This window comes from Phyllobates terribilis, unplaced genomic scaffold, assembly GCF_046119375.1.
Source record: "Phyllobates terribilis strain yellow unplaced genomic scaffold, ASM4611937v1 Scaffold_2__4_contigs__length_985480577, whole genome shotgun sequence".
Lineage (NCBI taxonomy): Eukaryota > Metazoa > Chordata > Amphibia > Anura > Dendrobatidae > Phyllobates > Phyllobates terribilis.
The window spans coordinates 489,438,082-489,510,170 of NW_027362762.1; the positions used below are offsets into that span (position 1 = coordinate 489,438,082).

General features: G+C 43.1%; 1 protein-coding gene across 2 annotated transcripts; it reads right to left on the minus strand.

The window, feature by feature from the left end:
* Positions 1-18,083: 18,083 nt before the first annotated feature.
* MTF1 (metal regulatory transcription factor 1) lies at positions 18,084-59,705 on the minus strand. 2 transcript variants are annotated; one of them, XM_073665875.1, is made up of 10 exons: positions 58,682-59,705; positions 49,691-49,929; positions 48,383-48,514; positions 47,072-47,145; positions 46,845-46,972; positions 46,453-46,530; positions 43,727-43,829; positions 39,864-40,405; positions 36,763-36,823; positions 18,084-18,849 (listed from the first exon to the last, which is right to left on the minus strand). In XM_073665875.1, the coding sequence occupies exons 1-10, from the start codon at positions 59,096-59,098 to the stop codon at positions 18,467-18,469; spliced, it is 2,157 nt and encodes a 718-aa protein (XP_073521976.1). In that variant the 5' UTR covers positions 59,099-59,705; the 3' UTR covers positions 18,084-18,466. The 2 variants fall into 2 exon arrangements, with proteins under 2 accessions (XP_073521976.1, XP_073521975.1); XM_073665874.1 differs by having other exon boundaries at positions 36,763-36,826.
* Positions 59,706-72,089: the final 12,384 nt, after the last annotated feature.

Consider the following 72,089-nt stretch of genomic DNA (forward strand, 5'->3'; position numbering starts at 1 on the left):
CACAAAATATTCGGGGTGGGGACTTGAGCATGTCACTCCAGCATCCGCGATACCCGGTGCATACCCGAGTACCCAATGCAAACTCAAGTAGCGAGCACTTGCGCTCAACACTAATGATAAGATATTCGATATGACAACCTAAGGTTATCATATTCTGTGTCATACCTCTAGGTTCAAAATTCTCACTATACCCCTTGATAAAATCCTTGAGGGATGTAGTTTCCAAAATGGGGTCACTTGTGGGGGGTTTCCACGGTTTAGGCACATCAAGGGCTCTCCAAATGCGACATGGCGTCCACTAATTAGGCCAGCAAATTTTACATTCAAAAATTCAAATGGCGATCCATCCCTTCCGAGCCCTGCCATGCGCCCAAACAGTGATTTTTCCCCATATATGGGGTATCAGCGTACTCAGGATAAATTCTTGCAGTCCATTTTCTCCTCTTACCCTTGTGAAAATAAAAAATTTGAGGCTAAAAGATCATTTTTGTGGAAAAAGTTTGATTTTTTATTTTCACGGTGCTACATTATAAACTTCTGTGAAGCACCTGGGGTTCAAGGTGCTCACCACACATCTAGATAAGTTCCTTGAGGGGTCTAGTTTCCAAAATGGTGTCACTTGTGGGGGGTTTCCACTGTTTAGACACATCAGGGGCTCTCCAAACGCGACATGGCGTCCACGCTAGATTCAAGCCAATTTTGAGTTCAAAAAGTCAAATGGTCCTCCTTCCCTTCTGAGTCCTGCCGTGCGCCCAAACAGTGGTTTTCTCCCACATATGGGGTATTGGAGCACTCAGAAGAAATTGCACAACAAATTTTGTGGTCCTCTGGTTAGCCTTACGAAAATAAAAAAATTGGGGTCTGAAATAAAATTTGTGTGAAAAAAGTTAAATGTTCATTTTTTCCTTCCACGTTGCTTCAGTTCCTGTGACGCACGAGAAGGGTTAATAAACTTCTTGAATGTGGTTGTGAGCACCTTGAGGGGTGCAGTTTTTAGAATGGTGTCACTTTTGGGTATTTTCTGTCATAAAGGCCCCTCAAAGTCACTTCAAATGTGATGTGGTCCCTAAAAAAATGGTTTTGTAAATTTTCTTTGGAAAAATGAGAAATCGCTGATCAATTTTTAACCTTTATAACTTCCTAACAAAAAAAAATTTTGTTGGAAAAATTATGCTGATGTAAAGTGGACATGTGGGAAATGTTATTTATTAACTATTTTGTGTGCCTTATCGCTCTGATTTAAGGGCATAAAAATTCAAAGTTTGAAAATTGCAAAATTTTCGCCAAATTTCTGTTTTTTTCACAAATAAATGTAAGTCATATTGAATAAATTTTACCACTATCATGAAGTACAATATGTCATGAAAAAACAATCTCAGAATCAGTGGGATCCGTTGAAGCGTTCCAGAGTATTTACCTCATAAAGTGACACCGGTCAGAATTGTAAAATTTGGCATGATCATTAAAGAAGTTGTTCAGTATTTATATTAACCCCCCCCCCAATGTATCCCCCCAGAGCCCCTAAGGATTTTTGTAAATACCTAACATTGCTGTTTCTGCCTGTGAGCGGCGTTATCCTCGGCCGCTCACAGGCATCCCGTGACCCTGCGCTGACGTCACGACAGACATACAACCTAAACTTGGAATAAATCCAAATACCACTTGCAAATATTTATAATAACATTCTTTATTGAAATATTTTTTAAAAATTCATTTTACAAAACCACAAGTAATTAAAAAAATTCAAGAGGAAAGGATGAGTCAAAATAATGATAATGTTGGCGCGTATGGACCAGGATACATCGCCAATGTTGAGGTCTCATACATATGGATTAGTAGTCATAGGAGGGTTTGTTTTTTTCCAAAAATAAGGCCCACCTCTCCACCCAATAAGAGACATAGGGTGTAAGTATACAAAAAAAGGCCATTAATAGGGCTCAGCTGGATATAAACCTTACTGTTGGATATACCAATATAACTTCTAAAATGAGTCTATGCAAAAGAGTTATGAGCTAATGCCCTCCCAAATAGGAGCACCGGATTAAGATATCGAACTTACCCATCAGGGATGTAAGAATGCCCGGGCCCGCACCACAAGTAACGCCCCGACGCGCGTTTCGCACACTCTGCTTTCTCAAGGGGAGTGTGTAGTGAAAACAGTCATGCCTCACCGCATTTATACGTATCCCCATCCAATATCCGCCAATTAGTGCACTGCTTGTCCGTGCGGTCATAGTGTCTCCGGAAGCACGAGATCCGGCTCTCCTTTCAGGCATGCATCCGGGGAAATCCCCATCTGACGTCATAGGTGCATGCCGGAAATGACGGAGGCCTTTGCCCGTCCATGGATAGACTGTTTCAGCGTGCATGCGCCTTCCGGCGCCATTTTACCGGAGTCTCGTCTCATCATAAATTCCGCTGTGAACCTAGGCCACTTGCACAAACACAGACAGAAGGCACTCCAGCAGGCATCCACCCCAAAAAACACCGCCACAAAGTCAATCCACACAGCACCCACATACAAAAGGAGGTAAGGGCCATTCATTCTGTTGATGAAAGCCCACAATGGGCATACCGCAGAGGAAATAACCCATACGGTGCCCCTCAGCACCGGCCATAATACCATCCGAGAGTATTACATAAAAATGAAGAAAATTGAAAAAAAAAGGGAGAAAGAAAAGGAAAAATAGACCTGTTTTACAATTAAGTATGTAAGCACACATATGCACATTTGCCACAAAAACATTTAAAAAATAGCACATAAAGGAAGAACATGCCTAATGGACGTACTGAGTGCGAATCAAATGATTCACTAAGTAGTACCCAAGAGAGCATGTATATGACCAAATGTATACAGATAACAGTCTAGAACAGTGCACATCAAGACATATATTGAAGAGTGTACCACATATATTTTATACAGAAGAATCTTTTCCAAGTCAAGGAGTGTCCATGATTATAGAGGCAATATTTCCATTCTTTTTACAGAATGAAGGGATGACTGCACACCGGAAGGCCACAGCGAGCACACCGAAAGACGGGATGCACATCTCCAATGAGCCGGTGGACCCAGGTCCCAACGAGGTGACGGGGAAGCAAAAGAATATTCTTACTAGGGTGTAGAGGCAAAATGAAAAGAAGAATTAAAACCACACAAATTATAAAATCAGGGTTAAAAAAGTAGAGATCACAAGAAGAGTGAGAAACTAAGTTTCTCATTCAATCCGATTGGTGACATGGTTCCCAAATTGACAATCCATTTAAGCTCAAGTTGAGCCAGAGCTTTCTGTCAATCCCTCTTATTTTAAAGCCACGGAGATCAGAGTCGTGGAAGAGTTTAAAGTGCTTGGGGATAGTTTTCAGAGACACCAAATCCTCCACCTCCTTTGCCGCAATAATGTCCCTAGCATGCTCTCGGGTTCGAATACGTAGCTCCCTAGATGTAAGCCCAACGTAGATTTTATCACATGGACAAACCCCGTAGTACACTGCATAGGATGTACTACAGGATATGTAGCTGGTGACTGCGAAGGTCCGAGTCCCATTTGCTGAAGTGAAAGAGTTAGCTCTAATGATGTTACCTTTTGTGCAAGCAAGGCAGTCACCGCAGGGAAAGCATCCCCAGCTCTGTTTGTTATTCCCAAAATAGTTTTTCGATTTAGCCACATAGTGGCTCTTTACAAGATGGTCACGGAGGTTTTTACTGCGTCTTGCGGTCATGAGTGGGACTTCCGGGATCTACTTTCTAAGGACTGGATCAGTAAGCAGGCCAATGCCTATTAAGAATATTTCTCATTGAGTCCCACTCACAGTTAAATGTGGAAATGAATCTCACCTTTGGGTTATTTGTTGGTTTCTTTTTTACATTGGTGAGTAGCTTCTCCCACGGCGCTGCCCTTGCTCTGCTGAATCCCGTTTTTATCATTCTAAGACTATAGCCTCTATCCAAAAAACAATCCCGTAAATCACGAGCCTGCTGTTCAAAAGTTGTTATTGTAGAGCAAGTTCTCTTAGCTCTCAAAAATTGACCAATAGGGATGGCTCTAATGGTCGAGGGTAAATGAGCAGATGAAGCATGTAGCTCAGAATTTACAGATGTGAATATCAGTCTGGATCAGGCCCATATGGTCAACTGACATAGTAATGTCCAAGAAATCAATCTCCTTTTTACTATATTTGTGTGTGAGTTTGATATTATATTCATTCATATTTAAATCGTACCACTATCATGAAGTACAATATGTCATGAGTAAACAATCTCAGAATCAGGCGGATCCGTTGAAGCGTTCCAGAGTAAGTACCTCATAAAGTGACAGTGGTCAGATTTGTAAATTGGGTATGACGCGGGGGAAGGTAACCCCGCCCACAGCCTGGCATCCACCATGGAACACAGAAGACATGTCTGTCGTGATGTCAGCACGGGGGACACATGATGCCTGTGAGCAGCCAGTGATAGCGCCGCTCACAGGCAGTATCTGCAGCGTAAGGGAATTACAAAAATCCTTAGGGGCCCCGGGGGGATACATTGGGGGGGTAATATAAAGTACTGGACAATCCCTTTAAGGAGATAATTGGCTCCATCACTAAGGGGTTGTTTTCACACAATTTTGGAAAGGTGCCAACAATTTTGTCCAGCCCATTTTGGGGGTTTTGTGTGAAATTATCTTCCCAATATACACGTCTCTTTGGCTCTGCTGAATAGGCATCTTCATTCTATGGCTTGAGGGAGATAAGTGGAGAATAGTGAGGAGCGAGCATGCTCGCTATTGCTCGGTGCTCGCCCGAGCATCTCACTGCTCGATATGCTCAGCGCTCGCCGAGTATTTCCGGGGTTGCTCGGCGGGAGCTTGGGTCCCCTCCCTGCATTTTTGGCGCTCTTTAGAGAGCCAATGAACATGCAGGGATTGTCTGCCACACACTGTAATGCCGTAGCCATGTCGGTTGTGGGCATTACAGTGATTGGCTGGCCGCACAGCGTCATCAGGTCTATATTAGACCTGGCGCCGCCATGCTCGTCACAGTCACTCTGGAATCAGATAGTGTAGGGAGAGGTGCTGCTGAGCTAGGGACAGATTTGCTTGTTTCTAGTTAGTGTAGATGTACCAAACTATATTAGAGACACATATCCATCTCAACAAACAGTCCATCTGCATAGATATCAGGCAGGCAGGGTGTATAGGTAGGCAGTGTATATAGCAGACTGCATTGCATATAGCACAAGAGGCTCCATTCTAGTTTTGTCTGCTGCTGCTCTTAGATATTTCTAGAAATAGGCCCAGGTCTCAGGGGCCAGGAATATTTTTTTTTGGATCTTAATCCTCATTATTTGCTTAAAAAGCAATCCAGAGAACACCGTTGTTCTGCGCCATTTGCTTGTTGGCACTGCAGAATACAGCAGGGCCTTTCCATATTACAGGGCTAAAAATCCAGCTATGTAAAACTGTGGTTTGTCCGTCACATGGATCACATATAATAGTACTGAAAATACTGCCATTTCTGGTATCAATTAAAAATTTGTTTCAGTGTGTCAGTGAAGCAATTAACACCAGTTTGCTGTTCAAAATAGTTACCTATAGACCAGGTATTTAAAACTGTGTTTTCTCTGTCACATGGATCACATATACGTTTTCAGAAAATAATGCCATTTCTGGCTTCCATTAAATTTTTTTTTCAGTGTGTCAGCAAAGTTTTTGACACCTGTTTTCTGTTCAAAATAGTTACCTACAAGCCAGGTATTTAAAACTGTGGTTTCTCCTTCACATGGATTACATATAACTTCGCTCCAAATTCAGCCATTTATAGTGAGCGTGGAAGATATTGTCCTCCATTTAAAATGGACAGCACGTGGCAAGGGACGGGGAACTGGACGTGATGGTGATGGTGCTTGCAGAAATTGTGCCACAACAAACACCCACATCTTCTCGCCCGACCTTCCTGTCCCAATTCCGAGGGGACTGCAGCACACCACTATTGAACCCAGAGCAGTGTCAAAAGGTTGTTGGTTGGATGGCGGATAATGCTTCCAGTCACTTTGCCACCACCACCCTGTCTTCCACACGGTCAAGTCTCAGTAACAATGAGTCTGGACTGCATATTCCTCACCCTGATTCTCCTTCCTCCCACCATGCTGAGTGCCCGGAGACAACTGATCCTACACTTGGACACTCCGAAGAGCTGTTCACTTTTCCATTTATAGATTCGGGCCTCTCGCCCGGTCCACTTGAAGCGGGGCAAGAGGAGATCGCATGTAGCAATGCCCAAATATTTGAGCAGCCACGGTCACACGAAGGCGACGGTGGGAAAGTGTCACAAGAGGTGGACGATGATAAGACACAATTGCCAGGAAGTCAGGAGGAGGACCAGGGTGCGGAAAAGGAAGACAAGGTGGTGGATGATATAGTAAATAACCCAACCTGGCAGGAGAACATGCAGAGCGAGGACAGCAGCACACAGGGGGAGAGAGGCAGAGCACCCCAACAGGCAGGAAGAAGCAGTGTGGTGGTCGCAGACAGAAAGCAGGCAACCGTTCCCCGTAACACCAACACGAAGGAAGTTGCCAGTACAACTGTTAGGTCTTCCCGAGTCTGGTTGTTTTTTAAAGACTCTGCTGATAACCCCAAAAATCCATTTGCACCACCTGCCAGGCCAGCATCAGCAGGGTTGGCAAAACTAGCAGCCTGACCACCTTCAGCATGATCAGGCACATGGCAGTAAAGCACCCGACTTTGTGCGCCGAACCCCAGGGTCCAGGAACAGTGTCTGCGGGTGGCACCACTGCTTCTTCCGCTGTTGTGCATGCAAGCCAATCCCCTGTCCACGGTGCATGCGAAGATGCCTCCTGTCCTGCACCTGTCATTGCACACTCTCAAGTAGCAGCATCAGGAAGCATGTCCTTGTCCCAGCACAGTGTTCAGTTGTCCATACCCCAGTCCTTGGAACGCAAGCGCAAATACGCAGTCAATGCCCCACAGGCCACACTACAAAATTCCCATATTTAACGACTACTTGTGCTCGAAATGTTGCCTTTTAAGCTCGTGGAGACGGAAGCATTCCGCCACCTGATGGCGGCGGCCAGTCCCTCGGTACTCGGTTCCCAGTCCCACTATTTCTCCCGGTGTGCCGCCTCCGCATTACACAAGCACATGTCCCAAAACATTAGCCGTGCCCTCAACAATGCAGTTACCGGGAAAGTCCACCTAACCACAGACACGTGGACAAGTGAATGTGGGCAGGGACGGTACATCTCGCTGATGGCACACTGGGTTAACATAATGGAAGCCGGGACCCAGTCAAACCTTGGGACGGAACACGTCCTCCCGACGCCAAGGATTCCGAGCCCTAGGTCAATCAGGGTTGCCCCCACAGTCTACTGCTCCTGCACCCCAGCCTTCTCCTCCTCTTCAGCCTCCATCTCCGAAATGACCACATCAGTCACAAGCTGGAAGCACTGCAGCACTGCTTCGGCCAAGCAGCAACAGGCTACGCTGAACCTAATATGCTTAGGCGACAAACCGCACAATGCTGAAGAGTTGTGGACAGCTCTGAAAGAGCAGGCTGATCTGTGGCTCACACCGCTGAACCTACAGCCAGGCATGGTCGTGTGTGACATTGGCCGGAACCTGGTGGCGGCTCTGAGGCGAGCTCACATACATACCATGCCTGGCCCATGTGCTTAACCTCGTGGTTCAGTGGTTTCTCAAATCCTACCTGGAGCTGCCAGATCTGCTTGTTAAAGTACGCCGCCTGTGTGCCCATTTTAGAAAGTCACCTACAGCTTCTGCTGCCCTTGTTGTGTTTCAGCAGCGTTTGCAGCTTCCGGCTCACAGACTGGTGTGTGATGTCCCCACGCGTTGGAACTCTACACTGCAGATGTTGGGAAGGATTTGTGAGCATAAGAGGGCAGTTGTTGAGTACCAGCATCAACAAGGCCGTCGGTATTCAGTTCAGACTCCACACATAAGACCTCTGGAGTGGACATGGATGTCAGACATTTGTACCATCCTCCAAAACTTTGAGGACTCCACCAAGATGGTGAGCGGTGATGACGCCATACTTAGCATCACCATCCCGCTTGTCTGTCTTTTGAAATGCTCTCTGCTAACAATCAAAGAGGATGCATTGCAGGCGGAGCACGATGAGATGGAGCAAGGAACCATACAGGGTGATTACACACAGCCCAGTCTCATATCATCCCAACATGGATTGGGTGTCATTGAGGAAGAGGAGGAGGAAGAACAGGAGCTAGTTTCATGCGCTATAGACGGTACTACCTGCACCTGTCATACCGTCTGTTCAGCGTGGATGGCCAGAGGACAGAGAGGAGGAGAGCATGGTCAGTCGTCCTCTTGGTGAGGACACGGAAGTCTTGCCTGTTAGCAGTCTGGCATGCATTGCTGAGTTTATGTTATGCTGCTTTTCCCATGACCCTCGCGTTCTCAAAATTTTGGGTGACAGTTATTACTGGTTGGTGACACTTCTAGACCCACGCTACAAGGAGAGCTTTCTATCTCTTATTCCTGAGGCGGACAGGTCTACAAAAATGGGGCAGTACCAGTAGGCCCTTGTTGCAGAACTATTAAAAAAAATTCCCAACTGGCGGCAAATGTCACAGTTCATTGGACAACCAAGGAGTACAGGCGAGAGAGACACAACTTCAATCCAGCAGAGGCAGGGGAACACTGTCAAAGTTCTGGGGGAATTTTCTCAGCCCCTCCCATCGCAAAGACCCTGAGGCGCGGGGTACTCTCACAAGGAGTGCAGAGTTTGGGAAGATGCTGAGGGGGTTCCTTGCCGACCATACCAACGTCCTCCGTGATTCCTCTGTGCCTTATAATTATTGGGTATCCAAGCTGGATACGTGGAATGAACTGTCTCTCTACGCCTGCCCTGCCGCCAGCGTTTTATCAGAGCGGGTTTTTAGTGCCGCTGGTGGAATTATAACTGATAAGCGCATCCGCCTGTCAACTGAAAATGCTGACAGGTTGACTCTTATAAAAATGAACAAGGGCTGGATTGGGCCAGACTTCTCAACACCACCGAAAGATAGCAGCGTAACATAAACTCAAATCCAGTGTCTTTTTTTGGGAGGTGTATTCCCATGCACCTCTTCACACCCACACATGGGTATACGCTTCCTGATTTCGGCTATTTGCTCTTGTCCTCCTCCTCATCCTCCACCAACATATCACAAGGGTGACCGTGGTCCGTGATGCAACACCCACATAATTTTTTTAAAGGGTGTTTATGATGTCCGTAAAATTTTTTTTTTTATACAGTATGTTCATGTATACTCCCCAGGGGTAAATGTTTGTCAGCCCATACACTTAGTGCATAGGCATTGCAAGTATAGGAGACCAGCTATTTTCTAATGGGAACATTTTTTTATGAGGCCCTCCTCCACGTCTCTTCCAAGGGGCATTGGAGTGCTTCCCAATTTTTGGCAACCCTTGCATTCACTGCATAGGCAAACACAATGGGAGACCTACTTCCTATGGGAACATTGTTTTCAGGAGGCCCTCCTCTAAGTCTCTTCAAAGGGGTATTGGGGTGCGTTCAAATTTTCAAAGTGGTATTGGGGTGCGTCCAAATTTTGTGCAGCCCTGCCACTCACTGCATATGCAATAACATTATAGGAGACCCACTCTTTAGTAATGGTAACAGTAATAGTGAGGGTTGACTGCTGGCCCTTTAAGAATAGTAAAGGCCGCCTGATGGCCCTATAAAAATAGGCTTTGTGACTTTCAGAGTCCCTCCTTCATAAATGAAGCACCACATGGCCAGATAAGGTTGTAAAATGTTAAAATTACATTTCCTGGTGAATGCATTTGTCACAGTTGAAAGCAATGCTAAAGATCAAAAACGCTAAGTGTGAACATAGCCCAAGGTGTGGAGGAGTATTTTTGTTTTTGGTTATTTATTTTGCTTTATATACAAGTCATTACCCTAGGGAAAGGATGTTCCTTAACATATTTCCCATGAAAATCCATTTTGGATTCATTTTTGTATGTTTTATTGTGAGTCTGTAAAAGTGGTGTAATACTCTGACCACATTGTTGACAGCAGTGACCTGGGAGTCAGAGATGCTTCCAGGGGTCTTCCCCATGCTGTTCCCATGTCATTTGAGCACTGTTCCCATCGATTTTGGCAATATTTATGCCCTCTGCAGACCGCCGTGGGGAGCAGCCTGAAAAATGCTCGAGTTTCCCATAGACTTACATTGGGCTCGTTGCTCGGGTCGAGCACCCTAGTATTCCAATGTGCTCGACCCGAGCAACGCGCACCCGAGCATTTTAGTGTTCACCCATCACTAGTGGAGAACAATCTCATCTGCTGCCACTTATGTCAGTAAAAAAGAAAAAAAAAAACAAACAAGCTGAAAGCAATTTGGTCACAGAAAGGGAAACATAGCTGATGGATATAAAGTACAGTAAATCCACAATCCCGAATCTAGAGCAGAGTTTATGACAGACTTTTAAATTAATTATAATTGACCCTCTTTGAGAAGACCATTTTTATGGCAATTGGCCATCCTTTTAACCCCCTTCACCACCTTGGGATTTTCCATTTTTTCATTTTTGTTTTTTGCTCCCCTTCTTCCCAGAGCCATAACTTTTTTATTTCTCCGTCAATATGGCCATGTGAGGGCTTTTTTATGCAGGACGAGTTGTACTTTTGAACAACATCATTGGTTTTACCATATCTTGTACTGGAAAACGGAAAGAAAATCCACGTGCGGCGAAATTGCAAAAAAAAAAAAAAGTACAATTCCACAATTGTGCTAAATGCTAAAACTGACCTGCCATTATGCTTATTTATTTCTAAAGCGCCATTGATTCCATGGTTCTGTACATTAGATATGATTCTCCACGTCATTACGGGTTCATCAGTACCAAACATGTATAGGTTCTTTTTTACTGAAGTGGTAGAAAATAAATCCAAATATTTGCCAAAAAAAAAAAAAAGGCGCCATTTTCTGACACCGTAGAGTTTCTATTTTTTTGGAATCTGGGGCCAGGTGAGGGCTTATTTGTTGTGCCCTGAGCTGACGTTTTTATTGATACCATTTTGGGGTAGATCCGATGTTTTGATCGCCCGTTATTGCAATATTGCAGCGACCAAAAAATGTAATTCTGGCGTTTCGATTTTTTCTCATTACGCCGTTTACCGATTGGATTAATTCTTTTTATATCTTGATAAATCTGGCGTTTCTGAACGCGGCGATACCAAATGTGTGTATTTTTGATTTTTATTGCTTTATTTTGAATGATTTGAACTTTTAGATTTTTAAAAACATTTTTTTTTACATGCTTCAGTAGTCTCCATGGGAGACTTAAAGCTGCGATCATCTGATGACTTGAAATGCTCATCTGTTATGAACGCCGGCCACTGGGCGGTACTCCTAGCAGATCACCAATGACAACCACAGGGGATCCAATACATCAAGACTGGCATGGTGCACTATAGCACTACGCCAGTCTCACAGGAGTAGAAGGCGCCAAATTCACTAAGAAGCCCACCTCACTTAATGGATTTGGTGCCTCTCCTACGTGGACGTGTGCCTTGTGCGCACGTCCACAGGTGGCGCAATAAAGTGACACTTGCACACCTGAAGAATGACGCAGGCATGCTCTGCAGCTATGGGCCCCTGAGAAGCTTGTGGCTGTAGGGTAAGTGCGGGAGCCAGCTGGGAGGAGGAAGATGCCAGAGCCACAGCGTGGGAGCGGGGACAGGTAGGATTTGGTTGTTTTTTTTTTGTAAATAGTGTGCGGAACGCCATGGGGGCAAACCACTGAGCCACAATTGGAGTATTGCATCTAGATGAGGGACCACAACTACATGAGGGCCACATAGGAGGACAATATTAACATATGGTGACCACCTGGCGGAACATTACTATAATATCGGGGCCACATAGGGGGACATCTATATGAGGACCACATAGTGGGACATTATTACTATATGGCAGCCACATAGGGGGAGTGTGGACATTACTTATGTATAGGGGCCACAACAGGAGACAAAAGTGGAAGTGGGTGCTCTAGAAGTGATATTGCTTTGGTTTTGAACCAAAGAAATATCTGTTTTACAAGGTTTCCGGTTTACATTCTACAAAGACAAGTTGTGACAGGAGGACGTCATAGCAGTCTGCAATGGAGGGAGAAGAGGAGAAAATTAATGACTTCAATTGGAGACATCACTGGTAAGTCTCTAAAATACTGTATACACTGATACATTCCACAATATAGTCATTGAATCAGTATGGTGGTATTATTTGGTCACTAATTGCTGGTAATATATGGTCATGTTGTGGCGACATTGGTCTTTTGTATGTGGTATTATTGGTAATTCTGGTCTTGGTATAGGGGGCTTTGTTTAGTAATAGTCTGGACATAGTTGTTATTCAGTATCTATGACTATTATTTAGATGTATGACTTATAAAATTCTCGTTGCTGTGTTTTTCTGTCAGATTTATATCTGAGGAAATTGGGGATTTATGCCCCTAAAGTGGGGTAAATTACAGCAGAGATGTACTCTAGTCTCTGACAGGAGTAATATTTCCGGCAGTTGAAAGATGTGCCAAATTCATTACGAGGCGTGTGTCTCCTAATGAAACAAGTGCATCTTTCTGCTGCGCACTCCCCATGACTGGAGAAAAGCCAGCCTTGATGAACTGGGCCTAGTGTTTACCCACATTTCCCATGGTATTTGCATCTGATGGGAAATTGATCCATCCGTGCTGTGAACATTTTTCTTTTAATAATTAAGAAAAATACAAATTTTTAAGAAGTGGAATTATAGATTTTATTTTGTAAAATGAATTGTACAATGTACATACTTTAGAAAATGTGTTTTTCTGGATTTTAAGAGTTTTTTTTTCATAAACATTCTTTTATTTTGTACACTTCTCTGACTGATGGCATTAGGCTGTGGAAATCTTAGTTTAAACCTATAGAAGCAGCATTTACTTACCAATGCAAATAATAAAACAGCAGCACAGATAATGGAGGATGTGTCTCCTTGTGTTCTAGATCTGGGCTCGGTGGGCGCACTGCTCTTCTCAGTAGGCTCCCCAGGGCTGTGTGATGGGCTCATAACTTGGACCACTAAAACCCTCCACTCTACTGTACTAACCCAAATTTAGATGGCTATATGGTTACATGTTGGTATAAGTTTGCTTTAGTAGTACATGGGATCTGGGTGTTGCATCCATACAATTCAACAGTAGAAACCGCTGCCATTACTCATATACACGGTTCCTGACATATTGCACACTTTCACAGGTTCTTGTCAGACATAGTGGTGCTCAACTTATAAGGATGCACAATTAACTTTATTCTTCAAGATATAAGTAGCACTCGCAACTGACCAACACAATATCATTTATTTATTGTTCATGGTTATAACATGGAACATGAATTAATGATATCAGAATGTCTCCATGTTCCATCTTATGACCATGCATGATCAATAAATAATATTGGATTTGTCAGTGGCGAGTGCCGCTTTCTATTTTAATCCATAATAAAATCCGGCCTAAGGTCTGTTTCTTACATCCATGAAACACAGACCATTGTAGTGTCGGAAGACCCAGCCTGGTTCTCCTGACCTGAGCCAACTGCTTCATAGGCATATCTGAAACAGCAGGAGGTCCGGCGGTCGGGCAGGGTCTTCTGATGAGAGGACAGTCCGTGTTTCACAGAAGTGTGAACCCAGATTTACACACATTTCATTTAGAACAAAGCTTGTATAATATTTAGGCAGGGAATAATGCAGTTTATAAGGGCATTTAGAAAGGGTCTTGCTTTTATTCATCACGGTCACCAAGGCCCCGATTCATTAAAGCTTTTATGCCATGCCACATCTTGTCTAATTCATGACAAGCTATGGCATTCCCTACAACAGAAATCTGTCGCTGACTGGAGTAAGATTTCTGGCATGGGGCATGCCGCTCATCAGACACTCCAGATTCATGAAGAGACGTGTACCTTTTCATGAATCTGGAGTGTCTGACTCCACCATGTCCCCTTCATCCTTACCAGTGAGAAAATCACCAGTCTTGATGAAGCATGGCCTATTGGCCCAATTCATCAAAGCTTTCACGACAGAATAAAAGCTTTGAAAAGTCGCAAAATTTCAGCACAACTCAGAGTTGCGGCAATACTTTCTGACTTTTGGCATTTTCATGCCAGTTCCTCCCAGTGCCTTTTTACATTTCTGTACAACTCTGAGATTAAAACTAAACCATCAAAACAAAAAGTGACAACTTGATAGAATTGAATCCATGTCATTTGCAGTATATACAACACAGTGTTAATAAATAGCTCCATTCTCATATCAGTCTGCTTACTTCATAAAAGGCGGCTATAAATCAGCATCAACCCAATCTGCAAGGCCCTGAATCGTGCATGACTCCTGGATGAGTGAATAGAACATGTGCAGGATAACTGCCGATCGAGCACGCGTCCTGACAGGCATGTGGGGACGCCACATAATCAGCACCACTCCCTGCCTTTCCATTCATTCTAATAGGAGTACTGACGATCAGGTGAGCGCTGCCCTCTGCAATCCCAGAAGCTCCCATCAAGAATGAATGGAGCCGTAATGCACATGAATGACCTCCGCTCCATTCATTCTAATAGGAGTACTGACGATCAGGTGAGCGCTGCGCTCTGCAATCCCAGAAGCTCCCATTAAGAATGAATGGAGCCGTAATGCACATGAATGACCTCCGCTCCATTCATTCTAATAGGAGTACTGACGATCAGGTGAGCGCTGCGCTCTGCAATCCCAGAAGCTCCCATTAAGAATGAATGGAGCCGTAATGTGCATAAATGACCTCCGCTCCATTCATTCTAATAGGAGTACTGACGATCAGGTGAGCGCTGCGCATGGCAATCTCGGACGCTCCCATTAAGAATGAATGGAGCCGTAATGCGCATGAATGACCTCCGCTCCATTCATTCTAATAGGAGTACTGACGATCAGGCGAGTGCTGCGCTTGGCAATCTCGGACGCTCCCATTAAGAATGAATGGAGCCGTAATGCGCATGAATGACCTTCGCTCCATTCATTCTAATAGGAGTACTGACGATCAGGCGAGCGCTGCGCTTGGCAATCTCGGAAGCTCCCATTAAGAATGAATGGAGCCGTAATGTGCATGAATGACCTCCGCTCCATTCATTCTAATAGGAGTACTGACGATCAGGCGAGTGCTGCGCTTGGCAATCTCGGACGCTCCCATTAAGAATGAATGGAGCCGTAATGTGCATGAATTGACTTCCGCTCCATTCATTCTAATAGGAGTACTGACGATCAGGCGAGCACTGCGCTCGGTAATGCCTGAAGCTCCCATTAAGAATGAATGGAGCCGTAATGCGCATGAATGACCTCCGCTCCATTCATTCTAATAGGAGTACTGACGATCAGGTGAGCGCTGCGCTCTGCAATCCCAGAAGCTCCCATTAAGAATGAATGGAGCCGTAATGCACATGAATGACCTCCGCTCCATTCATTCTAATAGGAGTACTGACGATCAGGTGAGCGCTGCGCTCTGCAATCCCAGAAGCTCCCATTAAGAATGAATGGAGCCGTAATGTGCATAAATGACCTCCGCTCCATTCATTCTAATAAGAGTACTGACGATCAGGTGAGCGCTGCGCATGGCAATCTCGGACGCTCCCATTAAGAATGAATGGAGCCGTAATGCGCATGAATGACCTCCGCTCCATTCATTCTAATAGGAGTACTGACGATCAGGCGAGCGCTGCGCTTGGCAATCTCGGAAGCTCCCATTAAGAATGAATGGAGCCGTAATGTGCATGAATGACCTCCGCTCCATTCATTCTAATAGGAGTACTGACGATCAGGCGAGTGCTGCGCTTGGCAATCTCGGACGCTCCCATTAAGAATGAATGGAGCCGTAATGTGCATGAATTGACCTCCGCTCCATTCATTCTAATAGGAGTACTGACGATCAGGCGAGCACTGCGCTCGGTAATGCCTGAAGCTCCCATTAAGAATGAATGGAGCCGTAATGCGCATGAATGACCTCCGCTCCATTCATTCTAATAGGAGTACTGACGATCAGGTGGGCGCTGCGCGTGGCAATCTCGGAAGCTCCCATTAAGAATGAATGGAGCCGTAATGTGCATGAATGACCTCCGCTCCATTCAGCCAGGGATCTGAAGAGCTCAGGCTCTCAGGATCAGTGGTGGCCACAGAGGTTGGGCCCCCAGCAAATGGAAGGTTATCCCCTACCTACTGGATAGGGAATAACTTTTTAACTTGAGAACACCCTTGTAAGTTCTAATAGTATTCATCATCAAGAATTTTTAGTCCGTCGTAAGCATGTTAACACAAATTTAACGTTAAAGGCTTATTCCCCCCAAAAATCCATTGGATAGGTAATAACTTAATGACCGCTCAGGGTTTGATGGCGATTCCAAGATTGGGGCTCTGCAGCCCTATCTTGAATCCTGACTGTCTGGAGCAGATGTGCACATGCTTGACCTTCATTCCATTCTTCATATACTTGAACTCCTGTAGAAAGCAGATAGCTGTACTTAGCTTTATCTAGTCTCATTGACAATGAATGGAGCAGAAGAAGAGCATGTGGACCTCTGCTCCATTCATGACAGGGCTACAGAGGTCGGACCCTCCAGAAAATAGAGATTAATCCCCTATCCTGTGATTAGGGGATTACTTTGTTTTTCAATAAACCTTTAAGCAAACCATAGAAAGCAAATGTTGTGCCGCTTTATTTTGGTACAAACAGAAGATCCACTAAGCCACTGGCTACTGCTCACGGTTCACTATTTGGTATGGGAGACGCTCGCTACACAAACACCAAGGGGATATGGGCTTCAGTTTGAATGCCGGTGTTAAGAAATTTGGGGCATATTACTTGTTGCTTTGATTAATAGGAGCCTCATAATAGATCTGATGGATGTTAGGCAGTTTGTGCATCACGTCCAAAAGGCTATTTTTCACATATGGCAGATTTATTGCAGAAATGTCAGTGCCTGGTGGGAAAAAACCCACATTCAGATGTACAGAATTACAGCAACAAATGTGCCGCTAGTGACACCCTGGTACTGGGTAGCACTACCACGGAGGCAGACACAGCTTGTTGTGAAAGCAATGGAGCAGTAGAAATACATTTAGTATAGGGCATATTTACTATGGCAAGAAAGATCTTTCCACTTTCACATTTTACTGGCAATGAAAGGCACAATGTAACAAGTCCCTGAATAATTCCTTACAGCAATATTAACAATTGCACACCCAGGAACGTTGTATTCTCCCGAGAGCCGCTGAGCCATAGGGTCATAGTTTTACACAGACAAAAAAAGAAAATACAGAAAACATCTAACATTGTTAAGTTAATGATTTTAATTATCATTTTTTAGTACTTTTTCTTGTTAAAGAGTATATCACCAATCTGTTGCTACCCTTTTTATTTAAGAAAATGATGGGCAGCTCCAGATTTGGTGATTTTGGCTTTTAACATCTATAAAAAAAAAATGCTGGCAAGTGTCCCTAATGGTCCGCGAAAGGACCGGGTTGTGGGATCCCGCCATGCAGACGAGATCCGACAGCCCCCCTCGGAGTGAATACGTGATATCTAGCTCTTTGCACTAGCCCAGAGCTGCTGCATCATTTGCTAAACGTTCACCCATTGGTAACATCTTTAGAGTGGTTACTGATCAGAAAGCGCTCAGTAAAGGATGTAGGAGAGCTAGTTTAGTTGATATAATATGCCCGATCTCGCATTTTCACTTGAAGGGCATCTCCCAGGTCTGTAATAGTTATCACAGGCTAATCCTAGAGGTGGGTTAAGTGTCTTATCGCAGAGCGCTTAGTAGTGGAAGCATTTGATTGTGATCCTATGATGTTGTGGTGAACCCTCGGCTTGGCTGGCATGTATTTTCCAGAATCATACTTTCAATTTCCTATAGTTGGGTATTTAGAATATTAAATGCCAAAAGATGAGAAGGACAACGTAGGGCAATTCCACAAATGCAACATGAACCCAGGTAAGTTTCCAGCATCTTCTGATGAAATGATGCAAATAAAGCCAATGTTAAAATGCTGTCTCTTTTATATATCTGGCCCATTGTAAAATGTCTAGTAACAACATCTCATAAAACATGAACTCCAGTGACTTACCTATGTCTTAAAATATATATATATATTTTCCCCTGAAATTACACAAAGTGACGTATAGTGCAATAAAGCAATGGGTTACCGTGGACCCGGCTGACAACCCTCATCAGCGCCACAAGGTAAAGCTGCAACTTTCCTTCCATCGTGGGCTTCTATACAATAAGACGACTCTCCTTATCTACCAAAAATTAAAATGTAGAGTCGCCAGTTGTGTTATGTAGCCAGAGACAGATGCTGAGTGTTGGAAGTAAGAAGACTACAAAAATATCCAAAATAACAGTCCATTGGCTGATTTCCAGTCTATTTAGAAAAACCGCTAAGGCTGATGTCATCCCCTTGCAGTAAGGCTTCCACAGGGACCAGAGAGGAGGGATTCTCCGGACTCTGGAGGGACAGGAAGTCCGAGATGTCTATAGAAGAAGGTGTCCATGGCTGAGAGTCTGTAGAGTTCAATAAATATCCACTGCTTCCTTCACAGGGCGATGGTGGAAGGGGTACAGCGTCCGGAGGGGGTGGCTCAGCTGCTGGTTTGGGCTCAGAGTTCGATTCTGATGTGGAACATCTTTTGCGCTTTACAGCGGTCTCTTTAACAGCGTCTCTGCAGGCACACTGACACTGACAGGACTCTTCTTGTTTGATGATGATAACAGGAAGGCTCAAACCAATCTGCTGTATGGTATTAACTGAAAAAGAAGACCAAAATTAGAATCCAGAACTAGAGTGGATATGTAGTGTAGTTGGCACTAATGTAAGAAATCTATAATAAAATGGCACAGTTGCTGGCATTGAGTATCTTTAACACCTCTGAACCTTATCTGTCTAAACACAACTATGGCCAATTTGTTCTTGAGCAAAAAGTATAACAATCTGAGAGAAGAGGTTAAAGGGAACCTGTCACCAGGTTTCTCCTATAGAAACTAAATCCACCACCTAGAAGTCTTCCTAAACAGCACTCCAATTTGACGGATGTGACTGACATCTCCTAGGTCATCCAGTCTGTTGCATCTGTACAGCATTTGTCCTCTACAGTGAAGGCGCTAGAGTCGCACAGGCTCTGTGGATGACGTAGGACACGTCTACCACATCAATCAATGTAGGAGGACTGGGGCGGCACCAAGCTCAGACCAGCTACACCCATCGGACCGGACAGCGCTGATCACAATATGGAGCGGGAAGATTCCAAAATTTATTTTCTTAGATACGTGGGTCAGCCGGGCTCTTATTAAGGCTGCGTGCCCACGTTGCGTATTACAAGCGTATATGCTGCGGAATTTCCGCAGCGTAAACGCTTGTAAAACGCATGTATATCCGCACCCCATTGTTCCCAATGGCATTCCGCAATGTCAATGCCCATGCTGCGGATTTTTCCGCAGCGTATATGCTGCGGTCAAAAATCCGCAGCATGTTCATTAATTTTGCGGAAGCGCAGCGGAATCAATGTGCGGATGGTACCCAAGTCTGGATGAGAGGAGACTCTCATCCAGACCTGGGTACCAAAGAACCTGTAAAAAAAAGAAAAAATAAAGTTTATACTTATCTTCTGATGTCTTCACGGTGTTTTCCCGCCGTCGCGCTGTTGTGTGAAGGACCTGCCACGTCATTGAGTCATGTGACCCATCACATGACTCAATGACGTCACCGCAGGTCCTGCACACAACAGCGTGAGCCGCTCAAAACTCCGGACAGGGCAGAGAATGCATCGGAAGGTGAGTATAAACTTTATTTTTTTATTTTTTACCATTCTGATTCTTTTTTTTTTAAACTATTACTTGGTCACACTATATAAATCCATGCCGGTTGCATGGATTTATACAGTGTGAACAAGTTGTCAAGCACTTATCCAAGTGATGCTAAAATCACTTGGAGAAGTGCTTGATAACCCACATGCGGAAATGCATGCAAAGACGCTGCAAAGACGCCTCACAAACGCTTCTACCTGGCGGGAAAACCGCATGTAAAATCCGCATGCGATTTTCCCGCCAGGGAGAAGCGTAAAAAATATGCTTCAGTTCCGCAATGTGGGTACATAGCCTTACAGGTAAGTGGAGTGTTGTTTAAGAGTGGATTTAGTTTATGTAAGGAAAACCTGATGACAGGTTCCTTTTCAGGGTATGTGCACAGAGCGTCTTTAAGAAGCCAACAGAGCTGCCGAGTTTTCCAAGGTGAAAACGCTTACGGAAAATGCTGGCAGTCGTTTTCCTGAAATGTCTTCGCCTGCATCTTTGCAGTCATTTCTTGTATCAGCTGCGCCACTGGCATCTTTGCTCTATAATTTCAAGTATATACAGTGGTATGAAGAATGAACATGTTACTTCTTTTATCCGCTTCAAGATTTCCAAACCCTGAAGCAGTTAAAAGAAGTAACAAAAAACTTGTGAACAGCAATATCTTTCTGATGGATTCATGAAAGATAAGTCATGTCTAACCAACATGTTGGGTTTCTATGAGGAGGTAAGTGCAAATCTGGATGTTGGTAATGCGGCTGATGTGATTTATCTGGACTTTGCAAAGGCATTTGACACTGTACCACATAACAAATGAAAGAGAAAAGGAAAATCCACCGGCACATCCAACAGGAAATAATTAAAAATTATTCTTTATTGAAGAAAAAACTAAAACATGCTAAAATGAAACCTCAGAAACCTGACGCGTTTCTGGTGTATACAACACCCTTATTCATAGGACGACTGAGGCAACATGTAACAGACCAGACTTTATACCAAACTTGCAATAAATGAGAAAAAACAATAGGTGGAGCTCAAATCAATGCTGCAGAGGAAGTTGCAAACAATACAGGTGACGAGCATAAGATAATAATGGAAGCCGCCATTCAGCAGTCAGTGTCACACAGGATGAAATCAGATAGGCAGCCAGTAACACAAAGAATGGAATCAGGTGCAAAAATCGACAAACGGCATTACACAGCCTAGCAGTCAGTGTCTCAACATCACTATTAAACAAGCAGTACCAAAGAAAATAAATAAATAAATTTGAATTCTAACAACTGCAATGTTCGGTTCACATGTAGTCATCTAACTACTAATACTCCTTTTTTGGATATTATGTTACAAGGCAACCTTACCACCAACAGAGTAGATTCATCTGTATATAGGAAAGACACTGCTATCCCTAAGGGGGAATTTATTAGAGCTAGAAGGATTAGTTCAAGCAAAGAGGTTTTTGTTGAGGAAAGTAAAACTATCAAGAACAGGCTGAAAGATAGGGAATATAAAAGGTCCAGAGTGAATCAAGCATTTGAGAAAGTGCATAATATCTCACGTGATAATTTCTTATATGGTACAGGGAAAACACCAAAATCGGCTTCTCCCCCCACCATTATTTTTTCCACTGCCTTCAGCAACCAGTTTCATACTATTAAGGGCATTATCCAGAAATATTTACCAGTGGTAAATCAAGACAACCGCCTCCGTACAATCCTAGATGGTGGTTGTCAGGTGGTAGCTAAAAGAGGCAGATCACTTGGTGACATGCTATCACCCAGCCTGACACGCAATGTAAAATAGTGTTCAGAGAGCATGCTCGACACTGCTCGGTACTCTCCCGAGCATCACGCTACTCGGGATGTTCGGCGAGCACCGAGCATTTCCGGGTTACTCAGGTGGGAGCTCGGGTCCCCTCCCTGCATGTTTGGTGGTCTTTACAGAGCCAATGACCATGCAGGGATTGCCAGCCAGTCACTGTAATGCCGCAGCCATGTTGGTTGCAGGCATTACAGTGATTGGCTGGCCGCACAGCGTCACCTTGAGTATTTAAAACCGGGCGGCGCCATCTTGGACACAGTCGCTCTGGATCAGGCAGTGTAGGGAGAGTGCTGCTGAGCTAGGGAGAGATTTACACTGCGAAATAGGTAGTGTAGGGTGTCTAAAGCCTGCCAAATCAAACAAACAGTCCTTCTCAGGACTAATATCCATCCCAGATATCAGGCAGGCACGCTGTACAGGAGACACAGTGGTTATACCAGCAAACACTGCATTACAGTCCTGTGTGCTGCTGCTGCTCAAATTGCTAGACTTAGCCCCAGGTCTCAGGGGCCAGGAAAAATCCTTTTTTTTCTCCATCTAAACCCACCCCTCCCCCCCCTCAGTCAGACTGTACAAATACCCGTCTTATTAACCTTTTGGTATCCCCCCCCCCCCCCCAAAAAAAAAAAAAAAATTGAGTGTGTCTGTGAGTGTTCAGACACAAATATATCTTTTTAAAAGAGTCTGGTTTCGGCCAGATAACTAGAACTGTGGTTTTCCTCTTCCACGGTTCAAATCTCCTTTTTATTACCCTTTCGCGATAGTGCGAGTGTAAGCTATTTTACTTCATTTACAATGGGCAAGTTGCGTGGCAAGGGACGTGGGAACTGGACGTTCTTGTGATGGTGCGAGTAGAGGACGGGGCCGTTGCCAAGGTGAAAATGTGCCACAACCAACAGCCACATCTTCTCGCTCCCAGTTCTTGACCGAATTACTAGGGAAGCACACAACAACACCACTATTGCGAACTGATCAGTCTGAACAGGTTATTAATTGTATAGCAGATAATACTTCCAGTCACCTGGGCACCACCACCTCCGGTCTGTCTTCCACACGGTCAAGTCTTAGTAGCCGTGAGTCTCGACCGCATACTCCTCCTCACCCTGATGCTCCTTCCTCCCACCATGCCGAGTGTCGTCAGACAGCAACTGATCCCACAGTTGGACACTCTGAAGAGCTGTTCACTGGTCCATTTCTAGATTTGGGCCCCTCGCCTGCTCCACTTGAAATGGTGGAAGAGGAGATCCCATGTAGCGATGGCCAAATATTTGAACAGCCACGGTCACAGGAAGGCGATGCTGGCAATTTGTCACAAGAGGTGGACGATGACGAGACACAATTGCCACGAAGTGAGGAGGAGGACCGTGGTGCGGAAGTGGAAGAGGAGGAGGTGGTGGATGATCTAGTAACTGACCCAACGTGGCAGGAAGACACGCAGAGCGAGGCCAGCAGCACACAGGGGGAGGGAGGCAGAGTACCCCAACAGGCAGGAAGAAGCAGTGTGGTGGCCGCAGACAGAAGGCGGGCAACCGTTTCCCGTAACACCAACACGAGGGACGCTGCCAGTACAACCGGTAGGTCTTCCAGAGTCTGGAATTTTTTTAAAAACTCTGCTGATAACCCCAAAAAGGCCATTTGTACCACCAGCCAGGCCAGGATCAGCAGGGGTGACAAAACTACCAGCCTGACCACCACCAGCATGATCAGGCACATGGCAGCAAAGCACCCGACTTTGTGGGGCGAACCCCAGTATCCACGACCAGTGTCAGTGGGTGTCAACACTGCTTCTTCCGCTGTTGTGCGTGTAAGAGAACCTTCTGTTGTGCGTGCAAAGCAATCCCCTGTCCATACTGCATGCAAAGATGCCCCCTCCTCTCAGTCTTCACTTGTTATGGCAGTTTCTCAAGAAACAGCATCAACGTCCACGTCCCACCGCAGCGTTTAATTGTCCATATCCCAGAGCTTTGAACAAAAGTGCAAATTCGCAGCCAACGCCCCACAGGCCACAGTCCTAAATTCGCACATTTCACGACTGCTTGAGTTGGAAATGCTGCCTTTTAGGCTGGTGGAGACGGAATCCTTCCGCAACCTTATGGCTGTGGCCGTCCCTCGGTACTCGGTCCCCAGCCGACACTATTTTGCCCGGTGTGCCATCCCCGCACTACACAAGCACGTGTCCCAAAACATCTGCCGTGCCCTCAACAACGCAGTTACTGGGAGAGTCCACCTGACAACGGACACGTGGACAAGTGCTTGTGGCCAGGGACGGTACATCTCCCTGACGGCACACTGGGTAAACATAGTGGAACCCGGGACCCAGTCAGACCTTGGGACGGAACACATGCTCCCCACACCGAGGATTGCGGGCCCTTTGTCAGTCAGAGTTGCCCCCACAGTGTACAGCTCCTGCACATCATCCTCCTCCTCCTCAGATATCACCACATCAGTTACAAGCTGGAAGCACTGCAGTACTGCCTCAGCCAAGCAGCAACAGGCTGTGCTGAAACTCATAAGCTTAGGTGAGAAACCTCACACTGCTTGTGAGTTGTGGACAGCTGTGAAAGAGCAGGCAGATCTGTGGCTGAGACCGCTGAACCTACATCCAGGCATGGTCGTGTGTGACAATGGCCGTAACCTGGTAGCGGCTCTGAGGTGAGGTGAGATCACACACGTAACATGCCTGGCTCATGTGCTTAACCTCGTGGTTCAGCTGTTTCTTAAATCGTACCCCGAGTTGCCAGATCTGCTCGTCAAAGTACGCCGCCTGTCAGCTCATTTTCGGAAGTCGGCTACAGCTTCCGCCGCCCATGCTGTGTTGCAGCAGCGTTTGCAGCTTCCAGCACACCGACTGGTGTGTGATGTCCCCACACGTTGGAACTCTACCCTCCACATGTTGCAAAGGATTTGTGAGCAGAAGAGAGCAGTTGTGGAGTACCAGCTGCAACAAGGCCGTCGATATTCAGGTCAGACTCCACACATAAGACCTCAGGAGTGGACCTGGATGTCCGACATATGTACCATCCTGACAAACTTTGAGGAGTCCACCAAGATGGTGAGTGGCGATGACGCCATCATTAGCGTCAGCATACCACTTGTCTGTCTTTTGCAACGCTCTCTGCAGAGAATTAAAGAGGAGGCATTGCAGCCAGAGTATGATGAGATGGATCAAGAAGCCGTAGCGGGCGATTACACACAGCCCAGCCTCATCTCATCCCAAGGTGCATTGGGGGACAATGAGGGAGAGGAGGAGGAGGAACAGGAGCTGGTATCATGCGCTGTAGACGGTAGTATCTGTACAACTGTCATACCGTCGGTTCAGCGTGGGTGGCCTGAGGACAGGGGGGAGGAGGAGGAGAGCATGGTCAGTCGTCATCTTGGTGAAGACATGGAAGTCTTGCCCGTTACCAGTCTGGCACGCATGGCTGACTTTATGTTACGCTGCCTTAACGGTGACCCTCGCATTGTCAAAATGTTGGGTGACAGTCATTACTGGTTGGTGACACTTTTAGACCCCCGCTACAAGGAGAACTTTCACTCTCTTATTCCTGAGGTGGAAAGGTCTACAAAAATGGGGCAGTACCAGTAGGCCCTTGCTGCAGAAGTGTTAAAAAAAATTCCCATCTGAACACGCTAGCGGCCGAGGTCACAGTTCGTTGACCAACCAAGGCGTACAGGCAAGAGAGACGCAACTCCAATCCAGCAGAGGCAGGAGAACACTGTCAACATTCTGGGACAGTTTTCTGAGACCCGCCCAGCTTACAGGCCCTGAGGCGTTGGGTACTCTCACAAGGAGTGGAAAGTTTCAAAAGATGGTGAGGGAGTAGCTTGCCGACCGTACCAGCGTCCTCCGTGATTCCTCTGTGCCTTTTAATTATTGGGTATCCAAGCTGGACACTTGGAATGAACTCGCTCTGTAAGCCTTGGAGGTCCTGGCCTGCCCTGCCGCTAGCGTGTTATCGGAGCGTGTTTTTAGTGCCGCTGGGGAAATTATAACTGATAAGCGCACTCGCCTGTCAACTGACAATGCTGACAAGCTGACCCTTATCAAAATGAACAAGGGCTGGATTGGGCCAGACTTCTCATCACCACCAAATGACAGCAGAGTAACAAAGCTAAATCCACTGTGTTATTTCGGGAGGTGTGTTCCCATGCACCGCTTCACACCCACACATGGGTATACGCTTCCTCATTTCGGCTGTTTTTTGCTCTTCTCCTTATCCTCAGCCTCCACCACCACTATACCACCAGGGTGTCCGTGGTCCATGTTGCCAGCATTGCAAGTTCCTACGTCCTAATTTTTGGCAGCTTTTGCTTGGAAGGCATAGGCAAAAGACTATGGGAGACCCACTCCCCAATAATGGGAATGTTTTTAATATGCTGTACTGCATGGCTCTTGTAAGGGGCATTAAAATAGTCTTGTTAAGCTACTGTGACTTCCACGTCTCTTCCAAGGGGCATTGATATTGTCTTATTAAGCTACTGTGACCTCCCCGTCTCTTCCAAGGGGCATTGATATTGTCTTTTTATTCCACTGCGACCTCCACCACTCTTCCAAGGGGCATTGATATCGTCTTTTTATTCCACTGGGACCTCCACGTCTCTTCCAAAGGGCATTGCATTTCCTCCTAATTTTAGTCAACTTTTGCTTTTAAATGCATAGACGAACACTAATGGGTAGAAGGTTTTTAGTACGCTGTAATCCACGTCTGTTTCAAGGGGCATTGCATTTCCTCATAATTTTTGGAAAGCCTTCCATTCACTGCTTAGGCCAACAGTGTACAGGAGACCCAGTTGCTATAAATGGAAAAAATGGTTTACTTAAGGCCCTCTGACCTCCATGTCACTTCCATGGGGTATTGGAGTGCCTCGAAATTTTGGGTAGGCATTGCACTCACTGTATGCCCTATAACTGTGTAACCGAACCGCTCCTTTTGGTACAGAAACATCCTACAAGACATGTGTGGTTGACTGGCCTGATATTGATGTGAATGGTCCCTGTTCCTCCTGCTCTTTCTCCTTTGCCACCACCTCATCCATCATTCATCACCTGAAGCTTTGTTTTAACGGGAGTCATAGAACTGGGATAGTAGCAGGAAAACATGCAGCAATCCTCGGAGGAGCTAGGATATGCGCCAAAACGCTGACCACCTCAGGCCTAGCCGCTACTACATACATGCGCTTGCATTCCAAGGAACAGAAAGCTAAGGAGATGGATGGCCTCATGATCATGAATAATTTACTCGTTGTGTAGGAGGCCGACCACTGCTGTTGTCTACCTTCTGAACTTTGTGTTGAAGCCTGATTGACCCAGGACCCGCAATCCTCTATGTCTGGAGGACGTGTTGCATCGCAGTGTCCAACTGTGTCCCGGCTTCCACAATATTAACCCAGTGTGAAGGCATCAGTGAGATGGACCATCCCTGGCCACATTCACTTGTCCACGTGTTTGTGGTTAGGCTGTCCTTCCCACTAAATGCACTGGGGAGGGCACAGGTAATGTTTTGGTATGCGCGCTTGTGTATAAGGCGCACCAGGACAAATAGGGGCGGCTGGGGACTGTGTGTGGGCACCCGGCCGAGGGGCGGCTGGGGACTGAGTATGGATACCAGGTCGCCGACGCAGCCATGACGTGGTGGCCAGATTCCGCCTCCACATGCCTAAAAGGCCCAATTTCAAGTGCAAGCAAGCAGTATGGTATTGCAGCCTGGGGGTGGGTGGATGGCAGGCTGCATACTTGCGCTTGCATTGCAAGGAATGAGGGAGGTACAATTGAACACTGCCCTGGGACAAGGACTTGAATGGGGATAGTTGCAAGTCTGCAATGACAGGTGCAGGGCGGGAGGCATCTTTGCATGTGCCATGAACAGGGGGTTGGCGTGCACACACTACAGTGGAATAGGCTGTCCTTCCCACTAAATGCACTGGGGAGGGCACAGGTAATGTTTTTGTATGCGCGCCTGTGTATAATGTGCACTGGGACAAATAGGGGCGGCTGGAGACAGAGTATGGACACCCGGCCGCCGGGCGGCTGGGGACTGAGTATAGAGACCTCGCCGCTGACGCAGCTATGAGGTAGTGGCCAGCTTCGGCCTCCTCCAAACTAAAAGGCCCCATTTCAAGTGCAAGCTAGCAGTATAGTATTGCAGCCTGCGGGTGGGTGGTTGGCTGCATATTTGCGCTTGCATTGCAAGGAATGGAGGAGGTACAATTGAACACTGCCCTGGAACAAGGACTTGCACGGGGATAGTTGCAAGTCTGCATCTTCTGATGCGGCAAGGATCACTTCTGATGGGCACACTTTTAGGCAGTGACCTGGGGGTCAGAAATGCTTCCTGGGGCGATGCCCATGCTGTCCCCATGTCATTTGAGCACTGTCACTATCGTTTTGGGCACTTTTTAGGCTTTCTACAGACTGCCGGGGGTGCCGCTGCAAAAATGCTGGGGTCTCCCATAGACTAACATTGGGCTCATTGCTCGGGTCGAGCACCCGAGTATCATGGTGAGCTCGGCCCGAGCTTCGAGCACCCGAGCATTTTAGTGCTCGCTCAACACTAATAGCTGAGCATATTGGTAATATCAGCAGTGGTAACTCTGGTTATACTGGGGCAGCTAAACATTTTAGCACATTACATAGAGGAGACCTTTTATTTATTTATTTTTTCTTTGGTACTGCTTGTTTAATAGTGATGTTGAGACACTGACTGCTAGGCTGTGTAATGCCGTTTGTCGATTTTTGCACCTGATTCCATTCTTTGTGTTACTGGCTGCCTATCTGATTTCATCCTGTGTGACACTGACTGCTGAATGGCGGCTTCCATTATTATCTTATGCTCGTCACCTGTATTGTTTGCAACTTCCTCTGCAGCATTGATTTGAGCTCCACCTATTGTTTTTTCTCATTTATTGCAAGTTTGGTATAAAGTCTGGTCTGTTACATGTTGCCTCAGTCGTCCTATGAATAAGGGTGTTGTATACACCAGAAACGCGTCAGGTTTCTGCGGTTTCATTTTAGTATGTTTTCGTTTTTTCTTCAATCCTCCCTTCTACGCTGTACCACATAACAGCCTTATACTGAAGCTACAGAAGCAAGGACTTGGGGGAACTATATGCAGATGGGTAAGGAATTGTCTAAATGATAGGAAACAAAGTTGTGCCGCAGAGATCTGTACTAGGACCAATTCTTTTTAACCTTTTTATTAATCCCTTCACCCCAGGGCCATTTTCCGTTTTTTTTCCTCCCCTTCTTCCCAGAGCCATAACTTTTTTATTTTTCCGTCAATATGGCCATGTGAGGGCTTTTTTTTTTGCGGGACGAGTTGTACTTTTGAACGACACCATTGGCTTTACCATATCTTGTACTGGAAAACGAGAAAAAAAATCAAAAGTGCAGTGAAATTGCAAGAAAAAGTGCAATTCCACAGTTTTTTTTTTTTTTTTTTACCATGTTCACTAAATGCTAAAACGGACATGCCATTATGATTCTCCAGGTCATTATGAGGTTCTAGATATCAAACATGTATAGGTTCTTTTTTAATTTAAGTCGTAAAAAAAAAAAAAATGAAAGTTTGTTTAAAAAAAAAAAAATCATTTTCCGAGAACAGTAGCGTCTCCATTTTTCGGGATCTGGGGTTGGGTGAGGGTTTATATTTTGAACGCTGAGCTGACGTTTTTATGGATACCATTTTGGGGTAGATACAATGTTTTGATTGCATTTTATTGCAATGTTGCAGCGACCAAAAAAACGTAATTCAGGCGTTTTGACTTTTTTCCTCGTTACGCCGTTTATCGATCGTATTATTTTTTTATGTTGATAGATCGGGCGATTCTGAAAGCGGCGAAACCAAATATGTGTATATTTGTTTTCTATGGTTTTATTTTGAATGGGGAGTAAGGAAGGTTGATTTAAACTTTTATATTTTATTTTTTTTTTTAAAAAAAACTTTTTTCTTCTTTTCTTTTTTTTACTTGCTTCAATAGTTTCCACGGCTGTTAGGGGCACATTACAGCTGTACAGATCAGCAGCCATGTGCCCAGAAATGTGCGGGCACATTCGCAGGAGCCCGCACCAAAAGGGGAGACTCGCCATGTGTCGTACATGTACGGTGCATGTCGTGAAGGGGTTAAGAGAGACAAATGTAGAGTAATGCACCTAAAAAGGAATAATCCTATTGCTGCATATACATTAAATGGGAGTATACTCGGGACTTCAGAACAGGAGAAGAACTTGGGTATTCTGGTTACAAGTAAGCTGAGCAGCAGTACTCAATGTCAAGCAGCAGACGCAAAAGCAAACAACATTTTAGGATGTATAAGAAGAGAAATAAAATCCAGCGATCCGGACGTACTATTGCCCCTTTATAAATCACTGGTGAGGCCACATCTGGAATATGGGATTCAGTTTTGGGCTCCATATTTTTTAAGAGTCAGTTCCAAGGCGGGAAACTAGATTATTACAAGGGATGGAAGCTCTCTCATATGATGAGAGGTTGGAAAGTTGGGCTTGTTTAGCTTAGAGGAGATCTCACTTATATGTATAAATCCATGTGTTCAGTACAAAGGACTAACACGTGACTTATTCCTTCCAAAGACCATACTAAGGACCAGGGGTCACTCATTACGGGTGGAAGAAAGGCGATTCCGGCAGCTAAATCGGAAAGGGTTCTTTACAGTCAGAGCAGTCAGAGTGTGGAATGCTCTACTACAAGAGGTAGTAATGGCTGACATTATAACAGCTTTCAAAAAGGGGCTGGATGATTTACTCAATACACATAACATTGTGAGTATAGTTAAATTAGTGACAAAATGTATAATTGATGGAGAAAGGTTGAACTTGATGGACCTAGGTCTTTTTCCAACCTATGTAACTATGTAATTTGTGGGGCTTTTCAGGTGCTTTTTCAGGCGGATTCCAGGCACAATCCACGTGAAAAAGATGCTCACATGCCCTAAGGAGTAGCTGTCTTAGGACTTGATCACACTCCAGTAACTTTCATCCAAATGAGTCCAAATGCTTGATTCACACTTTTGCTGCATTAAGATTTTTAGCAAACTATTGAAAAGTTTATATAGACATTTTTTGTATGCAGTGGGGGAATGTGGGAGGGAGGAGAGGGGAGAGGGATGAAAATATTCTTGGTATGGCATTTTTTTTCTTGCATTTTCCCCCTTAAAGATTTTCTATAGATCTTAAAGCTTGCCAGAAGTAAATAAAACAAGATAAAAAAGTCTCTAAATATCTTACGAAAAATACGTATTTTTTTTTTAAACTGAAAGTGGCCTGGCTCATTTGAGAATGTGGATCAATAGTAACTATCTTTCAGACATTATTACCCAGCTGAAATTTTGGTAAGCATAGAAATGCTGCTTATTCCTGCAGTAGTAATCAGATTTTTCTGACAACACTAGATAGAGAAGCTCTTTAACCCATTTATAACCCAAGGCTGTTTGCACGTTAATGACCAGGCCAATTTTTACAATTCTGACCACTGTCACTTTATGAGGTAATTACTCTGGAACGCTTCAACGGATCCCCCTGATTCGGAGAATGTTTTTTCGTGACATATTGTACTTCATGATTGTGGTAAAATTTCTTCGATATCACTTGCGTTTATTTGTGAAAAAAACGGAAATTTGGCAAAAATGTAGAAAATTTTGCAATTTTCAAAATTTTCATTTTTATGCCCTTAAAGAGATATGTCACACAAAATAGTTAATAAATAACATTTCCCATATGTCTACTTTACATCAGCACAATTTTGGAACCAAAATTTTTTTTTATTGGGGAGCTATAAGAGTTAAAAGTTGACCAGCGATTTCTCATTTTTCCAACAAAATTTACAAAACAATTTTTTTAGGGACCACATCACATTTGAAGTCACTTTGAGGGGTCTTTATGACAGAAAATACCCAAAAGTGACACCATTCTAAAAACTGCACAACTCAAGGTGCTCAAAACCACATTCAAGAACTTTATTAACCCTTCAGGTGCTTCACAGGAATTTTTGGAATGTGGAAGAAAAAAATGAACATTTAACTTTTTTCACAAAAATGTTACTTTAGACCCAATTTTTTTTTATTTTCGCAGGGGTAACAGGAAAAAATGGACCCCAAAATTTGTTGTGCAATTTCTCCTGAGTAAGCAGATACCCCAAATGTGAGGAAAAACCACTGTTTGGGCGCACGGCAGGGTTTGGAAGGGAAGGAGCGCCATTTGACTTTTTGAATGTAAAATTTGCTTGAATATTTAGCGGACGCCATGTTGCATTAGGGGAGCCCCTGATGTGCCTAAACAGTGGAAACCCCCCACAAGTGACACCATTTTGGAAACTAGACCCCTCAGGGAACTTATCTAGATGTGTGGTGAGCACCTTGAACCCCCAGGTGCTTCACAGAAGTTTATAACAATGAGCCGTAAAAATAAAATTTTCACATTTTTCCCACAAAAATGTTTTTCAGCCCCCACTTTTGCATTTTCATAAGGGTAACAGGAGAAATTGCACCATTCAGTTTGTTGTGCAATTTCTCATGAGTTAGCAGATACCCCATCTGTGGGGGAAAACCACTGTTTGGGTGCGCGGCAGGGTTCGGAAGGGAAGGAGCGCCATTTGACTTTTTGATTGTAAAATTTGCTTGAATAATTAGCGGATGTGCCCCTGATGTGCCTAAACAGTGGAAACCCCCCACAAGTGACACCATTTTGGAAACTAGACCCCTCAGGGAACTTACCTAGATGTGTGGTGAGCACCTTGAACCCCCAAGTCCTTTACAGAAGTTTATAACATGGAGCCATGAAAATAAAAAAATCAAACTTTTTCCACAAAAATGTTTTTTAGCCCCAATTTTTTTCTTTTCACAAGGGTAAGAGGAGAAAATGGACCCCAAAAACTTTTGTGCAATTTCTCCTGAGTACGCCAATACCCCATATGTGGGGAAAATACAGTGTTTGGGCGCACGGCAGAGTTCAGAAGGGAAGGAGCACTGTGTGACTTTTTGAACGCAAAATCGGCTGGAATCGAGAGCGGACGCCATGTCGCGTTTGGAGAGCCCCTGATGTGCCTAAATAGTGGAAACACCCCCCCACAAGTGACCCCATTTTGGAAACTACACCCCTCAAGGATTTTATCAAGGGGTATAGTGAACATTTTGAACCCAGAGGTACGACACAGAATTTGATGACATTAGGTCATCATATTGAATAAGTTGTCATTAGTCTTGAGCGCAAGTGCTCGCTACTTGAGTTTGCATCAGGTACTCAGGTATGCATCATGTATCACCGGTGCTCAAGTGAAATGCTCGAGTCCCCGCCCGCATGTTTCACGGTTATTAGACACCCCAAAAAAAAATCACGCGAAGCATATGGGGCGGAGACTCGAGCACCCGCGATTCTCAATGCATACCTGAGCACCCGATGCAAACTCAAGTAGCGAGAACTTGCGTTCAACGCTAGTTGCCATATCGTCATTTTTTTTTTTTTTTTTTTTTACTTTTGGAAAAAAAAAACAACCCTAACCCCAACCCCAGCGTTTATTTTTTACGCCGTTCCTAGTGCGGTATAAGTGATTAGACGACTTTAGTCTTCGGGTCGGTGCGACTACAGAGATACCAGAATCATATCGGGTTTTTATGATTGACAGCTGTCACACACTAAAAGACACATATTTTGTAAAATCTAGTTTTTGCATCGCCATATTTTGAGAGCTATAATTTTTCCATATTTTGGCCGACAGAGTCATGTCACAGCTTGTTTTTTGCGGGATGAGTTGACGTTTTTATTGGTGCCATTTTCAGGCATGTGACATTTTTTGATCGCTTTCTATTCCAGGCAGAATAAACAAAAAACAACAATTCAGGAATTGTTTTTTTTAAAATTTTTTTATTCTACTCCGCGTGTGGTAAAATTGATAAGGTAGCTTTATTCTTCGGGTCAGTACGTTTACAGCGGTACCACATTTATATTGTTTTTCTATGTTTTGGCGCTTTTTCACAATAAAAGCTATTTTATAGAAAAAATAATTTATTCTGAGAGCTATAACTTTTTGATTTTTCGGATGATGGAGCTGTATGGCGGCTTGTTTTTTGCAGGACAAGATGACGTTTTCAGCGGTACCATTTTTATTTATATTCGTCTTTTTGATCGCGTGCTATTCCATTTTTTGTTTGGCGGTATGATGATAAAGCATTGTCTTCTGCTTCGTTTTTTTTTTTTTTTTTTTTTACCGTGTTCACTGAAGGGGTTAACTAGTGGGACAATTTTATAGGTCAGGTCGTTCCGGACGCGGCAATACCAAATATGTGTACTTTTATTGTTTTTTTTTCATAATAATATTTATTGATTGGTACATTATATTTTTATTTTTGGTGGATTATTTTTTTTTTAAATATTTTTACAATTTTTCTTTACATTTTTTTTTTCACTTTCTGAGAGTTTTTTTTTACTTTTTCACTTTGTCCCACTCTGGGACTTTCACTTTTTTTTATTCTGATCGCCTGCATAGCATAGGGATGGAGCACCATCCCTGTGCTATGCAGGCAGTCAGCGCTGCACAGTGAGAAGATTGTTTGGTCATGCACTGCGCATGACCAAAAAATCTTCCTGCTGTCTGGTGACCCGGATGTTGTCATGACGACATCGGGCCGTCATGGCAACACCCAGGAAGCCGCGGCAGACAGCGCTGGAGGCCGGAAGAGGAGGTGAGTATTGCGATCACCTCCCATTAGCCACCGCAATGCTGCGATCGACTTCGATCGCAGCATTGCCGGGGTTAATGTGCCGGGAGCGGTGCGGGACCGCTCCCTGCACATAGTACCGGGTGTCAGCTGTGACAATCAGCTGACACCCGGCGGCGATCGCGCCCGCACAGCCTGTGTGCACGCGCGATTGCTATGACGTACTAATACGGGTCAGGCTCTTAAGTCCCAGGGCACAGACGCGTGTTAGTACGTCATGGGCTTTAAAGGGGTTAAATATACCTGGTGGGGAAATCATGCTGCCGAAAGAAAGAACAACATAAAACAGTCAGGCTCCCTTGTTACAAATGGCTAAGCTTTCCCTAAAATGTACTTTAAAAATGAGCCAGGAACTGAGAGAAGCATAATGGGGGCGAAAATACATAACAATCACGACGAGTCAATGCGGATCCTCCTTATTCCTCGCTAGTTTTCTAACTATGGGGCAGATTAATTAAAACAAAGCTTTTAGACAATATAAACTTAGACTAGACAGTCTTAAAATGTGACTAATTTAGGACAGTGGCTCCTGCTGGATGATAAATTGCTGCCGCTTTACACTGCTTTTTCATAAGACAGTTTTTGTGGCGCATTCAGGGTACAATCGGTGTGTAATGAGGGAGCCCATCACAGGTTCACACAGCCAGCGGTTCAGGCAGCTTCTCTGTAATGCAGGGGTCTCAAACTCGGCTGGGTATATGGGCCGCACATGGAAAAAATTTGAATTTGGGGGGCCGCATTCTTTGTTCAATGTGACATTTTTAGTGATACCATTTTTTTTTGTATACACCTTTTGAACATTTTTTCCGTGTTTATTTTTTTATAGCTTGGGTCGTTATGGATGTGGCGATAATAAACGTGCACTTTTTTGTGTTTACTTTAGTTTACATATAAAACAGCATTTTTAGTGCCCAATATTTTTTCAGGCTTTATTTTTATTTTTTTGATTTTTACAATTTTGTTTCCCCCAATTGGCCACATACAGTAATATTGTCTTACAATTAGCATCATATAGTAATAATGGCAAACATCTTGTAGTAATGTTCCCCATCCAAGTCCCCATCCTGTGGCTATGTGCCTCATCCAGGTCCCCATCTTGTGGCTATGTGCCCCATCCAGGTCCCCATCTTGTGGCTATGTGCCCCATCCAGGTCCCCATCTTGTGGCTATGTGCCCCATCCAGGTCCCCATCCTGTGGCTATGTGCCCCATCCAGGTCCCCATCCTGTGGCTATGTGCCCCATCCAGGTCCCCATCCTGTGGCTATGTGCCCCATCCAGGTCCCCATCCTGTGGCTATGTGCCCCATCCAGGTCCCCATCCTGTGGCTATGTGCCCCATCCAGGTCCCCATCCTGTGGCTATGTGCCCCATCCAGGTCCCCATCCTGTGGCTATGTGCCCCATCCAGGTCCCCATCTTGTGGCTATGTGCCCCATCCAGGTCCCCATCTTGTGGCTATGTGCCCCATCCAGGTCCCCTCTTGATGCTATGTGCCCCATCCAGGTCCCCATGTTGTGGCTATGTGCCCCATCCAGGTCCCCATGTTGTGGCTATGTGCCCCATCCAGGTCCCCTCTTGTGGCTATGTGCCCCCTGTTCTTCACACACATAAAAAAAAAAAAAAAAAAAAAAAGATGATTCTCACCTGTCCTCCGTTCCCTCGGCGGCCTTCCTGCAGATGTGGCCCGCAGGCACCACAGAGTCAGACCCCTTGACGATCCCGACCTGGTCCAGGAGGAGCCGCCGACAGCAGCGCTGCATTGCCGCACAGAGACCGTCTCCCAGCACAGCATTTTCAATGTCAGCCGCCGGCCAATCAGAGGCCAGCAGCTGACATCTGCATATGGCAATGACGTCATACTCGCTGCGCCGACACGCAGATATCAGCTGCTGGCCTCTGATTGGCCGGCGGCTGGCATTGGAAATGCAGTGCTGGGAAACAGTCTCTGTGCGGCAATGCAGCGCTGCTGTCGGCGGCTCCTCATGGACCAGGTCGGGATCGTCAAGGGGTCTGTGCCTGCGGGCCGCATAAAGCAGCCTCAGGGGCCGCATGCGGCCCGCGGGCCGCGTGTTTGAGACCCCTGCTGTAATGTAAGTACATATGCATTACAGGAGCTATAAATGTCAAAATATGCAAAAATCGCTCCTCACCAACTTCTGTGCAAACTTCATTTACATGGTTGTAACGGTTTTCAGTTTTTTTCACTATACTTTTGAAATTTTATGCTATGATGTAACCTTATTATGTTGTATCATTTTCAATAAAAAGAGTTAAAAAAAAAAAAAAAAAAAAATACAGAAACTGTGTGTTCATAAGCTTTCGGACATACCTCCGGTGCCGGTAAGCGGGACTGTAGTGGTGAAGAACACCTTCTCTACCTTCGGAGCTTGCTGCTGTGTACAGAAATAAAAGTTCATTACTTCAGGCAAAGCATGTCTAATACAACAACTTTTCTCTCTATTTTTTAAAAGTAGTACAAGTAAAGGTAACTGGCAAATACTATTAAAAAGGCTCCTACAAAGCATCTCTTAAAATAACAGACCTAATCCAGATGTTCCCATACTTTATCTCAACTTCTGCAGGAGCGCACCGTTCCCTCACCTCCTGTCATCCTGCTTCCTGGGGGTGATGTGCTACTGACAATTGACAGTATGGACCAGTGACATCAGAGCGCAGCTAGTCTGTAACTGCGCACTCTCTTATGCTGTAAGCAGACACAGCTTTACCTCTGCAGAGCAGTAACACTGAAGCTGGCCGACTTCAGAAATCAGGTCAGCGCTTACAATCTCTACTGGAAACAGTGTTCTGCACCTTGCCTTTGAGACCGGCCACCTATGATAGAGTGGAGCGGTGAATGGAAATCTAGGTGACGATAAGTACACAAGAAAACTTAAGAAGGTTTGGTCCAACACCCAAAATCTTTTCTAAATATCCATCTTTACACCCAAACAACTTTTGTAATTAGCTTTTCTACACAATACACTACACTTCCTCCAATCCTGCTAATCCCCAAATGTGTTTTTTTCTTACTTCACCTCCTGTGATGTTTCGTTTGAGAGGAGTCTCGGATAGGATGCTACAGGAGGCTGGGGCTGCACTCACTTCCCTGCAGCGTCCTTCGACCTTCATTGAACAGGATGTCATCACTGGGGCGGAGCTGCAGTTACTTACTACAGTATTTTGCATCACCGTCCCGTCTGAAGATGTCCTGGATCAATGGTAACTGACGATGCGGGGGAGGCGAGTGCAGCGCCTGCACTCTGCTTCTATCTCCGCCGCCACTGCTTCTGAGAAACAAGTCATCAGGGGGCGGAGGTAGAAGCAGTGAGTGATAACATCACTGCCCCACAGCTTCTAGAACCGCCCTCAAACAAATAGCCATCAGGGGGAGGCGATAGTGTCACTCATTGGTTCTATCACTGCTCCCGCTGACAATTTGTTTGAGGATGGTGCTAGAAGTTGTGGGGCAGCACTAGTGTTATTCATTGCTTCTATCTCCGTGCCCTGATGACGTCTTGCTTCATAGTTTGAAGATGTGGCGGCTGAATCAGGGTCTCTGCCCCTACATCAGTGTTCCCCAACTCTGGTCCTCAAGAGCCAACAACAGATCAGGTTCTCAGGATTTCCTTAGCATAGCCCGGGTTTTGGAATTATTTCCTGTGCAGGTGATGGAATTATCACATGGGCAACACTAAGGAAATCCTGAAAACATGATGTGTTGGGGGCCGTGAGGACTGGAGTTGGGGGAACACTGCTCTACATCATGCTGCTCTCAGATGGGGTACAAAAACCTGGTGACAGATTGCTTTTAACTCAGCCTCTCATAAACAGCTCATAGGGGGCTGTCATTAGAAACACCCAGCCAAGTGCACCCCTAATAAGAAACAAACATTTTACAAATCAGTTCAGACTGTTCCCTCCGGCAGGCATAAGGGTTCCTATTAAATGAAAATCTTGAAAACCCAAAAGAATTTGTAATAGACACTATAAGAAAATTAAAAACCTGGGAGTCTGAACTGAAACGTAAATTGATGTGCATGCAAAATGTAAATGCATGTTCACATAAGGCCACTAGACAGAGAAAAACCAAAAACAAGCCAAATACCCAAATAACTGGAAGTAAATGGATACATCGCACAGTGCAAAAATAATGATAAATAATAAAGGGTATTTAGTAAACATAATTTTGATCAAAATAATGTAAAAGCCATCCCACCATATCACAGTAACCCTGATGGGACAGTCCTAACTCTAACACTGTGCGATTTATCCATTTACTTCCAGTTATTTGGGTATTTTGCTTTTCTTTGGTTTTTCACTATAAGAAAATTGTATAATTTTTCAATGGACAAAGAATAACCCCTTTATTTCAGCATCAACGAAAGCAGATTGTAATAAAATATAAAAACTTCACTAAAAAGGTAGCAAAACCTTAATAAAAAAGGTTAGCACAAAATATATTGTAAGTTTGTTTTCAATCAGTAATATGGCTATGTGCCCACGATACAGAAAAGAAGCAGAAAATTTCTGCAGCATTTCTGCATCTCCCTGGCAGAAAAAAAGCATGCAGATTGTACATGCGTTTTTCCAGCCAGGGACATGAGGATTTGAAGCGTTATTCACATGTGTTTCTGCATGCGGATTGACAAGCGCTTTCCAGGCAATTTTAGCATCACTTGGAAAGTGCTTGTGACAACTAGGTCACACTATATAAATCCATGCAAACAGCATGGATTTATATAATGTGACCGTAAGAATGTTTAAAAAAAATAAAATAAACCTATACTTACCTTACGATGGCCCGGCGTGTGTAGCGGCGCTCCTTCCTGGCTGCCAGCTGATCGCGGGACACTGCACTGAAGGGCCTGCGGTCACATGACTGTGACGTCACCGCAGGTCCTTCAGTCCTGCCCGCAAGCAAAGGGAAGGAGACCGTGGGCCGTCGGAAGGTGAATATTATCTTTATTTTTTATTTTATTCTTTTTTTTACAGGTACAATGGTACCCAGGTCTGGATGAGAGTCTCCTCTCCTCCAGACTTGGGTACCATCCGCACATTGAAACGCATATAATCCGTGAGTACAAATGTACAGACACGGATTATGTGCGTCTCAATGCAAGTCAATGGTGGCGATTACGCCGCGCTTCCGAAAAATTAATGGACATGCTGCTGATTTTTGAGCGCAGCATGGGCATAGAACTTGCGGAATTCCCTTGGGGACCATGGGGGGCGGATTACCTAGCGTTTAACAAGCGTTTATGCTGTGGAAATTCCGCAGCATATACGCTTGAAAAACGCTACGCGGGCACTTAGCCTATCCGATCTTTTTTCTTCTTCAGATACTACAGTTCTGGGTTTCTGGATTATCCAATCCCAAATAAAAGGTTTTCTTTCCCTTTTTAATTGCATCTGTAATGAATTGGTACTTACTGATCGCTCATGGTTTTGTGACGTTCCATTTAGGATCCACTGAATGTTTTGCTCATCCATCACTAGGCTGGGCTGCAAGATGGCAGTATTGGGAGTCTGTGTTAATGTTATTGCAGGGTTGCTGCCCAGTACTGTACTGGCACTAGAAACGGCAGCCTGCACCAGCGCTGGTAAAACGGTGTCTGAAGTGGCTCCTATAGGAAGACTAGGTCCTGCAACCCCAGTCAATCCCTCTACTAAGGGCTGTGACGTCTGTGGCGTTATGAAGTTCTCCTGGGTAACTGCGAAATGACTCCCATTAGGAACAGGCACTTCCAGGGGCAGTGGTGCTGTGGTGGACACAGCGGGTGCTGATTGAGTCCCACATGCCATGGTGCCAGATGGTAAAGGTATGGAGGTTGTGCTAGGAGCAGACTGCAGGGAAGCCTCGGACACAGTGCTGGCGTTAATAACAGGGATAACCACAGATGGAGGGTCCGTTGTGCTGGTCTCTGTAGAGTCTATCGCCTGTGTTTCCGTACTCCAACTTTTCAAAAGCTCTTCTGTGAAACAGTATAAAAAGTCTGATCAGTCTATTTTACCTCAAGAATAGTTTACAGCAAGCGCTAAATAGTTACGTATCATTCTGGTCTTACACAACTCTGTCTAAGCCTGGGTTCAGACCACTGAGCCCCCATTCCTGACTCCATCCTGGGCTTCCTTCTGAACAACCAAAATACAGGATTTGGACATGGCCACCCAAGAAGCAAAAGACTTTAATTAGGCAAGCTGAATCCAATATATGCAACTTTGGATAGATTTTAGCCGGCAAGGTTTGTCTTTTAAAGAGAACTCGTCACCAGGTATTTCCCATATAAAGAATGGCCAGCACCTGTACGCCCCCGTATACAGCATTCTAGAATGCTATATATAAGTCTCCAATGCGCTCTGCATAGTATAAAAGAGACCTTTTATTATACTGTCCTACAGCGTGGTCCTGTCTGATGGGCATCGCTGGTTTTGATCCGGTGCCTCTTCTCTTCCTTCAATGGTCATACTCCTTGTTTCGTGTGTCCCCATCATGCTCCTGCGCAGGGGTACTACTCGCTGCCCTGCGGAGGACAGAACAAAGTACTGTAGTGTGCATATGCCGGCGCTGTTCCCGCGCATGTGTATTAGAGTACTTTGCTCTGCCCTCGGTAGGACAGAGAACTACATCCGCGCAGGAGCATGATGGGGACACACTGTGTGAATAACGTAGTGACATAGAACGCATCAACCACACGAAGCAAAAAGGAGGACGGCGATTGTAAGAGAGGAGGCGCTGGTTCAAAACCAGTGACGCCCATCAGACAGGACCATGCTGTCGGAGAGTATAATGAAGGCTATTTTTGTGATATGGAGTGCACATTGGAGGCATAAATACAGCATTCTAGAATGCTGTTCCATAGGACTTACAGGTGCTGGTCCTACTTTACATGGGAAAAACTTGGTGACAGGTTCTCTTTAAGCTGGACAAAATAGTGTAGGAAACTGCAGCGGATTTAAGTTGTAATAAGTGGCAATTAACCCCTCAGATGCCACAGCTAATAAGTTGCTTAAAAAAGACTTTGGTTTCCTGCTTGTCTAAAAGCACCCCCCATGATAAGACTGCAGGGTGTCGATGGCTTGCCATGACAGTTGGGAACCTGTATAAATAGATGCCAGAATTATATTCCTCATAAAAAAAAAAAAAGTGATACGTTTTTCAATAATTTTTTGTACCCCCAAAAATAGTAGCAATAATAAATACAACTTATTCTGTTAAAAAAAAAAAAATCAAGCCCTAGTACAGTTAGACGGAAAAATTACCCCAAAAAATGCACAACTTGAGTGCAATGACACAAAGTGTTGTTACTGTGCAAAAGTAGTAAAAAATAACAAGTATATGGGACGTACAATATTGGAGAGCTCAAAGCAGAACGGATGGCAAACTGGTATGCATTTTATAGTCAAATATCTGAAAGGATTCCTATGGGAAATACACACTCATACCAGACATCTTTCTTTTTGTTAAACCACCACCCTAGCGGTTTTTATTGCAGAGCTGGAGTGGTGCTACTATTCCTGCCTCATGTCTTTGCTTTTTGTCCATTTACCCAGCACTGGGGTGAAATATTGCATTTAATAAAAACCAGCATTAATCTGAAATTCTGTGTGTGAAAGAAGTTTCTCTAGTTTACTACTTGGAGCAGGCAAAGTGATAGAAATGTATTGGCTACTACATAGCAGCAATCAGCACTGGAGTCACTGTCCCCACCTCCTGAAGAAGTAGTCCGGGCTGCAGCTGATCTCTGACTTCCTCTTCATGTTCAATTCGACAGGAAGCGGGGACAGTGACGCCAGCGCTGATTGGGCGCCGGGGTCACATTTCACAATAACAGCACGAGAGCCCCGGGAACAGCGCTAGCACGGGAGGGGAGTATAAGCTTTTTTTATTTTATCGGGACCAAGCATGGGGTATGAATAGGAGATGTACAATAGTGGACAACTTCCTTAAGACAATGGAGACGAGAAGGGGAGAGCGGAGCTTGTGCTCGTTCATGAGAATACTGGGGAAAAGCCTGAATATAGAAGAGGTGAAAAACTAACTATGAAAGCATGAGGTCAGAGGTCAAAGGTCAAAGCAAAAAGCTGATAAGTGCAACTTTATTAACTACAGAAACTAACTCACATATGAGTATGGATTTTTCAGCCACAGAAAGTTGTCCATCGCCTTTACATTAAGGCCAAAAACTGGGGTCAAATGGCAGACAAAACCCACAACAGCCAGAAGCTGCTGCGGTCTTCGGTATACAAGGACTTTAGAAGGGGAACAGATCACCCACAGAACCGCGCAGCCCACTGTTATAGCCACATGGTTTCGCATGTGAAACAGCTGTTCCCCTGTAAAATGAGCAGCCATGTTTTCTTTTTTTAACAAGCATAAATGGTTCAGACACCAGTTGTTAAAAAGCACATTGGAGCAAGATGTGTCACGGTTATGAAGGGGTGCACGTCTCTTAATAAATCAGGCGCATCTGTCGCCAGCCTTGAGCAGGTCTAGAGTCACACTATAACTTACACCACCTTCTGGCATATATTATAGAGCATTCAGTTTAGTATTAAAGGCTTATCAGAGTCTAGTGTCCTATCCAAACATGATACTGTACCGTCAAGGCTTGTATGAAAAGTACGACCTCCTACCAAGTTTCACCCACCTTCATTTGGAAAGGACAAATGATAGCATAAATATGGCGTGTGCTATAATTTGCACCTTTTTTTACGCCAGAAAAATTTTGGAGAGGCAATGAGAAATAACCTCCAGTGCATGACCCAAATGTAATAATCCATTTTAAGAATTCATAGTAATGACACTGAAACCACCTGAAGTCAGAAAATGCAAGAATTGCATCTAATCTGCGACACTACTGCACTGTGTGGCTTTACCCCCAGCGTATTCACCAAGCCTGGGGTTATGGCTCCCTCAGAGAAGATCAGCATCTAGAATTAGTGTCTTGATTTCCAAAATTACATTAAATACATTCATAATGGGTAAATAAATCAGCAATATTCTGCCCCATCTAGTAACATAGGCATTTTCCATACTTATATGTCACTTTTCACACACGTGACTGTGGCAAATACAGCATATGATGAATACTATAACTTCCATTTGCGGTGTAAGGAATGTGACAAATCGTGTACTGCAAGTCGGATGCCTAACCCCACTAATCATCATGTAATGACATGACCTACATATAATAGATTGCAAGAAAGGTGGCAGAAGTGGAAAATGTATGAGATGGAAAATTAATTCAAAAGATTTATGTTCAGTATATGTAACATTTCCGGTTTTCTTCTACCTGTCTGATGAGCAGAATCATTATCTTCTGTGTGTTCAGGACTCTGGAACATTGACTGAAATAGGTTTTGTGTTAATAATGAGCCAAGGGCTTGTCCAGAGCTCTAGACCAGAGATGGAGAAAAAGAAATTTATATAAAATCTATATGCAGAAAAATATATATAATGCATAAAAAGATTATGTGCAGAAAATAAAGCCCCAATGTTCCTATTTTTCAAATAGCTTGTCCATCAAATTACAAGATACTTTCCCAGTTTCTCTCTACATTAATTGTCTTCTTTTTGTAAGGGGAACTTCAACCCCTTTACACTTCAAGATGTCTATGAAGCGGGTCTGGGTCTGTGGAGTGGGCTCAGGGCTGTGTTATATAGCCAGCACTTGTCTCCAATAGCTGCTCTTTAAATTGTTAAATGCCTCTGTAAATCACTGTCAGCAGCATATAAGCTGTGCCACCCTAGGGATGCTTCCATGGGTTGTCTTGTCAGCCGAGGCTCTACTATGGCTATGCTGACAGAAAAGTATAAGGGGATATTGTTTGGGGGCAAACTATGCTTACTCAGAACACATGATCATTATGAACTTTCCACCTACATTGAAGTATTTTGAAAAACTGAAAGTTGGTGGAATTATTGATGACCGAGATAAGTATTAATGGAAATCTGTCAGTAGAATCATCCCTCCTAAGCCATCTATATGGGCATATAGGTCATAGGAAGCTGAATAAAATGATACCTTGATATCTGTAATCCAATGTCTTATGCCAGAGAAATCCACATGTTTCTCAATATGTAAATGAGCTGTTAAGATCTATGGTCTGGACATAGATCTTCCTGAGAATCTGCTTCCAGAGCTTATTTTAAATGAAATGTGGAGTTTCCAATGTGAGACATGTAGATCAGGTGAGCAGACTGTCATTACATGTCTCGCACTGGTAATGCCCCCTTCCATTTAAATTAAGCTCTGGAGGCAGATTCTTATGGAGATCTATATCCGACCCATAATATATAAACAAACTGTTAAGATCTAAGAAAAATGTGGATTTCTAGGAATGAGACATTGAATCGCAGAGATATCATTTTATTTAATTTTCTAGAATCTGTATGCCAATATAGACAGCTTAGGAGGGTTGATCCTACGGACAGCTTCCCTTTAAAGAGTCATCACAGAGTTTGCAATCATATCCAAACAATATCCTGTAACATCAATGCCTACATTACCGGAAGGGTGTCTGAGAACTGTGAAACAATGTAGTTTAATAGATGGATAGGTTCTGCATCCCCAGGCAAGGACTGCGCATCTCAGCAGTGCAAGTAATTCCACTGCATACTTTAAACAGGGTTACAAACCATACAGAACACAAAGCTGACACAGGCTTATGGACGTACGCATTTCAAAAGTTAAATATTACCATTCACAATATAGTTCAAAACACATAGGTCTATATGCCCCTGTGTCAGCTTTATGTTCTGTATGGTTTTTAACACTGTTTAATAAAATATTAAGTGGCTTTTATCCTGTTTGGCAGGGATTACATTAATTTACTGTCCGAGTTCTGTGAGTGTGCCCACGATGCGTTTTTTAAGCGTTTCCGCAGCGGCAAAAACTCTTAAAAAAACGCATGGTAGAAGGTCTGCCATATTCCCCAATGATAATCCGCATGTGCTGTGCACATGCTGCGAAAATTTCCGCTGCGGATTATCATTGCGGAAAAAAACGCAGCACTACCAATTATTTTGCGAAAGTGCTGCGTTTTCGCCACCTTTGACTTGCATTAGACAGCATGGATTACGCATCACTGTATATGTAGATATGCATTCCATGCGTTCTCATGTGCGGATAGTACCTAGGTCTAGAGAAGAGGAGACTCTCCTCCGGACCCGGGTACCATAGAAACTGTAAAAAAAAAAAAAAAGAATAAAATAAAAAATATATACTTACCTTCTGGCGGCCCCCGATGCGCTCCTCCTCTCATGCCGGCAGTTCGCGATGGACTGAAGGACCTGCGCTGATGTCATAGTCATGTGACGGGTCACGCGATGCTGATGTCGGCAGGTCCTTCAGTGTAACGCGATCTGCCGACAGCCGGGACGGTGAAGCAAGACACCGGGGGCCATCGGAAGGTAAGTATAGATTTATCTTTTATTTTTTGACATTCTCTCGGGTCACAATATATAAATCCATGCCGTTTGCATGGATTTATATAGTGTGACCAAGTTGTCAAGCACTTTCCAAGTGATGCTAAAATCGCTTGGAAAGCGCTTTGTCAACCCGCATGCGGAAATGCATGTGAAGAACGCTTCACATCCACATGTCCCTGGCAGGAAAACGCATGTAAAATCCACATGTACAATCCACATGTAAAATCCACATGTACAATCCGCACGTACAATCCGCATGCGTTTTTATGCCAGGGAGATGCAGAAACGCTCAGGAAAAATCTAGAGCATTTCTGCATCGTGGGCACATAGCCTTACACTAAGCGTTAGAACGAATAGCCACCGTAAAGTACTGTTCCACCTTGTCTCTTTTTGTCTCCAAAGACATGATCGGCTCAGTATATTCATGTGGCTTGCAGGGAAAGCTAAGCAAAGCTGACAGAAGAAAACAAAGCACGGTTGTTTCCTAGACATGTCACACCTTTGATCGAAATAGCAACAATGTTCAGATAACACGCCAATGTCTTGACTTGGAAAACCCTTTTAAATTTACTTTCTGGAATTACTTACTCCATCTGTATTTTCCCGCAGTTCCGAATCAGTGGATAAAGTGCTTAAATCACTGAGGCAGAGCCAATGATTGGGGTCCTGGAAGAGAAGAGAAATGAAGAATCATTAGTATGGCTCACAAGCGATTAAACTACGGCCTGACTTCAACATTTTATGCACTCACATTGGGGGAAAAAATGACTACCAATATCTGAAATGCCAGACCAGAATTCCCAGCCTGAAAGGGATAAGGTGGCAGAATTGCTGATAGGAACGGTGTGGAACTTGCATATCAGAGACTTGCTTATAGCTGCATAATTGGGAAAAAGCCATCTGTAACCTGCTGCATCAGGTGAATATAGGGTTCTTATACCCACAAGCCTAGACAGGGTGCATATAGCATCACTCCGTACCTCCGCATTGTTAGGGAACGGATCATCCACACCAGTAAGATCGTGACCCTTCATGTGACTTTTTAAGCTATACTGTGTGCTGAACGTTTTCTCACATCCATCACTGGTGCAAAAAAACGGTTTTTCCCCTGAAAAAAAAAAGACAAAAGATGATCATCAAAACCTGGCACTATACCCTGAATATCCATAACTTTGTACAGACCATGTCACAGCACTGCCCCACTCACCTGTGTGTTTCCTGGTGTGCGTTTTCAGGTGGTGGCTAGCAGCAAATGCCTTGCCACAGCCATCATGGTCACATCTGCATCATTAAATAAGGCTACATTATAATATGCACGTATCCTACATTCAAGCAATATCATGTAACAAAGTAAAAACCCTCCTATAAACAATGGTATAGTTTCAAATGGATGGTTTAATCTGTACCCCATGTGGTACATCTATCCTACCACAAGCGCTGCACTTAGGCAACGGGAAATAAGGACAATATTGGGTTTAGCTTTACACAAAAAACGAAAGAAGGAAACTGGATATTCATAGAAAACATACAATAATTGAAGCAGATTTTGACCACTTTTTTCAGAAGCATTTTTTTTTTGCATTTTATGACCATACAAAAATTTTCATCTTGACATTCGGGACTAATAACATTTTTGCATCTATAAAGGGTCCTTTTTAAGTTCAATTTTGGGGGGACAAGCCAAAAAATAAGAGCTTATGGTATTGGACATAACTGCGATCGCTATAGTTATGCGCTGGATTTAGTACAGTAAATTCTGGTGGTAGAAGTTTTTTCTGATCTCAGCAATTGAAGATGTGAGGCTGTATATTACAGCTGTCCTCCCCGTGTATTGTGCAGGTACAGAGCCCGTGTTCATTTATTACCAGGACATCTTGTGTAACAGACTAGATCTCTACATCCATTGTGACATACACCTTTATTTGTATTTTTACATACAGGCATTTATGCAATATATACTCACAATATGAGTATTTATCCCTCCCACCCCCCCAAAAAAATATATATATATTAACCAATAACTTACTGATCACTGGGGATCCAACAGCTGAGGGAACCCCAGTGATCCCAAAAGAGGGGCTTACAATAGATCTCCGCTACATTAAGGATAGGGCTGCAGTGCTGCACTCTCTTGTTTCCAAAGCCCTGATCTCGAGATCGAAGACCAAATGGTCAGACCCCCAGCGATCATCAACGTATACCATATCCATAACTTGTTTTTTTTTTTCTATGGGAATAACCCTTTAAGTAACCTTTACAAAAAAAAAAAACAATGTTAACATCCAAGTTTAACCTTTCTATGTAAACAGGATCAGGATTCAGGAGAATGCTCTGATTTTGGCTCAATGTAGCGAACACCAAGTACAGTAGTGTCACAAATGACAGTAACCATGGGAAAACATGCAAGTACATTTCAGCACTTGTAATGAGGATGGAGATTATACAAGCAGTCATTCATCTCAAACTGGCATGAGAATGTGAAGGCTGGAATATGGGATGTGACTGGATGTACTCTTACCGGAATGGTTTCTCCCTGGTGTGTGTGCGGATGTGCTTCCGTAAGTCGCTGTGGGTAGTGAAATACTTGCTGCAGCCTTCGGTCACACAGTTAAAAGTTTCACCCGTGTGGAGTCTTTTATGGGCTCTTAACCTAAGGAGGGCAAATCATTACATTAAGATTGATTTCTGGCATTTTATTTACAGTATTTAATTGCATATATAATTTCTCATAGGATATATAGAGCAATAAAGAAAGCCTGGTCTATATACCTTTATAGAAATGCCATTTTTTCCTCCCAAAAGAATTTGAAAACAAGTTTGCATTGGTATCTTCCAGGCTACATGTGGCTGTCACGTTTATTTTATTTACCTTGGTTACGTAGCGCCATTAATGTCTACGGCACTTTACAGACAGTATGGGCACTGTCCCTATTGGGGTTCACTCTACATTCCCTATCAGTATTCCTTTGGAGTGTGGGAGGAAACCCACAAACACAGGGAGACATACATGCCCCAAAGCCAATGTATATCCCTAGTATCAGAAGAACGCTGCGCTGGGGCAGAGGAATGGTCACAATACACGTTTAGATAGGTGTAGAAGATTGTAACTAATCTAGAAAGGGAAAACAACAACAAAAAACACCATGTAGGCAAGGACAAAGGGGAGACAGCAACAGCTATAATTGTCCATAATGAATGACTCCATCTATAAACCAGAGATGAAAAGGGCAATTTACTTGTTGTGCTGTTCTCCTTCCCTTTGTTCCTCTACATTCACTACCTACATGACAAAGTCATTAAAAATCATCACTGTCATTAAACTGAGAAAATAAACAAGCATATATAAAGGCTGGGCACACAAATATTGGATATTTATACAGGGTAATCCTCGCTTTCCTTGCACATGGCAAGAATAACCAACTGTCGAATGCATAACATTTAGATCCGCAGTAATCACACTGTCAGCTTTACCTATGGAAGTAATATGATGTCTTACTTGGGGCGGGGGACTGGAGAGATGGGGTCAAAATTGAAGTTTTATTTTATACAAACCCCATGAGGACATGTCATTTTGATCATCGACAGTTTTAAACATTGAAGCCTGAATCACGTGTGGTTGGTTCTTCACCCATCACTGAATGCTAAAATGAAAGAGCTCTAAGCAAAGTTTCTGTTCCTAAACAGCCACTGGTATCCTCTATGGTATAGGAAAGGCTTATTCTGAGTGGGTCCCATTAAATCTCCGCTTTAATCTGGAAAACGTTTTGAAAGAATTATCCAATTATCCTTTAATTAGATTTCCTTGGACACCACATGCCATGCTCACCTGTACAGGGTATTAAAGGCTTTTTCACAGCCTTGCACATCACATTCAAAAGGCTTTTCTTTAGTGTGCACACGGACATGGATCTTGAGGCTGTACGAGGTAAGAAACGCCTTTCCACAGCCCTCCTGGTTGCATACAAAAGTGTATTCCCCTCGGTGCGTTTTCTGATGGGTGCGCAGATTGCCCGCTGTGCTGTATGTACGAAGGCAGCCTTCAAATGTGCACTGATAGCGCTTCACCTGCAATACAAGAAGTCCTATACATTAGCCAATCATTTATTACACTTTATCAAAGGGGTACACGGGTACAGATTTAGGTATAGTTTTCTGATTTGGAGAAGAAGACAAAAGCTCTTAAAATGGCCATATTTTGTCTTTACACCTCCAGTCATTATGCCAATCATTCATTTTAAAACACCCTTACTGCTTCCATAGGAATTTAGAGAAGAAGTACCAGCCAGCTGCTGCAAATCAAAATGCCCTACATTACCTGTTCATCAGCAAGTGTGACCACCTGTGTAAAAGCAGAAGTTTGCTGGTCTGGAGCAATCAGGCGTGTGTTAACACAATGCCAACGTGCAAACACTTCAGCAATGATCTTACAGAAGAAAGTTTGCTGCCCATCAATGTGGGAAAGTTGTAAGGCCATTTCTAATCAGTTTAGCGTCCACCACCGTGAGACAAGACTAAAGTGAAGATGTTTGGCCATAATGCCCAGGTTGAAAAAAAACATACACAGCATATGGGCATAAGCACCTCATACCAACTGTCAAGCACGACAGCGGGGTCACGATTTGGGCTTATTTTGCAGCCACAGGACCTGGGCACCTTGTAGTCATTGAGTCGACCATGAAGCCTCTGGAGTCAAATGTGAGGACATCTATCCATAATCTAAAGCTTGGCAGAACCTGGGTCACACAACAGGACAATGATCCCAAGCACATGAGAAAGTCTATATAACGATGACTGAGAAATAAAAGAATCAAGGTGTTGCAATGGCCCAGACAAAGTCCAGACCTCACCCAAACTGAAATGCTGTGGCGGGACCTTAAGAGCTGTGCATTAACAAATGGCCACAAAGCTTTAATGAATGTGAGGGATACTGCTCATCAATCTGCGGTGCCCTTTTTATTTAATAATTTAAAAGTTATAATCCAAAGTGAGAAGAACACTCCCAAATACCCCATGAAAGGACTCAACATTCTAGGAAAAGTCAGGCCCAAACTTCCAGGTTGTGGGATTCCAGCATGCAGAACGGGATCCTGCACGCCTCTGTGGCCACTCTCACCGTGACAGCATGAGATCTCACTCTATGAGACAGAATGGTAACCGCTCTAAGGATGTTAAGAGTTAAAAGGTTTGGGACTGACTTTTCCTAGATAGTCGAGCCCTTTCAGGGGGCATCAATTTCCTTTCTGTGCATTTTGGACTACAAGTTTTATTTTGAAGAATCACCAGTCTGGGGTTTGCCCACTCTTACTAAATAAGAAAAGGAAGGTGCAGATTAGTGATAGGTTAAGCAATGTTTACTTCACACAAGCTATGGATTCATGGGGTGTACATAATTTTTCACCCATGGTTTCTGCATTTTGGCCTACTTTTTGTTAAATAAGAAATGACAATGTAATTTCTCATGTGTTGTTCATTTGAGGTATTTACCCAATTTTAATACCTTCTAAAAGGACCAGATTTTCTTTTTTTAACCATAGAATTAAAAGAGGGTGTACTTAGTTTTTCTCATGATTGCATATAATATAATAAGGTGTAATAGACTAAGTAGCAGCTTGGCACTTAAAGGGAATCTGTCAGCAACCCCCCACCCCCCCCCACCCCAACTCTTAATATGTGCATGTAGTTCTTGCAAAGACAGGTTCAGCAATGCCTTTACATGGCCAGTCCATTGCTCCATTACTGAGGAATCAACATGCAAATGAGGCTGAAAGGCTTTTGGCCCACAGAAGCTCTTGCCAAGGCTCTGTCACTCCAGCTCTATTCCCCGCTCAGAACCTCCTCCTCCTTGACTGACAGCTTTGCTTGAAGTCACACAACAAAGGAGCTGTCAGTCAAGCAAGATATAGCAGTGGGAAAGTAAACTGGACGAGCTTCCATGGGCCAAAAGTGCTTCGTATATTGATTCAAACGCTGATTTCTCAGTAATGGAGGAGCAAACCGGCCATGTAAAGGTATTGCTGGGCTTGTCTGTGAAAGAGCTACATGCACATGTAAATAGTTTGTAGGGTGCAATCCTGCTGACAGATTTACTTTAAACCGCTTTAAATCAGCTGTGGTGATTAGTTATGTAATATTCCATCATTCTCCCTCTAGATGGAAAGTTACAAGTCAGCAGTAAGAAATCCTTGTGAGCACAGACTTCCTTAAAAGCTATTTTTGTGTACTCTGCAGGATACTGCTTCCTCTTCTCATTTCCTAAAAATCGGGCATAACAAATGTCATAATATATTATACAAACCAGAAATTAAATATCTACCCTCTTTTTAAGTGGGAGCAGACAGGTACTATTATATATACACTATGTGCACTGGCTACGCTGCTTCCTGGTTTTGTCCAGTTTTCTAAGAAATGTACAAGCATATAGACAGATATTTCTATCAACTGTATTTATGATGTGTAGGCAAATTATATTACATGTGTATATATACACAAATGCATGCATGTAATACACCCACCCTTATAGTCATATTGATGTAAAGAGGCCACTAGAGGATCACAAACAAGAGACTTGCTTGGGCCAACCAACACAACTGGACATTAGACCAGTGGAAATTTGTACTGTGGTCTGAGGAGTCAAAATTTTTAGACTCAGCAAGTCTTTGTGAGTCGCAGAAAGGTGAGCGGATGGTTTCTACATGTGTGGTGCTTACTGGTATGGAGGAGTAGGTGTGATAGTGTGGAGGTGCTTTATTCTAGATTCAAGGGACCCTTTCCCCGACATGGCCTCCACAACCACCCAACCTCAACCCAATTGAGATAGTTTGGGATGAGTTGGACCACAGAGTGAAGGCAAAGCAGCCAACAAGTGCTCATCACCTCTGGGAACTCCTTCAAGACTGTTGGAAAACCATTCCTGGTAATTACCTGATAAAGCTGTTTGAGAGAATGCCTAGGGGGTATAAAGCTGCCATAATGGTTTTATACAGTCTGAATCTACAATGTGCACACTCCAATAAGAACAAGGAAGTGTTCAGGTGTGCCAAAACTATCGACCGATACATATACACACACGTATGTACATACATTATATATTATGTTGCAATGCCAGGTAGGCTACGGTTGGGGGCTGCGTTTGATTACTTAGGCGGGGTCTCACTGTTAAAAGGGTAAGATTAGATTAGCCACATGGCTATGACCATTGATAATATGTGCTGACTTTGTGAGGTTGCATTTTTGTCTAATCGACAGATATGTGATTGTACTATACATAATGTCTGTAAAGCACTGTGGAATTAACGGCATTATATAAGTGAGCAAAATAAATAAATAAATAAATATATAAAGCTGTAATCAAGATCTTTGGGGATGTTTCAATGTGCAACCTCCTTGTATCTTTACTTACATGTTCAGTGAGATTAACCCTCTATATACTTAGCAATTATTTCTTCTTTGTCTTTATTGTTTTTTCTGGGTTATTTGCATTTCTCTGTCTTTATTGTTGGTTTATTTCTGATGAACCACTCATTCCGGTCCATCATTATTTTTAATATTTGATTCATTTTAAATAATCTATGAATTTTTTTTTTTTTTATTTTTTTTTTACCAATTAAACTCCTTTGTGTTTTCTCCATGTTAATACATTATATATTATGCCAGGTAAGCTAGGGTTAAATCCTAACTCTGCGGGCTTTGATTAGTGCACCTGGATAGCTCAGGGAAGCTGACCAGACTGGATGTGCCTTGGGGCTCAAGAGAGAGACAGGCCAGAATCCCTCTCTGAAAAGAATCTACGCAGGCCGTGTGCAGAGAGCCGCAAGTATCAGTGGTTTCTATGGACAATAGCTGTTTTGTTTGACCAAGCTGGGGCTAGCTCAGCCATGTAAGAGTAGCCAGAGTCTGTTCTGTTTAGTTAGCCCCTGGATAAGGCTAGGGATTTACGTTGAGTTTGTTTTGGTGGTGTGCAACCTTTGGAAAGCGATAAAAACTGCATGTGTTTGGACCAAAACCGCATTGCATATGTAAACGCTTTCTAATGCCCATCTACCCCTGAGAGTGAAACTAAATATCCTGCTGCCCACAGACTGACCGAAGACCAATATCCAGAAAAAGAATCCTGACGTAACGGGCTGGCTTCAACTGACATGAAATGGCAAAAGTTTCGTGCATGTGCAAGATCTGCAGAGAGCCAGTGGCTCTTGCAAATCATGTTCTACGCCCGCAGAGGCGTTATAACTTGGTGAGTGGGACGACTAGTCTGGGGTGGGGTAACCAACATCCACTGGACTAGACTGAATCTAATTAGCATTGTTAGGCAGAGTATTAACATAAGTATAAACACATGCTGGCGGTTTGGAGATCATCGGGGGCACGGTCAGGTTCCCGCTAACTACTTTTGAGTGCTTGTAGCGCATTCTGAAGTAGAGTCCGCTCTATACAGGGAAGATTTTACATAGTCTACATCTGCTTTTAACAGCAGCGATCAGCGCTACTGCCAAAAGCTACTGTTAACCTCTTAAATTCCATTTACATATGAGAAAAGGGGTGGACCAGCACAGCAAAAATAGACTGGCTGTGTGCCATATACCAAAACAGCATGTGTAGGAATGCTTTCCTACAAATGCCATTTGCAGAAGCATTTAAGCGCTGTGATCCCGCCCAGGTGTCTGTTTAGCTCCCATCGCCCTCCACCCGAGTGACTCAATCACGGGGAGCCGTTGAGTTGCCATGATAGTTGGGGGCCGGCTGAAGGCCCCTGTGCCTGTCATGTCCAGCGAATACTATTGCCATTATTGGTATTGTAGTATATATTACATGCGATTGAACAATCTGTCTTAAAGCGCACCTGTCAGCAGGATTGGGCTCAGTAAACCACATACACTGCCAGGTGGGCGCCATTGCACTGATTAAAATGATACCTTGGTTGATGAAATCTGTCCTGTGGGTCTTGGTTAATCTTTACTTTCAGTTTGGAGATAATGATATGCTCGTGCTTCGGGGTGGCGCTCTATTTGGTGCTCTGCTTATATATTCATCTGTATACTCTTATGACAGCTCACTGTGCCTTCACTGACCAGCCTCCTACATAATTCATTTAGCAGTGCAGGGCTAGGTAAATTAGGAGGCAGGTCAGTGAACGATCAGTGAGCTGTCATAAGAGTATACAGATGAATATATAAGCAGAGCACCAGATACAGCGCCCCACACAGGCCACCCCGAAGCATGAGCATATCATTATCTACAAACTGAAAGTAAAGATTAAACGAGACCCACAGGACGGATTTAATCAACCAAGGTATCATATTAATCAGTGTAATGTTGCCCACCTGACAGTGTACGTGGTTTACTGAGCACAATCCTGCTGACAGGTGCGCTTTAAAGAGAAAGGGGGGGGGAATCATCAGATCACCTCCCTTTTCCCCCATCAAAAATAAAGATATTTTAAAATTAGAAAATAAACATATTCGTATCTTTATGTTTGTAAACGTCTGTTCAAAATTACAATTAATACTAATTAATTAATTACAATTAAGTAAACGCTGTAGAAAGGAAAAAAGTCAAAACACCAAAATTGCATCATTCAATACTATGACTCATGCCACCAAAACAAAAGCCCTCATATGTCTGGGTTGACAGAAAATTAAAGTTATGGCTATTTGAAAAAAGGGGAGATAAAAAAAAATAAAAATGGCTCCATCCCTATGGGGTTAAGTCACTACTTTTAGCTTTTATACATCCCCAGATGACCCCCTGCACTACAACACAGAATTACCTTACAGTGGGTGTAAGGCTGCTGTACACACCAGCAAGTAAGACATGTACGGATTTCCACATTGTGTCAACTAAAGTAAGTTCAGGGGTTGCAATCGCACAGCTCCTTGGAGCCTAGGGGGGCTCAATAAGGCACTTTTGTCCCATATTATAAGACCTGCAATAGTTGGGGACCTTGTTGGAAATTCTGCATTGGGGCCTACAAACTTCAAGTTACGAAACAGCGGGCAGGCTTATTAATAACGACCCACGCTGTTGTTGTGTAACACTTGGAAAACTGCAGAGTCACAACTCAAAAAATATGAAGTAGATTGTGTCTTCTAAGAGGCTTTGATAACGCTACAGATCGGGCGGAAACAGCAACCAGGCAGAACGCACGAAGATCAGATAATTCTAGGATCTGCTTCTATTGGTATAGGGTAGCCTCACTACCTTGTCCTAACTTATGTTTCCACATTGACTAAGCCCCAATGTGGCATCATGTAATGTTAGCAGTGAGAAAACAAGCCGCATTTTGGGGATAGGGTCACCATGGCACAGCGTGAATGTAGCCAAACCTACCACTGTACATGGCTTAGGTAATGGACAAATTAAGACAACTGAAGGTGTGCCCCTTACATCTTGGAAAAACGTCACAGATAAAATATTCTTGCTAGCAGCACCAAAAGCTGACAATGGATATTGCCTGAGGAAGCCTTGTCTGGCGGAACAAAACGCAGTATGTATGTGTAATACATGGTGGCCATGGAGATGAATGACCCTCTATGTAATGCATGGACTTTGGTTGGATGAGACCCTCTTCTTTGATGCCAATATAGGGCATTTGCTTATATCCATGGGGGTTTTCTTCAGAAAACAATCTCTGGAATACAGAACACCGCTGTCCTAACGGGGCAGTCTATTCACAACTATAGAGAAAGTCCAAGTCTCCAGTTTAAGAAGTGTTGGACAGGTTAGGTTCCTTCCCGCTGTATAGGTGCCAATGATGGCTATAATGACATCCACAAGCTTCACACTCATGCAGAACAATGAACGCTCTTGGGTCAAAGGTTCAGGCCACTCAAAACCTATGTATATGGAGTGAAGGAGGAATCAGAGCTCTGGTTTACAACGCTAAGCGAATTAACATGTTCAAAATGTGAAAAAAATGCTTTGATGGTTCAAATTCCCCAAAAAAACAAGTAAATGGCATGTGCGTGAGACGTCAGAAATCTCATTCACTTTGCTGGCAGTGTAAAAAGCTGCCTTTTTCCTGTGGCAAAAATGCAGTGTGTGAACAAGCCCTTAAAGAGTTTTCTAAATAATGATCCCTTCAAAAATACCACCCAACATATTAAATATTTGCCAGTGAGATCAACTGACAAAACCAGTGACTAAGTGGCATGCGAAAAATAATGGGTTTTCCAAAAATCACAAGGTACTTGCTATCCATAGGATAGGGATTAACGTGCTGAGGGCTGGAGGTTTAATTGCTGATGCCACCAGCGACCCTGAGAGAAAGACTCAAGAACCTCAAGAGCAGGGCTCTTGGAGCACCCGTTCTTAAATGGAGGAGAAGTGGACATGCTCCGCCTGCGCTCCACTCACTGTCTATGGGAATGACAGAGAAAGCTGAATACAGCGCTCAGTTATTCTCTGCAGTCTCAATAAAGTCCATATTATCAGTGCAAGTGCAATCCGACAAAGCAATGGATCGCATTCGGACCAGTGTTATTCTATGGGGCTGTGCACATGTCAGATTTTTTTCCTTGGACAGAGCCGGGTCCAAGTAAAAAAATAAAAAAAAGTAGCAGCATGCCTGAGTTTGATCAGATATTCAGATCAAACTCACTCATGCAAGTCAATGAGTCCCTGGAAAACATCGGTCTGCACTCCGATGACATCGGAGTGCAGTCGATTACACGGACTGACAACAGAGAAGATGGAGATTTTTTTTCTCTCCATCTTCTCCTCATCCAAGAGTATCTGATCAGAACGTGATGTGCATAATCAACCAGATTCTCTCAGATGAGAGAATATACGCTGGTCTGAAGCTAGTCAAACAATGAATAAATCAGAAGTGGGCATCCACAGTCTCTACTCCACTCACTGTCTACAAGAATGCCAGAGAAAGCAGAATACAGCGCTCAGTTATTCCCTGCAGTCTCAATAACAATGAATGGAGCAGAGGCCAAGAATGGACCCCTCTGCTCTATTCAAGAAGGGGCGCTGGAGCTTCGGTCTTGAGATTGCTTGAGATCCAACTGCTGGGTAAAGGATACCCTGTGGTTTTGAGAAAGCCCCTGGTAACTAGAATGCATGATGTTTGACAAAAAAAGTAGATAATGAAACCATAATTTGAATACACTAAATATAAAAAAAAGGAGAAAAGGCTAATAATAAAGATGAAACTACAGTAAAGATGAATGCTGTGTACTTTTAGTAATAAACATAAAAGAAACGCTTACCTACAACCAGCTACAGACAGGGGAATTGTAAATAAGGGCATCTAGAGACTGTCCAGGAAGGGCACTGTACTACTGATAGGGGCATGCTAAATGCCCCGCATTCAGTGACTCTACTGCAATCAGTGTTGCTGTATTCAGCCTGTCTAATGGATTAATGGTGCATTTTAAGGTGTTGACCAGTTACAAAAATGATTAGATGTGTTTAACATAGATTGTTGTACAACTTACCAATAACCATCAGTGGTGTGTCTATATATGGGTCTGGTAGACTGATTCATTTCCACAGCAAAGCCAGCCCCCTTCGCAGTGTATGCACTGGCTGTGAGACAGATGGCAGCTGGCTTAGCAACTAACATGACCAGTCTGCCAGCCCATTCACAGACTGCACCGATAACATGCCAACACCAGAAGTGGTCTCCTGTGCCAAGCACTAACTGGAATGCCAGGACCTCGGCTTAGCGCTGATTTGTTTAGCTCAGGGCACCTATCTTAAGCTTTAGAAAGTTGTGTATACTTGTATTTCAAAGTTACTTTGAAGTGGACAACCCCTCTAAAGGGGCCGATTACCATATCCAGATATTAGCAAGTTTTTGTGTCTGCATTACCTCCTTCTGCTTGGTTTCTGGGCACTCGGAGTGAAGCGTCAGTGTGGCCCCCTCGATGTTCCTGGGCATAGGAGTTGAACCAGGGTTAATGGTGAGGTGAATCTGGTCCGGGGAAATGATGTGCTGAACATATCCTTGGGACATAGCATCCTGTTCGGACATAAGCAATAGGCCTTCTTCATTAGCAGCATCAAGGAATGGTAGATTAGTGCCAATGTTACTCTCATCATCCTCCTCCTCATCATCATCTTCTTCTGATGGCTGCGGGTCCTGCTCTATGAGGACGGTGGTGGTATCATAGACTGTGGGCGCCTCTCGCCCTCCTTTATCCAGGAACCACTTCCTCATCTTGTCATCTGGGCACATGCCCTCCTCCTCCTCAGACATGAGGGCCAGTTCTGGGCTATTCTCTCCCATGACACAAAGCTGGATAGATCACTGTCTTATCCTGGAGAAACGACTACTGTGGCGGTCACAAGTGTCACAGGAGCATCATCGTCCACATTCACATCCTCTTGCAATCCTCACAGGACGTCTACACATGGTATAGGAGACTATGGCATCTCAGGCTGCCTCCATCTCCTCCACAGAACTCCAAGCAGTCACATGGAGGGGAGGGGGGAGGATGGGACATGACCAGTGCCTGACCACGGCCAGGCTAAGGCAGGACATAGTGCCCCAGTGCAGGAGCATGGAGCTACCGGCAATCAGCTACTTCTGTCTGGAGCTGACACAGGACTTTAGGGCCCTACGTCCAGCAGGGGGCCACTGCTCCCCATACATACGGCTGGGACCTCGCACAGCGGCTCTGTAGAAACAAGCGGAGCTTCCACTTCTCACCCTACAGCAATGGCTCCGCTCAATACGAAGGAAAACGGCCAGCCAAACCTGCCACTACTCGCCAGCCGTGCCCCGGTGTCCTCAGCTCATGCCCGAGCAGCGCCACTTCCTGATCCGCTTCCTTCTCTTCGCTGCTAGGAAGAAGACGGGCCGCCGAGAGGGACAAACATGAATGAAGGCGTTCAGTGTGGTCATGTGACAGGCCATAGGACCTCGCTGTGTGTGTGTCACGTGTTACTGCTCTGGTAGCAGAGAAAAGTCAATATACACATATCTGTACACAGACACGTACATCTATAGCTATACACACAAGTACATATATATCTATACACACATGTAGATATATAGCTATACACACAAGTACATATATATTTATACACACATGTAGATATATAGCTATACACACAAGTACATATATATCTATACACACATGAAGATATATAGCTATACACACACGTACATATATAGCTATACACACATGTAGATATATAGCTATACACACACGTACATATATATCTATACACACACGTACATATATATCTATACACACAAGTACATATATAGCTATACACACAAGTACATATATATCTATACACACAAGTACATATATAGCTATACACACAAGTACATATATAGCTATACACACACGTGCATATATATCTATACACACACGTGCATATATAGCTATACACACACGTACATATATAGCTATACACACAAGTACATATATAGCTATACACACACGTACATATATAGCTATACACACACGTACATCTATATCTATACACACAAGTACATATATAGCTATACACACACGTGCATATATAGCTATACACACATGTAGATATATAGCTATACACACACGTACATATATAGCTATACACACACGTACATATATATCTATACACACGTACATATATAGCTATACACACAAGTACATATATAGCTATACACACAAGTACATATATAGCTATACACACACGTACATATATAGCTATACACACAAGTACATATATAGCTATACACACAAGTACATATATAGCTATACACACACGTACATATATAGCTATACACACAAGTACATATATAGCTATACACACATGTAGATATATAGCTATACACACACGTACATATATAGCTATACACACACGTACATATATATCTATACACACACGTACATATATAGCTATACACACAAGTACATATATATCTATACACACACGTACATATATATCTATACACACACGTACATATATAGCTATACACACAAGTACATATATAGCTATACACACATGTAGATATATAGCTATACACACACGTACATATATAGCTATACACACAAGTACATATATATCTACACACACGTACATATATAGCTATACACACACGTACATATATATCTATACACACAAGTACATATATAGCTATACACACAAGTACATATATAGCTATACACACAAGTACATATATATCTATACACACAAGTACATATATAGCTATACACACATGTAGATATATAGCTATACACACACGTACATATATAGCTATACACACACGTACATATATAGCTATGCACACAAGTACATATATATCTATACACACACGTACATATATATCTATACACACAAGTACATATATATCTATACACACGTACATATATAGCTATACACACACGTACATATATATCTATACACACACGTACATCTATATCTATACACACACGTACATATATAGCTATACACACAAGTACATGTATAGCTATACACACAAGTACATATATAGCTATACACACAAGTACATATATAGCTATACACACAAGTACATATATAGCTATACACACACGTACATATATATCTATACACACACGTACATATATAGCTATACACACACGTACATCTATATCTATACACACAAGTACATATATAGCTATACACACAAGTACATATATATCTATACACACATGTAGATATATAGCTATACACACAAGTACATATATATCTATACACACACGTACATATATAGCTATACACACAAGTACATATATAGCTATACACACAAGTACATATATAGCTATACACACATGATACATGATCACAACAGTAAAAAGTAAATAAAGAAATGACATAGCAAGGGGATCGGGAAAACACAGTGCTTTCGGCACTGTGTTTTCCCGATCCCCTTGCTATGTCATTTCTTTATTTACTTTTTACTGTTGTGATCATGTATCATTAATAAAGATTTTGCCTCTTTGCTAACTACTCTTGTGCTCTCCGTGTTTCACACACAAGTACATGTATAGCTATACACACAAGTACATATATAGCTATACACACACGTACATATATAGCTATACACACAAGTACATATATATCTATACACACAAGTACATATATAGCTATACACACAAGTACATATATAGCTATACACACAAGTACATATATAGCTATACACACACGTACATATATATCTATACACACAGGTACATATATAGCTATACACACAAGTACATCTAAAAAAAAAATGCGTGGGGCTTCGCCCTATTTTTGTGCCCAGCCAGGTACAACTAGGCAGCTGGGAGCTGGAATCCGCAGCGCAGGGAGGCCCAAGCTTTCTGGGCCCCACCCGCTGCAAATTGCAGTCCGCAGCCTCCCCAGAAAATGGCGCGTTCATAGAAGCGCCATCTTCTGGCGCTGTACCCAACTCATCCAGGGCCCTGGTGCGGTGGCTCACTGGGTAATAAAGGGGTAAAGGCCAGCTTGGCATTATCAGCTGGCCCTAAGCCCGAAATTCATGGGGTCACGCCAATATTAGACATGACCACCATGAATTTCTAGTAAAGTATTTAAAAAAACACAACACCCAGAATAAAGTCCTTTAATTGAAATAAACACACAATTCTTTATTGTTCTAAATTAAACCATACTTACCGTCACGCCCATTCCAGCTGAAGCCAATGTCTTCTGCAATAAAAGTAAAATAATTAAGCAACCTCATCCTTACCTTTCCATGGTTCCCACGACAGCTTCAGCTCTGCTACATCGAGATGACAGGCTGGACCGCAGCAGAAAGCTGCCATCCAGCCTGTCATCCCGCGGACACTGAGAAGCGCAGGCATGCTTGCGCTCCTCAGTGTCTCGCTGTGACGGCATAAAGATGAGACAAGTTCATGTCCAGTGAACTCGACTCACCTCATGCACGTCACTGACAGCGTGGGAGAATTCTCCTGCACTCAGCACTTCAGCGTGAAAATTCTCCCATGCTGTCAGTGACTTACATGAGGTCAGCTGAGTTCATTGGACATGAATGAGCTCACCTCATGCACGTCACTGACAGCGTGGGAAAATTCTCACGCTGAAGCGCTGAGTGCAGGAGAATTTTCCCACGCTGTCAGTGACGTGCATGAGGTGAGCTCATTCATGTCCAATGATCTCAGCTCACCTCATGCACGTCACTGACAGCGTGGGAAAATTCTCCTGCACTCAGCGCTACAGCGTGAGAATTCTCCCACGCTGTCAGTGACGTGCATGAGGTGAGCTCATTCATGTCCAATGAACTCAGCTGACCTCATGTACGTCACTGACAGCGTGGGAGAATTCTCACGCTGAAGTGCTGAGTGCAGGAGAATTCTCCCACGCTGTCAGTGACGTGCATGAGGTGCGCCGAGTTCATTGGACATGAACTCGTCTCATCTTTATGCCGTCACAGCCAGACACTGCAGAGCGCAAGCATGCCAGCGCTTCTCAGTGTCTGCGGGATGACAGGCTGGATGGCAGCGTTCTGCTGCGGTCCAGCCTGTTATCTCGATGTAGCAGAGCTGAAGCTGTCGTGGGAACCATGGAAAGGTAAGGATGAGGTTGCTTTATTATTTTTCTTTTATTGCAGGAGATCGTTGGCTTCAGCTGGAATGGGCGTGATGGTAAGTATGGTTTAATTTAGAACAATAAAGGAATGTGTCTTTATTTCAATTAAAGGACTTTATTCTGGGTGTTTGTGTTTTCTTTTAACTTTGACTATGGGGTTAGTAATGGGGGTGTCTTATAGACGCCTCTCCATTACTAACCTGGGCTTGATGTCAGCTGGCATTATAAGCTGACATCAACCCCAACCCTATTACCCCACTGCCACCGCTACAGGGCAGTGGGAAGAGCGAGGCTAAGTGCCAGAATTGGCGCATCCTAAGGATGCGCCATTTCTGGGGCGGCTGACGGCTGGTGTTTCTAGCCTGGGAGGGGGCCAATATTCATGGAACCCTTCCTGGGCTATTAATATCAGCCCCCAGCTGTCTGCCTAGCCTTTGCTAGCTATTAAAATAGGGGGGACCCCACGTCATTTTTTTGGGGGGTCCCCCATTTTAATAGCTAGTAAAGGCTAGGTATTCCGCTGGGGGCTGATATTAGTAGCCTGGGAAGCTCCGTGGGTATTACCCCCTTCCCAGGCTTCAAACATCTGCCCCAGCCGTCTGGTTAACCTCCGCTAGAGCCTAAAATTATGGGGAACCCCACGCCAATTTTTTTTAAAATAAATCCTTTATTTTAACACTAAATGACAAGTACAGTAATCAACACTGTCACTGTACTTCATATATATGTGACTGACATGTTTCTATCTATCTAATCTATGTGTGATGCTCTATTCTGTCTGTTATAAATTGTCGGGTACAGTTGCTGAATTGCCGGCCGGCTTTTTTAAAGAGACAGTGCATGAAAACACTATTATTTTTTTTAATAAATCCTTTATACTAAATGACAAGTACAGTAAGCAACACTGTCACTGTACTTCATATATATGTGACTGACATGTTTCTATCTACCTAATCTATGTGTGATTCTCTATTCCTTCTATTCTAAATTGTCAGGTACAGATGCTGAATTGCCGGCCGGCTTTTTTAAAGAGACGGTGCATGAAAACCCTATTATTTTTTTTAATAAATCCTTTACACTAAATGACAAGTACAGTAATCAACACTGTCACTGTACTTCATATATATGTGACTGACATGTTTCTATCTATCTAATCTATGTGTGAAGCTCTATTCTGTCTGTTATAAATTGTCGGGTACCGCTGCTGAATTGCCGGCCGGCTTTTTTAAAGAGACGGTGCATGAAAACACTATTATTTTTTTTGATAAATCCTTTACACTAAATGACAAGTACAGTAAGCAACACTGTCACTGTGCTTCTTATATGTGTGACTGACATGTTTCTATCTATCTAATCTATGTGTGAAGCTCTATTCTTTCGGTTCTAAATTGTCGGGTACCTGTGTACGCCGCTGCTGAATTGCCGGCTTTTCATGTTTCACTGTGAGCACTGTTCCCATCGATTTGGGCAATCACTGTAATGCCACAACCACCATGGCTGTGGCATTACAGTGAGTGGCAGACAATCCCTGCATGATTGGTGCTCTAAATAGCGCCAGACATGCAGGACACGCTTTTGGTGCACGAACAGTTATCGAACATAACCTCGAACAGCCGAATTTTTTGCAAATCGTTCGGGTTCGTCGAACAACTCGAACACCGCCCAAAACAGCTCGAATTTGAGATTGGCGAACAGTTCTAGTCGAACACCACTCATCTCTAGTTATCACCTTTGCTTTATGGCAAGGTGCTCCATCATGCTGGAAAATGCATTGTTGGGCGCCAAACTGCTCTTGGACGGCTGGGAGAAGTTGCTCTTGGAGGACATTCTGGTACCATTCTTTATTCATGGCTGTGTTTTTAGGCAAGACTGTGAGTGAGCCGATTCCCTTGGCTGAGAAGCAACCCCACACATGAATGGTTTCAGGATGCTTTACAGTTGGCATGAGACAAGACTGGTGGTAGCGCTCACCTCTTCTTCTCCGAATAAGCTGTTTTCCAGATGTATCAAACAATCGAAAAGGGGATTCATCAGAGAAAATGACTTTGCCCCAGTCCTCAGCAGTCCACTCCCTGTACCTTTTGCAGAATATCAGTCAGTCCCTGATGTTTTTTCTGGAGAGAAGTGGCTTCTTTGCTGCCCTCCTTGAAACCAGCCCTTGCTCAAAGAGTCTCCGCCTCACAGTGCGTGCAGAAGCACTCACACCAGCCTGCTGCTATTCCTGAGCAAGCTCGGCACTGCTGGTAGTCCGATCCCGCAGCTGAAACAGTTTTAAGATACGGTCCTGGCGCTTGCTGGTCTTTCTTGGGCGCCCTGGAGCCTTTTTGACAACAATGGAAGCTCTCTCCTTGAAGTTCTTGATGATGCGATAGATTGTTGACTGAGGTGCAATCTTTGTAGCTGCGATACTCTTCCCTGTTAGGCCATTTTTGTGCAGTGCAATGATGGCTGCACGTGTTTCTTTAGAGATAACCATGGTTAACTGAAGAGAAACAATGATACCAAGAACCAGCCTCCTTTTAAAGTGTCCAGTGATGTCATTCTTACTTAATCATGACTGATTGATCGCCAGCCCTGTCCTCATCAACGCCCACACCTGTGTTAATGGATCAATCACTAAAACCATGTTAGCTGCTCCTTTTAAGGCAGGACTGCAATGATGTTGAAATGTGTTTTGGGGGTTAAAGTTCATTTTCTGGGCAAATATTGACTTTGCAAGTACAGTAATTGGTGTTAAGCTGATCACTTTTTGACATTCAGGATTATATGCAAATTGCCATTACAAAGAATGAAGCAGTAAACTTTGGAAAAATTACTATTTGTCTCATTCTCAATACTTTTGGCCATGACTGTACATATATAGCTATACACACACGTACATCTATAGCTATACACACACACATGTACATACATAGCTATACACACAAGTACATATATAGCTATACACACAAGTACATATATAGCTATACACACACGTACATATATAGCTATACACACACGTACATATATAGCTATACACACACGTACATCTATAGCTATACACACAAGTACATATACAGCTATACACACAAGTACATCTATAGCTATACACGTACATATATAGCTATACACACACGTACATATATAGCTATACACACACGTACATCTATAGCTATACACACACGTACATCTATAGCTATACACACACGTACATATATAGCTATACACACAAGTACATCTATAGCTATACACACACGTACATATATATCTATACACACAAGTACATATATAGCTATACACACACGTACATATATAGCTATACACACACTTACATATATAGCTATACACACAAGTACATATATAGCTATACACACACGTACATATATAGCTATACACACAAGTACATCTATAGCTATACACACAAGTACATATATAGCTATACACACACGTACATCTATAGCTATACACACACGTACATCTATAGCTATACACCCAAGTACATCTATAGCTATACACGTACATATATAGCTATACACACACGTACATATATAGCTATACACACACGTACATCTATAGCTATACACACGTACATATATAGCTATACACACAAGTACATATATAGCTATACACACAAGTACATATATAGCTATACACACAAGTACATATATAGCTATACACACAATTACATATATAGCTATACACACACGTACATATATAGCTATACACACACTTACATATATAGCTATACACACACTTACATATATAGCTATACACACACGTACATATATAGCTATACACACACGTACATATATAGCTATACACACAAGTACATATATAGCTATACACACAATTACATATATAGCTATACACACACGTACATATATAGCTATACACACACTTACATATATAGCTATACACACACTTACATATATAGCTATACACACACGTACATATATAGCTATACACACACGTACATATATAGCTATACACACACGTACATCTATAGCTATACACACGTACATATATAGCTATACACACAAGTACATATATAGCTATACACACAAGTACATATATAGCTATACACACAAGTACATATATAGCTATACACACAATTACATATATAGCTATACACACACGTACATATATAGCTATACACACACTTACATATATAGCTATACACACACTTACATATATAGCTATACACACACGTACATATATAGCTATACACACACGTACATATATTGCTATACACCCAAGTACATATATAGCTATACACACACGTACATCTATAGCTATACACACACGTACATCTATAGCTATACACACAAGTACATATATAGCTATACACACACGTACGTATATAGCTATACACACACGTACATATATAGCTATACACACACGTACATATATAGCTATACACACATACATATATAGCTATACACACAAGTACATATATAGCTATACACACAAGTACATCTATAGCTATACACACAAGTACATCTATAGCTATACACACAAGTACATCTATAGCTATACACACACGTACATCTATAGCTATACACACAAGTACATATATAGCTATACACACAAGTACATACAGTACAGACCAAAAGTTTGGACACACCTTCTCATTTAAAGATTTTTTCTGTATTTTCATGACATTGAAAATTGTACATTCACACTGAAGGCATCAAAACTATGAATTAACACATGTGGAATTATATACTTAACAAAAAAGTGTGAAACAACTGAAAATATGTCTTATATTCTAGGTTCTTCAAAGCAGCCACCTTTTGCTTTGATGACTGCTTTGCACACTCTTGGCATTCTCTTGATGAGCTTCAAGAGGTAGTCACCGGAAATGGTTTTCACTTCACAGGTGTGCCCTGTCAGGTTTAATAAGTGCGAATTCTTGCCTTATAAATGGGGTTGGGACCATCAGTTGTGTTGTTCAGAAGTGTGGTGGATACACAGCTGATAGTCCTACTGAATAGACTATTAGAATTTGTATTATGGCAGTTAAGTAAAGAAAAATGAGTGGCCATCATTACTTTTAGAAATGAAGGTCAGTCAGTCCGAAAAATTGGGCAAACTTTGAATGTGTCCCCAACTGCAGTTGCAAAAACCATCAAGCGCTACAAAGAAACTGGCTCACATGAGGACCGCCCCAGGAAAGGAAGACCAAGAGTCACCTCTGCTCCTGAGGATAAGTTTATCCGAGTCACCAGCCTCACAAATCGCAGGTTAACAGCAGCTCAGATTAGAGACCAGGTCAATGCCACACAGAGTTCTAGCAGCAGACACATCTCTACAACAACTGTTAAGAGGAGACTTTGTGCAGCAGGCCTTCATGGTAAAATAGCTGCTAGGAAACCACTGCTAAGGACAGGCAACAAGCAGAAGAGACTTGTTTGGGCTAAAGAACACAAGGAATGGACATTAGACCAGTGGAAATCTGTGCTTTGGTCTGATGAGTCCAAATTTGAGATCTTTGGTTCCAACCACCGTGTCTTTGTGCGACGCAGAAAAGGTGAACGGATGGACTCTACATGCCTGGTTCCCACCGTGAAGCATGGAGGAGGAAGTGTGATGGTGTGGTGGTGCTTTGCTGGTAACACTGTTGGGGATTTATTCAAAATTGAAGGCATACTGAACCAGCATGGCTACCACAGCATCTTACAGCGGCATGCAATTCCATCCGGTTTGCATTTAGTTTGACCATCATTTATTTTTCAACAGGACAATGACCCCAAACACACCTCCAGGCTGTGTAAGGGCTGTTTGACCAAGCAGGAGAGTGATGGGGTGCTACGCCAGATGACCTGGCCTCCACAGTCACAAGACCTGAACCCAATCGAGATGGTTTGGGGTGAGCTGGACCGCAGAGTGAAGGCAAAAGGGCCAACAAGTGCTAAGTATCTCTGGGAACTCCTTCAAGATTGTTGGAAGACCATTTCCGGTGACTACCTCTTGAAGCTCATCAAGAGAATGCCAAGAATGTGCAAAGCAGTCATCAAAGCAAAAGGTGGCTACTTTGAAGAACCTAGAATATGACATATTTTCAGTTGTTTCACACTTTTTTGTTAAGTATATAATTCCACATGTGTTAATTCATAGTTTTGATGCCTTCAGTGTGAATGTCCAATTTTCATAGTTATGAAAATACAGAAAAATCTGTAAATGAGAAAGTGTGTCCAAACTTTTGGTCTGTACTGTATATAGCTATACACACAAGTACATATATAGCTATACACACTCGTACATATATAGCTATACACACAAGTACATCTATAGCTATACACACACGTACATCTATAGCTATACACACACGTACATCTATAGCTATACACACACGTACATATATAGCTATACACACAAGTATATATATAGCTATACACACAAGTACATCTATAGCTATACACACAAGTACATCTATAGCTATACACGTACATCTATAGCTATACACACACGTACATCTATAGCTATACACACACGTACATCTATAGCTATACACACACGTACATATATAGCTATACACACAAGTACATCTATAGCTATACACACACGTACATCTATAGCTATACACACACGTACATCTATAGCTATACACACAAGTACATCTATAGCTATACACACACGTACATATATAGCTATACACACACGTACATCTATAGCTATACACACACGTACATATATAGCTATACACACACGTACATATATAGCTATACACACAAGTACATCTATAGCTATACACACACGTACATCTATAGCTATACACACACGTACATCTATAGCTATACACACAAGTACATCTATAGCTATACACACACGTACATCTATAGCTATACACACACGTACATCTATATCTATACACACACGTACATATATAGCTATACACACAAGTACATATATAGCTATAAACACACGTACATATATAGCTATACACACGCGTACATATATATCTATACACACGCGTACATATATATCTATAGACACACACGTACATCTATAGCTATACACACAAGTACATATATAGCTATACACACACGTACATATATAGCTATACACACACGTACATGTATAGCTATACACACACGTACATATATAGCTATACACACACGTACATCTATAGCTATACACACACGTACATATATAGCTATACACACAAGTACATATATAGCTATACACACACGTACATATATAGCTATACACACACGTACATATATAGCTATACACACACGTACATATATAGCTATACACACAAGTACATATATAGCTATACACACAAGTACATCTATAGCTATACACGTACATCTATAGCTATACACACACGTACATATATAGCTATACACACACGTACATCTATAGCTATACACACACGTACATCTATAGCTATACACACACGTACATATATAGCTATACACACAAGTACATCTATAGCTATACACACAAGTACATATATAGCTATACACACACGTACATATATATCTATACACACACACGTACATCTATAGCTATACACACAAGTACATCTATAGCTATACACACACATACATCTATAGCTATACACACAAGTACATATATAGCTATACACACAAGTACATATATAGCTATACACACACGTACATATATAGCTATGCACACACGTACATATATAGCTATACACACACGTACATCTATAGCTATACACACACGTGCATATATAGCTATACACCCAAGTACATATATAGCTATACACACACGTACATATATAGCTATACACACACGTACATATATAGCTATACACACAAGTAGATATATAGCTATACACACACGTACATCTATAGCTATACACACACGTACATCTATAGCTATACACACACGTCGAAATACAGCTATACACACAAGTACTTATATAGCTATACACACACGTACATCTATAGCTATACACACACGTACATCTATAGCTATACACACACGTACATATATAGCTATACACACAAGTACATATATAGCTATACACACAAGTACATATATAGCTATACACACAAGTACATATATGGCTATACACACACGTACATATATAGCTATACACACAAGTACATATATAGCTATACACAAAAGTAGATATATATCTATACACACAAGTACATATATAGCTATACACACACATACATATATAGCTATACACACAAGTACATATATAGCTATACACACAAGTACATATATAGCTATACACACACATACATATATAGCTATACACACAAGTACATATATAGCTATACACACACATACATATATAGCTATACACACACTTACATATATAGCTATACACACACGTACATATATAGCTATACACACAAGTACATATATAGCTATACACACAAGTACATATATAGCTACACAAACAAGTACATATATAGCTATACACACAAGTACATATATAGCTATACACACAAGTACATATATAGCTATACACACAAGTACATATATAGCTATACACACACGTACATATATAGCTATACACACACGTACATATATAGCTATACACACACGTACATATATAGCTATACACACACGTACATCTATAGCTATACACACAAGTACATATATAGCTATACACACAAGTACATCTATAGCTATACACACACGTACATCTATAGCTATACACATGTGCATATATATCTATACACGTGCATATATATCTATACACACGTATGTACATCTATAGCTATATACGCATGTGCATC

Bases quoted from the DNA above. Each gene is read 5' to 3' on its own strand.
- MTF1 (XM_073665874.1), bottom strand. From the start codon at position 59,098: ATGGGAGAGAATAGCCCAGAACTGGCCCTCATGTCTGAGGAGGAGGAG. The intron at 47,146-48,382 runs GTAAGAGTACAT...TTAATGATGCAG, and splicing joins ACCAGGGAGAAACCATTCCG to ATGTGACCATGATGGCTGTG. The intron at 46,531-46,844 runs GTACGGAGTGAT...CTTCTCTTCCAG, and splicing joins CGTTCCCTAACAATGCGGAG to GACCCCAATCATTGGCTCTG.